Consider the following 71,524-nt stretch of genomic DNA (forward strand, 5'->3'; position numbering starts at 1 on the left):
ATGGTTTTAGGAAACATCCTTGTGTGTGTTGAACACCAGCAGGGCTCCCCCCGAGAGCCCCGTTCCCGGTGGTCCCAAGTCATGCGGGGAGGATGCCGCTGCCGAGGGGAGTCTGTTCCCAAACCCAAGTTCACGTGCCCGATGCACAGTGAGGCCACACAAACCGAGAGGCTGGAGTTCGGAGCAGAGAAAGGTTTACTGCAGGGCCCAGCAAGGAGAGAGGAAGGAGATGGGTGGCTCGTGCTCAGAATACCCCGGGACTCCCGGAAGGGTTTCAACAAAGCCATTTGAAAGGCCAGGGGAGGGGCGGGGCCGGGTCCCAGGGTGTGTGATCAGCTCGTGCACAATCCTCTGATTGGTTGGTGGTGATCAGTCCTTAGGCCCCAGCAGGTCTCATGATCATCAGGTCGTTAATTTCCTCCATTTGGTGGGGGCGGGGGGTTTAGCATCTGAAACTCTCAGGAAATATGCAGGAGATACTATTATCTTGGTACTTCAGAGAGGAGCTACAGCAGAGGATATTGGGGGGGGGGGGGTTCTGTCCTGGGAGGGCCCCATAGGGTCCTGCTTGGTTACAGGTCCACACCCACCCAGAGCCCAGGGTGGGCCTTTGGGGGCTCTCAGCGGGGGCTGAACAGAAACCGAGAGGAAAGGGCATCTCCTTATTCCTGGCCAGTCCCTGCCGCTCTTCCTCGGAGACTTGAGGTTGAGTGTCTGGGTGGTCCTCACGCAGTAGAGTCAGGAGAGACTCGGGGGGTTCACTCCAACCTGTGCTGGAAATTACATATGCCTCTGTTGGTTTGTAACTCACCTGAAGTGTGGCCCGAGGCTGCTGTCAATCTAGTGGGGGGTTCCTTAGTCTGCACGTGGAGGCATCTCCCCGGTACCCAGTTTAGTGCCACTCAGGCCATCGATGACCTTGGCTCCGCTGGACACACAGATGGGCCTTCCAGGCCTCAGATAATTCACGCGGCGCAGCGGCGCGCTTTGTGCCTTGCAGAGTCGGCACCCTTCCTTCCGTCACTGTGGGACTCTGGGCCCCTTCTTCACGGTGTCAGACTCGCCACGTGTAAATTAGCCCCCGACCCTCTCGAGCTGCCGAGGGGGCTGCAGCAAGGCCATCCCGCAGGCCTCCCCCCCCGTTGCTCCCCACAAGTGACCTTTTTCTAAAAAGAATTGTGTGGAAGTCAGCTGCTCTCCCACCTCCTGCCTTCTCCCCGCCCACTTCAAAGGGTTCTGCCTGGGACCATCCCCACAGGAGATGGTGCAAGACCCGGCCCAGGCCTGGGCCGCCTCTCACCTCGGCTTTCCTTCTTCCTGCCCCACTTTGACCTCGTGAGACTGTCTGTGCGCCACCCGTGGGTGCATGTGACAACACGCTCGCCTTGATTTTCATCATAAACCCCAGCACTTTTTTCTCTCTAAAATGTCACAGCCGAGCAGAAGCAAAGCGGAGTTTATCAGATTGGCCGCCAGCTTCCAGCTGAGATGGAATTTCCTCCTCGCGGCCGGTGAGCAAAGCTATGACCCTCTGGCACAGAGACAGCTTCGGTAAGTCCGAGAACGCACAGCATTTTGTATTCTACCTTTTACAGATGTTATTACAGCCTAAGCGTTTTCCACATTGCTATATGGAACCCACTCGTCTTTTTCTCACCTTTTTATGTAAAATACGACACACAGAGAACCACACACACACAAAACCGTATTAATCTCATTACTATGGCAATATGGTAGTTCATCAAACAGCTGGACCACACCTCACTCTCCTGTCAATGAAAATAATCAATAAACAATCTAAAATAAGAATAGAAAAGGGTTTTATGTGAGCCAGACAGAACTAGCCTGGAAGCCAGCTTCCCAGATGACTCTGAGAAACTGCTCCGGAGAGCAGCACAGTTTTATATCTTGTCAAAACAAAGAACATTAAACAAGTCAGGGTTTCATTTCTTCAAGGTTATTATTTAAAAAAAAAAAAAAAAAGAACAGACCAGCACGTACCCAGCAAGTCAGTATGGCCTTGCCACCTGGGAAGGGGGACTTAACCATCAAAGGAGTAACAAGTATCGGTGTCCCAGGAAGGGAGGCATTTCATCTTTATTTTTAACATGGACATTTTTACTTCCGGTCAGTGTGTCCTTTTCTCTAATAATTAAAGCCGAGGTACAGTGTAAGCTTTGATAGGCCACACACAGGCTATTTTAGTTAGCATCAAACTCAAGTTCACTCATGTATAAGCCAGAATGACTTCCCGGTATCTCAATACGTGGACATGTCTTTTGTCACTCCCCTGCCATCGTTGTCGGACGCGCAGGAAATCTCCCCTGGCTTTTGAATTGTGCGTTTTCAGACATCGTGAGCAGAGCAGGAAGCATCCTCTTTTTCTCCATCTCCCGACTGAGCTGGACCAAGAAATGGGTTCTTCGGGGGCACCCGGATTTAACCTTCAGGAATAAGACTTGATAAAGTCCCCACTGCGTGCAGATGGTGGAAAGAGTAAAGCAGCGTCCGTTTTGCCAACTTTCTGGTCCAGTAGAGGGTCTTTCTGGGCCCAGGGGGTCCCATCTGTCACAGCTGTGGTACAGACACAGCACAGGAGAGTCGCGGGGAGGAACAGTCACCACTGAGCCCCCCAGCCCCACGGAGGGGATCAGTCGTTTCAGCAGATGTCGTGCGTCCCTGCAAAGTCCCAAGCACCTTCCTGGGCACTGGACACACAGCCGTGGACAGACAGACAGACAGAGCCTGCAGCCCACAAACTCACACACCTATCAGGGCAAGGAATCCCTGCCCCAGGGCTGCCAGATGCCCTTGCAGCGGGTACACAGGACAGGAAGAGTAGACAAGCCCTGTTCTAGACCGTTCTGCAAACACTGGGGCCCTTTGGAGGGTTGTGGCTGTACACAGCCATATATGTGACCCCCATTCGTCATGAGGCTATCCCCGCAGATGAAGGTCAGCGCAGAGTTCGTGTGCAGCCACAGGAGGAAAGCCAGCTCTGTGGTTAGTGCTGTCGACTGAAATAATGCACAGCCTGAAAGTTGAGAGTTGTGTTTTATTCGGTGGACAAACCCGAGGACTAAGGTCCGGGACACAGCATCTCAGATCACTCCGAGGGACGGCTCCGAAGAGGCCAGGTGGGGGCCGGGGTAGATAGGAGCCGTTTTTGCAACAAAGACCAGGTAGTAGGAACATCAAAAGATGACTGTTAATTAAAGAAAACCGGACATCTCGAGGTAAAGAGTTTAGCGCTTTTCTACGTATGGGAAGACGCAAGAGTCTGAGCTCTCTGGCATCGTTCCTTTGATGTGCTCCTCGGCTATCTGGGGCCAGTATCCTGCGTTTTCTCCTCCCGAGTCTCCTCAGGGTGCACGGCTGGGGGCGGCTGCAGCAGCTCATTGCTAGATGGGGGGCCTCCCGCCCGGATCCTGAGCTCCCTCAGGGCTCACGGTCTCGGGGTGGCTGTCATGTGACCCGCCCGGATCCTGAGTTCCCTCAGGGCGCACGGTCTCGGGGAGGCTGTCATGTGACGGCTTGGTGGCTGCAACACCCTTTGTTTACTGATGCGGCCGGTGGCGTCCTCAGTTCACAGTGCTTTCCCCTCGGCCTTCTAGGGCCTTCATGTGAAGTCAGAGTATTCACACCACTAGTTTTTCCCCTTCATGTGGACCATGGTTTCACAAAGTTAAACAAGCCAGGAGTTGTCTGTGGGTCAGGCTTATTCCAGACCAGGCCGTGCCTCTCATGGAGCCAGGTTCTCTCACCTGAGATCTAGCAGAGAATAGTGAATATCGTATAAAGCTTTGAAATGGACAGAAAGGGTCAACACAGCCTTCTGGTCTTCCGTGGTCTTTTGAGTTATTTTACGAATCTCGTAAGTTGTAGCAGACAGATACTATTGCAGATGATTCTCCTCCACACAGTGCAAACCAGTGCGTCAGCGGGATCAGTTGATAAGTGCCCTGAGCACAGAGCTGTGTGGCATCTGTCTGTAGATTACTGTCAGTGGCATGCTTTGTTGTCTACATATGTATGTATGTTTAGTGTCTTGAATTCTCTCTCCTTTTTTTAAAAAAAAAATTTATTTATTTATTTTTGGCTGCGTTGGGTTTTCACTGCTGCACCTGGGCTTTCTCTAGTTGCGGTGAGCTGGGGCTACTCTTCGTTGCGGTGCGTGGGCTTCTCATTGCCGTGGCTTCTCTTGTTGCAGAGCACGGGCTCTAGTCGCGTGGGCTTCAGTAGTTGTGGCATGCAGGCTCAGTAGTTGTGGCACACGGGCTTAGTTGCTCCGCGGCATGTGGGATCTTCCCAGACCAGGGCTCAAACCCGTGTCCCCTGCATCGGCAGGTGGATTCTTAACCACTGCGCCACCAGGGAAGTCCTGAATTCTCTTTTGAATCAGCTGCAACATCTTACTAGTTCCCTCATTAATTGAGTCCCGTAAAATCTTTAACACACATTCACTTTATATCTGTATAAGAGATATTTGTATCTCTTCATTAAGTAATTGTCTTTTAACGATTATAATAGGCCAGATTACTGTGTAGCACAGGGAACTCTACTCAGTGCTCTGTGGTGACCTACATGGGAAGGAAATCCAAAAAAGAGGGGATCTGTGTATACGTACAGCTGATTCACTTTGCTGTACAGCAGAAACTAACAAAATGTTGTAAAAGACTATACTCCAATAAAAATTAAAAAGGAAAGAAAAGCATTAATAGCCAAAAAAGAAAAAGAGAGAGAGAGAGAGAGGCAAGGATGGGAATGTTACTTCTTACAAGATTCACAAGCAAGGTGTAATTTGAAAAGAGATCCAAAGAAAGTAGGAAGAAGGAGAGGTGTGAGAGTCTTCCAGAAGGGAGGGAGAATGAATCAGAGACATGAAGTAGCCCCTGGGCCCCCGTGATGTTATTGGCCATGAGTTTAAAATGATTAAGGAATTTAAAATCCTCATTGGTTTCCAGGAATATGGCAAGCTAGTGCAGTTGAACCAACTCATCAGGTGAACACATACTTGTTAGAAAAACTATAAAATATCTTGAAAGCATCAAAAAGCGGGCAAGGGACTTCCCTGTCAGTCCAGTGTTTAGGACCCCTCGCTTCCACCGCAGGGGGTACGCGTTCCATCCCTAGTGGGGGAACTAAGATCCCGCAGCCAAAAAACGGCCCAAAAAACCAAAACATAAAAAAAAAAACCAACAAGCAATATTGTAACAAATTCAATATAGACTTTAAAAATGGTCCCCATCAAAGAAAAAACCTTTAAAACAATAAAAATAAAAAACATAAACACCAAGGCGATGTTTTGCAATCCACACAACCTGGATGACCTCTTAGTAGAGGGCAGTCATCAAATATCACACCTGCCCAGGGTGGGGAGTCCAGTGGCACAGCTCACACACCAGAACATCCAAAGGGCTGCACTGCAGGTAGGGGTGAGTCAGAAGTAAGGCTGCACTCCTGAGCCCTCCTACCTGCCTCCACCCACCCAGGAAACAACAAAGAGACTTGCTGAGTATCTCAGGGTGGGGAGAGCTGTCCTGAGAAATTGTAACCAAGAGCTTGCCCCAGATCAGATTTTAAAAACATTTTTTTGGAGATATACATACCCTAAATTCTTCTCATTTAAAGTGTACAATTTGTTGATGAAAAAATTAATCAGTAGTCCATCTCAGAAAGGAAAATGTTTATTTGAGCCAACCTGAGGATTATTCAGAAAGCTCTGAGAACAGTTCTGCCTTGACCTGTCAGAGGTCAAAGCATAGTTATATAAGTTTTTGAGACAAAAGGTTATACGTCAAATGGCATATTATTGACAGTTTACACCATCCAGATCTACACGGACAAAGTGAAGAGCTGGTCATGGGTCATCCTGGCCCCTTACAAGATCAAGAAGGAAGGTTATCTGGTTAACGCAGATACACAGTATACACTATAGAGAAGGCAAACAGGCAAAGACAAATTTTATAATTAAATTTTCTTGGCTTGCCATAAAACGTGAATTTCATTTCATCAAATTCAGTGATTTTAGCATATCTAGAGAGCTGTGCAACCATGACCTTGATCTAATTTTAGAACATTTTCATCACCTCAGAGAATCCCCACACACATTCACATTCATTACCTTTTCCCCTTTTTCCTGGCCCCCAGAAACACTCTTTTTATTGAAATGATAATTCCATTGAATGGATATACCACATTTTATTTACCCATTCATCATCTGATGGACACCCAGGTGGTTTTCACTTAATAGAAAACATGAATAAGTTCGTTTCCGTTTGAATGATGCCTCTGTAAACATTTGTGTACAAGTTTTTGTGTGGACATATGTTTTCATTTCTCTTAGGTATATACATGGAGGAGTGGGATAGAGGGATAAATTAGGAGTTTGGGATTGACATATACACACGACTATATTTCAGATAGATAACAACAGGGACCTACTGTATAGCACAGGGAATTCTGCTCAATATTCTGTAATAACCTAACTGGGAAAAGAATTTGAAAAAGAATAGGTATATGTATATGTGTACCTGAATCACTGTGCTGTACACCTGAAACTAAGACAACTTTTTAAATCAACTCTACTCCAATATAAAATAAAAATTTTTTTAATTGTTTAGAATTATCTGAAAAAAATGTTTTTCAGAATAAATTGGATGTCCTAACAACTTCTAGTGATGACTTATGAGGATTTGTTTTTAATTTTGTTTCTAATCATTATTCACTCAGAGAGACCTGTGTACCCTCTACCCAGTTTCCCCTCTACCCAGTTTCCCCTAATACTTATATCTTAAACAACTGGATTGTAACATCAAAAGCAGGAATTTTCCATTGATGCAATGTATGTGTAGAGTTCTAGCATTTTCCATCACCTGTGGGTTCATGTAACCACCACCACAGTCAAGATACAGAACTGTTGATCACCACAGAGATCTCCCTCATGCTACCCCTTCATATAGCCACACACCATCACTAACCCTTAGCAGCAACTAATGGCTTCCACCCCTATAATTTTGTCATTTTGTGAATGTTATATAAATGAAATCATACAATATGTAACCTCTGAGACTAGCTTTTTTTTTCTCAGCAGGATACTCTTAAGATCCACCCAAGTTGTTGCCTTTATTAATAGTTTGTTTCTTTTTAGCGCCAAGGGGTATTCCGTGGTATGGATACACTGCAGTTTGTTTATTCACGTATTGAGGGACATTTGGGTTGTTTCCACTTTGGGCCTATTATGAATAAAGCTGCTATGAACAACGGTGTCTACAGGTTTTTGTGGGGAACATATGTTTTTATTTCTCGGGGATAAATGCCCAGGAGTGCAATTGCTGGGAAGTATGGTAAGTGTACATTTAGGCCTTTCTTTAACTGCCATCATTTTCCTTTTTGATGCCTAAATTATTCCATCTTTTCCCAGTGGAGGACCTTTCAAGTTGCTTCTTTTGACATGTTTCATTGGTCTTTTCTAGCTGCTGCTGCTGCTGCTTTTTTTGACTGGAGAAGACATCCCAGGCTCCTCTTGCACATTTCCAGCCCCAAACTTTAAATGGTGCTTTGGTACCTTTGACCATGTGCCTCTTATTGTCCTTGACAAGGTATTTGTTCATGGGAAGTGATAGATCAGCAGCAGACCTGCAGTCCGTTTTCTCCCATTACAAGTCAGATCTGCTCGTAAATATACCGAGGACCAATTTCCTGCAGCCAGACCTCATAGTATTTGCCAGTGGGGGAGTCCTTTTCTATAACAGCACACACGTGATGGTTCAGGATTGCTTACAATAAACAAATCTGAGATCTATGGGAAATGTTACCAAGCCAAGTAACTGAGCCCCAATTCAGAATAGCTCCTTCTTTGTGAAATCACCTCATGCATCATTTAGAGACCTCCTGAAGTACTCGTATATTGCTAGTAGAACTATAAAACGGTCAAAAATCATTTTGGAAAACAGTTTGTCAGTGTTTTCTTCTGCTTGGGCTGTCATAAAAAAATATTGTAAACTGGGTGGCTTAAAGAAACAGACATTTATTCCTCACGGTTCTGGAGGCTAGAAGTCCAAGATCAAGGTGCCAGGTGATGGGTTCCTGGTGAGAGCTCTCCTCCTTCTTGCAGACATCTGCCTTCTTGCTGTGTCCTTACGTGGGCTTTCCTTGGAGCAGAAACACCGTGGGGAGGGGGGCGCAGGGACTCTCCCTTTTCTCATAAGGCCATTAATCCCCTCATGACCTAATCTAACCTTACTTACCTTCCAAAAGCCCCATCTCCAAATACTGTCACATTAGGGGTTAGAAGTTCAACATATGAATTTGGGGGGCACAAACATTCAGTCCATAACAGAAAGTTCTGCATAAAATTAAACATATACCTACGCTATGACCCAGTGATTTTATTCCTAGGTATTTACCCAAAGGAAAGAAAACATACATTCACAAAAAGACTTGTAGAAGGATATTTATAGCAATTTCATTCCTAACAGATAACACCTGAAAACAAGACTAATAACCATCATTAGGAGAATGGATAAGCTAATTTCAGTAGGTTTATTGTATTCATCTGCTTGGGCTGCCATAACAATAAACTACAGATCTGGTGGCGTAAACAGCAGAAATTTATTTTCTCATAGTTCTAGAGGCTGGGGAGTCCAAGATCAAGGTTCCAGCTGATCCATTTTCTGGTGAGGGCTCTCAAACCTGACATCTCGAAGGCCTGAGAACCAGGGAGACCAATGCAGTGAGTCCAAAGGCTCCAGAACCAGGAGTGCCGATGTCCAAGGGCAGCAGCACATGGATGTCCCGCTTAGGCAGAAAGCAAATTGGTCCTTCCTCTGCCTTTCTGTCCTATTCAGGCCTTCACTGGATCAGATGCCGCCCACTGCATTGGTGAGGGTGATCTTTACTCAGTCTGATTCAAATGCTAATCTCTCCCAGAAACACAGACATGCCCAGAAATAACGTTTTACCAGCTATCCGGGCATCCCTTAGCCCAGTCAAGTTAACACATGAAATTAACCATTCAAACAAGCCAAAGACAGTCTGTGACATATTTGAACACCCAAAGCCTGGAACATAGGAAATAAAATTAATTCTAATAAATCAATACAAAAAAGTACAGACAGCCCGATACAAATGGACAAAAGACATTAACAGGCGTTTCACAAAAGAGGGTATCCAGCTGGCCAATACCTGTATGAAAAGGTGATCAACCACGTGAGCCATTAAACTAAAAATGAGTTCTCACTGCTCATCCGCCAGAGTGCCGGGATGGGGGACAGACAGCCTCGCAGTAATCTGTGTCGCTGAGAATGTGGAGCAACAGGAACCTCCACGCACTGACGGTAGCAATAAATTGGTCCCATCACTGAGGAAATCAGTGTGATGTTATATAATAAAATGAAACAGACTCGTGCCCCGGAACCCGCAACTCCACTACAAGGTACACACTCGAGAGAGCTCTTGCGTGTGCGCACCTGTACCTGAGCTTGGCATCCTCTCGAGAACTGGGTCTGAGAAGAGGACCTGCCCCTAGCTAGTCATTCTGGGATGCAGTCCTACAGAACCACAGTGGGGGGACTGACTAGAATGACTGGAACACGGAGGATGGAAAGCCATGCTAAGGGTGCGTCACTGGGCTGGTTACCATTGTGAGTAACCGGGGCTCAATCCTGTTGGAGACCCTCCGAGAAATTGTGGAGAGTGGCCTTCGGAATCATCCACTTGTGACTTGGGAGTGGGGAGTATTTATCTTCTGGCTTTTGGACCCATTCGCCAAGGGTCGTGGCCATGGGGGGTTAATGTTCTGCACTCGTGGGTTTTCACATTGCTCAGTGGAACCCTACCTATGTCCCGCGTGGCAGTTGGCACAGAGGCCCTGAGGCAGAAAGCAAGGGACACGCAGATTGGTGAGGTAACCTGCTGCCGTCTGTACCACCATTAGTTGGTTACCACAGCAACAACAGGAGAAAACAGGAGCCCAGAGAAGTGAGACAGAACATAAAAGATACCAACACATCAGAACACAAGACTGTTCATAAAACTTTATTATTGGAAACAAGCCAGCTTCCCATCGATACGAGAATGTGTTTAAGGGCTGTGCGTTCATACAGTCCTCTGCCACACCATCCTGGCCACGTTCTCGCTGGCTACTGCTGACTCCCCTTTATTTTAGTGTATGTGTAGTGAGCAATTTGATTCTGCTTTTAGATGAACTGGAAGCAATGCCCTCCTGTCACAGCGAAGTGTAGGATGGTCACGGTCCTTACAGAGCAAGAGGATGGGCTTTGGCCTCAGACGGACTTGGCACTAATCTTCATCATTCGCTCGGCTTCCTCCGCCATAAAATGATAACCATCCCTACCTTGTGTCTATTTCACAGCACATAACGCTTACTCCGCACCACACACTGTTCTAAGCCTCTCCAAATATTAACCCGTTCCATCCTCCCATCCCTCACTCCCATGAAGTAAATACTGTTCTATGCGTTTCCTAATGAAGGGACCGGGCACAGAGAGCTTACGTAACTCGGCAGGGCCACACAGCTGGTGAGTGGAGGAGTGCGCTGAGCCGGGATTTGAACGCCCCCCTGTCTGGCTGCAGAACCCGTGCCATCCAGCGGGAAAGAGGCGCATCCCCGGCCCAGCCGCGCAGAGAGGACTGCGCACCGTGTCTGCCGTGCGTGCGGAGCCCCACCTCCCCACGCGGCGCACGGCTGCGAGGGCGGCCCCGGGGCCCCGCCCCCGGGCGCCTGCGGCGCGGGCAGCGGGTTCTTCTCCCGGTCCGCCGTCGGGGGCCGCTGCCCGCGGTCCCCGGCGCCGGGCGCGCCCCGCAAGATGTCCGGGCGCCGCGGCCGGCAGCCCGGGCCCCGCCTGTGCTGGCTACTGTGCTGCAGCGCCCTGCTGTCCCCGGCCACGGGCTACGTGATCGTGAGCTCCGTGTCCTGGGCCGTCACCAACGAGGTGGACGAGGAGCTAGACAGCGCCTCCACCGAGGAGGCGCTGCCCGCGCTGCTGGAAGACTCGGGCAGCATCTGGCAGCGGAGCTTCCCGGCCTCGGCGCACGAGGAGGAGTCTCACCTGCCGCCCCCGGAGGGCACCGCCCGCGCCAGGCCGCCCCCTGCGCCGCCCGGGATGTTCTCCTACCGGCGCGAGGGCAGCGCGAGGCTGCGCCCGGGCACCGCCCGCTTCCTGGCCCACGCCAGCGCCTGGGGCTGTCTGGCCACCGTGTCCGCCCACGAGAAGGTAAGCCACCCGACCGGGAGCGGCGTGCAGGGAACAGGGAGAGCCTGGGGCCACTCCCGCGCTCGGATCCAGGTCTAGCAGACGTGCGCTGGAGGCTGGATCGGCGTGGACAGCGTGTAATTAATGCAGCCAGATTGTGCTTCGGTTACCCTGGCACCCTGGCAAAGGCAGGAGGGGTGGGGGGGGGGTGCTGGGGGAGAGGACGACAAGCAGGCTTCCTGCCAGGTGGATGGGGACCGTAGCGCAGTCGAGAAGCGCAGTCTTGAAATGGCCAAAGAGGTGTGCAAATAACCAGCGCCCGACCAGAGACCTGGACAAAAGAAGCCTGAGCCACCTTTGGCATCACCGAGTAGCGCGTCCAGCCCCTGCCCGCCCATAGACCAGAGCTGCCCCATCACTTACTGACCCCGAACCGGGGCTTTGGCGGAAATTTGCATTTTAAAAAATGGAATTCGAGAACTGTTCTGGAAAGGAGATTTATTGTGCGAAGCGTGTAAATGTTGGACTGACAGCGCTGTCGTCAGCTGCAGCTTTCATCGTTCGTTTCACAGATGTTTTACTCACCTGTTAGACATGATTCCACCTGAAGTGGAAATGCCGTGGATACATGATAAAGATGTAACATCCATACGTGTACACCCTCCAGAAAGCTTTTAGGGCTGTTAAGACAGATGTAAGGGTTTTATTACAGGGCAGTAATTTGAACTCCTATTTATATCATGCAAAAAAAAAAATACTGTTTTATGGAGTGTGTAAGTCATTGGCCGGGGGAAAGGTTCTGGGCCCAGCTCTGGGTCTCACCAGCTCAGAGACTGTGGCCAAGTCAATGGGTTCTCCACTTTGCTTTCCTCATCTATGAAATTAAGTGGTGGACTAGGTAGTTTTGAACGTCCTTTTTTGCTTTGAAAAAAAAATATCTAAATGACAACTTTTTTTTTTTTTTTTTTTTTTGCGTTACGCAGCCCTCTCATTGTTGTGGCCTCTCCCGTTGTGGAGCACAGGCTCCGGACGCGCAGGCCCAGCGGCCATGGCTCACGGGCCCAACCGCTCCGTGGCATGTGGGATCTTCCCGGACCGGGGCACGAACCCGCGCCCCCTGCATCGGCAGGTGTACACTCAACCACTGCGCCACCAGGGAAGCCCGACAACTTTATTTTGATGAGAAATGATCATAAGGTCTTTCACAGCTTCCAAATAGTTCTTCACAGCTATATCTTATACTCCTAAGACATACCTTCGGAAGATATGAAGCTTAAATATGAAGCTGATCTTGGTTTAAAACACAGATCACTTCAAGCAATTAAAACTCTAGTGCCAGTGTATTCAAGGTATTATGACTTTCAACATCCCTTTTCTTAGCTTTGTTAGTAGTTCCCTTTTCCAGTATTGACGTATACTCCAAATGCAATAAATTCAGAGAACATTTACCATGTGCCTGGCACGTGTGCAAGACATGACTCTACTCAGTTTGTGAGTGACCAGCTGAGAAACAGGAGCTGGGAATGACATATTAGCATTTTGTAGGATTCCTCAACATTGGGTTTTCTAAAAGATTAAAACCACCCCTTATCACAATTCTACACACTGTTGTCATGCGACACTTCAAAGACAAAGATAGCCCCGAGTTCTGAGCTAAGTAACAATGAGGAACGCTCTGTGAAGGGTAAAGGTCATGATGCTGGACCCAGCAGGGCTTGGGAGAAACCTAAGAAGTATTTGTGTATGTGTCTGAGAATTTCATCTGCTCTACTGGATGATCGTGAGCAAAACATTGGTTTAGCATGTTTATGTGTCTTCCTTGAAGCTAGAAGGATAAGAAACCAAATTCCCATAAGTTGCTGAGTTATCCTATTAAAATATTATTGATTACAATTTTAAAATGTGACTAATAAGTGAGAAAGTGGTGTGACCCTAAAGGAAACAATACCAGAAAGTTCCTGGAGTCCAAAGACCAGGTAAGATGTTAGGTTAAGACTTAGATTCTGGGCTTCCCTGGTGGCGCAGTGGTTGGGAGTCTGCCTGCCGATGCAGGGGACATGGGTTCGTGCCCCGATCCGGGAAGATCCCACATGCCGCGGAGCGGCTGGGCCCATGAGCCATGGCCGCTGGGCCTGCGCGTCCGGAGCCTGTGCTCCGCAATGGGAGAGACCACGACAGTGAGAGGCACACGTACCGCAAAAAAAAAAAAAAAAAAAAAGACTTAGATTCTATCCCCAAAGTTGCCAAAAATATGGGGGAGGTGGTGAAGGCAGTGGGGCTCCCAAGGGCTAGCTTGTGAGAAAGGTTTTAGTGACCCTCCACCCTTCCATGATTTTCATTGCCTTTACCCCAAATAACTTTCAGTTTAATAGAGTGTGTTTGCTGTGTACCTGCAGCTTCAAGAATAATCCCCTAACCATCCCTCCTCTACAGATGCCACTGCTAAGCTCCTCTGTAGGAATTCTGGAGCCGTCACCGGGTGAAGTGGGCAGGTGGGGAACCACTTCGCTTTGATTCATGACCTGTCAAAACCACGGTGATGCCATGCTGCCCTCGCACCCCCAATGCTATATTTCCTGGTCAGAGACACAGACTGAGCTCCCAGCTCAAGTCAATCCACAACCCTGCATTGAAAAGGCCTTTTTTGTTAGATCCCAGGACTGCCGTTTGGGAACTGCCTGCCGGTCAGTGACGGCCCCTTCAACAACAGCACGGGGGTTCCTTTCTTCTATGTGACACCCAAGGACCTCCTGGTGGCTGATCTGATGAAGAACCCCACGGCCTCCCTCCTGCTGCCGGAATCCGAAGGAGAGTTCTGCAGGTAGGCAAGGGCCCGGCCTCCCCCATCCAGGTCCTCTGCACGAGGCAGGGAGGCTGTGGCTTTCACGGGGCCCTGAGATGCAAAGCATTGTCTTTGCCACTTGGCTAGGGGGCAGGTTCTGGGCCTGGCTCTGGGTCTCACCAGCACCGAGACTGTGGCTAAGTCACTGGGTTCTCCACATTGCTTTCCTCATCTATGAAATTAAGTGGTGGACTAGGTAGTTTTGAAGGTTCTTTTTTGCTTTGAAAAAAATTATTGAAATGACGACTTTATTCTGATAAAGTGATCTTAACTTCTTATGTGGCTTCCAAATGGTTTTTCACAGTTATGTCTTAGGCTCCTAAGACACATCTCCAGAAGATACAAAACTTAAATATGAAGCTGATCTTGGTTTAGAATACAAGTCATTTCAAACAGTTAAAAGCCTAGAGCCAATGTGTTCCAGATACATTGGCAACGTATGTTGTAGAAATGTATTTTCACGTGGAAAGAGTATATATAGCCGTGGAATCAGATCAATAGAATTCTACCACTCACCAAGCTGTGTGATTTGGGGCAAGTTATTGAACCTTCGGGAGCCTCCGTTTCCTCATCTGTAAAATGGGAATAGTAGTTTCTACCTCCTAGGGTGATGGAGAGAGTTGGAAAGATTTGTAGCGTCTTGCACAACACTGGATGGATAAATGGCAGCTCTCTTTGTCACGGCAAAGGTGGGGGTGGGGGAGGGGAGGGGAGGGGAGTGAAGGAAGAGCCAGTGGTTTGTCTCCAAGGCACATGCAGCATAGAATACACTTATTGTTTTTCAAATTAATTTCTACCTGCCCTAGTGAGGTGTGTGCAATAAAGACCCAGAGGCCCTTAAATCACGTTCTCAAAAACTCTCTCAAAGAAAGGACAGTTGGGCAAAAATGGAACACTGTGTCCAACACCTTTGTCTGAAATCAGAATGTGGAGCTTGAGGTCCAATCCTGCCACTGCCGTGTCTGCGCCGAGCTTGGGGAGGGTGGGGGGCGGGACGCACGTGGGAGGGCACCCCTGCAGTAGTAGCAGAGGCAGCAGGGGACCTTGGGCAAGTCCCTTCGCCTGTAATGTAGTGATGCTTTTCGAACTGGGATAAGATACCCCCAGCTCCAAAATGCTATGACTCTTTATGCAAAATATGAAAAACACATTCAGCAAACAAATGTGTCAGTTCTTTGAGGAGGGGAAGTGGTAATAATCAAAGCAACAATGCACCATAAAATGCAGCCTGGATAGGACCCTGTCGCTTACCCCTGGGAACTGGTGGGAGATCCATCCATCAGGGTGGAGGCAGTTCAGCTGACCCAGTGCCCTATTGGGGCTGGCAGGAAGCCAGGAAAAGGAGTGCCTCCTCTTTTCATGGAATAGTCTCCTTGTTCTTGACTATTTCATGGAATAGTCTCAACAAGCTTGCTGTTACTAGAAGTATATTCCCAGGTACCTTTCTAGACGTCTGAGGTGTTCCTCATTCAGGCAGCCTAAAGGCAGCCATTGTGCAGGGCACGTTGATCGCAGACCCCAGAGCACACCGGTCCCTGGAGGTGGGCACAGAATAGAGCAGAGGACGTACCGCAGCACTGAGGTTGTGGAGGGAATTGTCTCCTGGAAGGTCCCAGGCAGCCGTCAGCAGGAGCTTGGGGCCATGAGAAATCCAGCTTAGAGAGGCCCTCTCTGGGGGCGGGGGCTGGGCACGCTTGCGGCCATGTGTGCGGACCCTCTTCGCAGCAGGTCGCGCTTGGAGTTGCAGACCTCCGTGCAGCACACCAGGGTACCTGGATGAGGCAACTCACGGCCGGAGGGGACCACCCAGCCCCACCCCACCCCCCAGGGCCAAGGGCACCAGTATCCCAGACCCTTGTAACTGGCCTGGAGGAGGAGGGATGAGCCACCACCCACTGGTACCCCTCTGTCTAAGCCCTCATGTGAAACTCTACTCCCTCGCACTGTGCCAGCTTCTGAAGTCTTAAAATACAATGTAAATAAATATCTACACAGTTAACTGTGGCCTTAGTAAGCATCGCGCCTCAAAGCAGGGATTGTCAGACAATGAGGCTCGTTGTCCCCCCGGGTCCACTACTTTCCAGGACCTGCTTCAGCCCAGGTGTGATTCAGCTGCGTGAAACTCACATTCCAAGTGCAGCATCACCCTGTAGGTTTTGCCTCCAGAATCTTGGTAATGTTGAGCAGAGACTTAACAAGTCAAAGGCGGGCAAAGAGCAGAGCCCTGAATTGAACAGCGCTCCTCGGGCCACGGGAGCGTAAAGAAGCATCAGGTGGAAACGTCCGTGGCTAAGAACGTCCCTGACAAGCACCTGCGTGAAGTTCAAGGGGCCGCCTGCAAGGCTGCAGGAAGCTGCCCCTCCTGCCTGATCCCGGCCTGCAGAGATTCCCACGGAGCAGGGAGAGCCAGAAAAGCACCCACTTCTCACGGTGATGACGGTAAATCCAGGACACCTGATCCTTTGACCTTTGGAAAGCATGAGAATCGCCTCCGTTCCGTGAAGCAGGTGTTCTTGTGAACTGCAAACTTTCAGCAGCATTTTTACCCTCAGATCTGGTGCATTCTGTGCGCTCATGTCCCTCTGCCTGTCTGTGCACTGGGGTGGAGGTGGATTTTCCCTAAGCGGGAAGACAAAGCCAGGACCCGGCCTGTCTACACGATGCCTCCTGAGACTCCTGTAGGCCTGGGGGGCCATGTTTGTCTGAGGAGCCCTTAGAGCCTGAACCATAAACCAAGGTCGGACAGAGAGGGAGCAGCGTGGCCACTGATGCTCTGAGAGGAGGAAAGAGGTGCCTTCCCAGCCGTTTCCTGCAGGGTCCACTGGGCATCTCAGCTGCAGGTCTGCCTCTGCATCCAGCAGGGTTAGCCCTGGTTCCTGCAGAGTCTGGACTGGGGCAGTCTGGTGAGCTCGACCTCCACCGACAGGACATAGCTTGAGAAGGAAGCCGTCCAACAAACAGAAGCGAATGTAAGTCTGATTCCACTGCAAGGGCAGGCTGAGCTGGCCCTCTGTACTTTAGAGCTCCGTTGGGTGTACAGGACAATTGTATGTATAATGTGTATGTGTTTAATAAGCAGATGGGTGGACAAGACAGAGGGAGAGAGGGAGAGAGAGGGATGATGATAGATAGATAGATGTGTGTGTGTGTCTTCACATACTCAACTATTATCTGTTCTGGGAACATATACTACAGTTGCCCCCAACTGGTCTCCCCAGTTCACGCTCTCTCACCTTGATTTCATCCTCAATCCAATATCTGAAGTAATATTTCAAAACCCATATAAGACCCTGGGATTCTCCTGCTTAAACTCTTTCACTAGGAGAAATAGCAAACTCCTGAATGTGGCCTAGGAGGCCCTGCCTGGAGGACACCTGCCTCCCTCTCGGAATAAATAATAGTGGCTAATCCTTTGCTGATTGACTTAGTATGTGACTTATACCCTAGTTTTATTAAATGGAGAGGTTTAACCTGAACACTTGTAATCTAAACTGATGTATGTGTCTGGCATACAGCTAAGAAATGCTTTTTTAAAAAATTGAGATATAATTGATGTATAACGTTGTCCATGGTGTTAATTTGATACATGTATGTATTGCAATGTGGTTATCCCTGAAGTCTTAGCCAACGTCTCTGTCACGTCACATAATTATCATTTCTTTTTTGGGGTGAGAACATTTAAGATCTAGTCTTTTAGCAACTTTGAAGTTTATAATACAGTATTGGGGGCTTTTTTGTTGGGTTTTGTTGTTGTTGTTTTTTTAAATTTTTTTTTTTTTGGCTGCGCTGGGTCTCAGTTGCGACACACGGGAGCTTAGCTGCTGCGCTCGGGCTTCTCTTTAGTTGTGGTGTGTGGATTTTCTCTTCTCTAGTTGAGGCACGTGAGCTCAATAGCTGTGGCACTCGGGCTTAGTTGCCCAGCGGCGTGTGGGATCTTAGTTGCTTGAGCAGGGATCCAACCCACGTCCTCTGCATTGGAAGGCGGATTCTTTACCACTGGACCACCAGGGAAGTCCCTGTAACACAGTACTGTTGAATACACTCACTGTGTTGTGCTTTAGATCTCCAGGACTTATTCGTCTTCTAACTGCGAGTTTGTGCATTTTGACCAACATCTCCCCAGTTCCCGAACCCCCAGGCACTGGTAACCTGGTAACCATTAAATCTCTGTTTCTATGAGTCTGGCTTTTTTAGTTTCCACATATAAGGAATATCGTGCAGTATTTGTCTTTGTCTGATTTATCTCAGCATAATGTCCTCAAAGTCCATCCATGTATTGCAGATGGCATTATTTCACCCTTTCTTATGGCTGAGTAGTATTCAATGGTATATATAGGTACCACAACTTCTTTATCCATTCATCTGTTGATGGACATTTAGGTTGTTTCCACATCTAGGCTATTGTGAATAGTGCTGCTATGAACATTGGGGTGCATGTATCTTTTCGAATTAGAGTTTTCATCTTTTCTGGATATATGCCCAGGAGTGGGATGGCTGGATCATATGGTAGCTCTATTTTTAGTTTTTTAAGGAACATCCATACTGTTCTCTATAGTGGCTATACCAATTTACATTCCCACCAACAGTGTAGGAAGGTTCCCTTTTCTCCACACCCCCTCCAGCATTTATTACTTGTAGACGTTTTGATGATGGCCATTCTAACCAGTGTGAGGCGATACCTCATTGTAGTTTTGATTTGCATTTCTCTAGTAATTAGCGATGTTGAGCATCTTTTCATGTACCTGTTGGCCATATGTATGTCTTCTTTGGAGAACTGTCTATTCAGATCTTCTGCCCAGTTTTTGATTGGGTTGTTTATTCTTTTGATATTGAGTTGTATGAGCTGTTTGTATATTTTGGATATTAACCCCTTGTCAGTCGCATCATTTGCACATATTTTCTCCCAGTCCATAGGTTGTCTTTTTGTTTTGTTGATTGTTTCCTTTGCTGTACAAAAGCTTTTAAGTTTGATTACATCCCATTTGTTTATGTTTGCTTTTATTTCTTTTGCCTTTGGAGACTGATCTAAGAAAATATGCCTATGATTTATGTCTGAGAATGCTTTACCTATGTTCTCTTCTAGGAGTTTTATTTAGGTCTTTAAACCATTTTGAGTTTAGTTTTGTGTATGGTGTGTGCGGGTGTTCTAACTCCATTGATTTGTGTGTAGCTGTCCAGCTTTTCCCAACACCATTTGTTGAAGAGACTGTCTTTCCTCCATTGTTGTTCTTGCCTTCTTTGTCGAAGGTTAATTGGCCATAGGTGTGTGGGCTTATTTCTGGGCTCTTGATTCTGTTCCATTGATCTACTTGTCCATTTTGGGGGGGCACAGTCGTCTTGACTCCCATCTCAGGACATATTGAATTAGGTGCTATTACCCTGTCCTTCTTCCTAGAGGAGAAAATTTGGAAAATGAATCAGACAGGATGATAAGTAGAGAATGACTTTCAGTACTGAAAAAGGACAGAGTAACCAAGGAAAGTTTCTGGAGTATCTTACCTATTCAGCACCTCGCTTTGTGCTGGAGAGGGAAGGGGAAATCTGCAGGCCTTCTGGCTTCATGGGTAGCTGGAGTCAAGATAGTCCGAGAGTGGAAAAGACAGAATAAGTGAGAACAGCATCTAGATTGCTACAGGGAGGCTATAAAGAGCAAACTCTCACAAATTAGAGTAGTAGAGTGACTTTCAATTCCATGGAGACAGAGTGAGGGTGACATACCATAATGATCTGGACAGCCTTGCCCCTCCCCCAGCCCAAAGATGAGAACCACTTGGGGGACGAGGCTTCATAGTTTGAAGGAGCTCGGAGGTGAGTTCTGACACTTCTTTATGTTGGTTAGGACGTGGGGTGGGTCTGATAGGCGTTTCCTGGGTTTCCAGTGAAGGCTGCTGAGAACCGCGGTCCAGCCCCCGGATGACTCACATCATTTATAAAACAAAGTCAAGTTAAGTCTGAGAATGGTAGGAAGGGAAGTGGCTTTTCCACCTCATCATTCATTACATCCATCCAAACCAGAACCTACAAACATGTCTTGCCTAATTATTGTTAGTTTGTTTACAGTTTGTTTTATTCACTTATTCCGTTTACCCCTTTGTGCTGTGATTTCTTCATTTAATTCATTAGATGAATTAGGGATGTGAATCTGTTTCCTAGCTCAGGTGAAGATGACGAGTTGAGAATAAGATTCCAGTTTGCAAAATTCACCAGCCATCAGCAAGCTCTTCTTTCCCATTTCCTCTCCCTTCAACACATCAGCCTGTACAGATGCTCCTGGGACGCAGTGAAGTTATGCTCAGACCGGGGGCCCAGTTGTATGGAGATTCACTAAAAATGGACTTGACAAAGAAAGCCCGCTTGAGAAATTTCTCTTCCATTGCAACGTCTTTCCTTCCCGAGCACGCAGGCCTGCATGCCCTGGGTCTATGTTTTGCATCTTCTTAGCCAAAGCAAAGCAAGCCCTCAGGACCAGAATGAACCACATTCTGCTGGCGTAGGCTCATCTTTCGTGTTGAAGATCTAGAAATAAATGGAATCCGGAGGCTTTTCCTAAAATGAAAAAATGTTTTCATTTGATAGTTTGGACAAATGCTAGGTTTCTAGAAAGACAGAGTTGATTATCAAGAAAGGAAGATCTGAAGACGCTTTTTTTCCTTTTCCCCAAAAGGCTTTTAACAACAGGTGGTCGTGGCCATTGCCATGGGTCACAGCCCCTTTCCTGTCCCAGGCCGAAAGCATCCCTGCCCAAACAGTGGTCAGAGCTCTAACTGACCAGGCCTCTGTGATTTGGCATCAGAGGAGATGCTAAGATTCTAGTTTTTAAAGGTATCTAGTTTCTGAAGGAGGGGTGCCAGACCATGACTAGATTGAAGCCCTGTGGGCTTATTGGACCAAGAATGGGAGCCTTTCAGAATGATGACCCATAAGGGGTGCCTATTACAGAGGCAATTCAGCGCTGCAGGATCACACATCAAAAGCGGTTGCTCACATGCAGTTTCGGGCAATGTGCTTGAGCGTAGATTCCTGCCCTAGCCTATGAGCAGGTCCTGCATTTTATAGGCATGTTGACAGGAGAAGAAACTGCTTTGGTGAAACAGCATAAATAAGAGGAGGCTGTTGGTGGGAGGGTGGGCCTGCCTTTATGTGCCGTTATGTGCAGTGGGCACCGGATGAACACTTAGCACAGACAACCAAATTGTATGCACTGAGTTTAATCCTTTTTTTCTGTGCTGAAAATAAAAAGAGATTCCAGAAATCTAAATGCCCGTTAGCCATCTCTATGTTTTTAACTGTTTTTGTCAGAAGAAAAGATATTGTTGAATGATAGCTGAAAGCCTCAGCCCAGCCTAATTCCAAACGCAGGCTCTGCGAGTTGCTGCCTAGAACTGCGGAGAGGGCGCGCTCCCATGGTTCTTTAGATGAGCCCCGTCAAATGAGCTTACAGAATAAGCCTGTGCTTGCAGTAGCTTGCCTTCTAATAGCCAAGATGTGTCTCACGTCCACCTGGGACACGACGAGCATTTCAAAGTACAGGTTCCAGCCCTAATCAGATAAAGACACCAAGTTCCAGTTCTCTTCTCTGAATTGTGTTCATTCCCCTTGAAGGCAACATATAAATCTTCTAAATAAATTGCTCTCTGGCCAGATTCATGTCACCTCTTCTCCTATGCCCACACATTCCTGTAATCAGAAAGTTAACATTAACTCAAGTAACTTTTATTTATTTATTTATTTGTTTGTTTTATTTTATTTATTTATTTTTGGCTGTGTTGGGTTTTTGTTGCTGCGCGCGGGCTTTCTCTAGTTGCGGCGGGGGCTACTCTTTGTTGCGGTGTGCAGGCTTCTCATTGCAGTGGCTTCTTCTGTCGTGGAGCATGGGATCTAGGCACACGGGCTTCAGTAGTTGTGGCACGTGGGCTTAGTTGCTCCGGGGCATGTGGGATCTTCCCCGACCGGGGCTTGGACCCGTGTCCCCTGCATTGGCAGGCAGATTCTTAACCACTGTGCCACCAGGGAAGCCCTCAAGTAGCTTTTAAAAGAGCTGTCTGGGGACTTCTCTGGCAGTGCGTGTTTGAGCCCTGGTCCGGGAAGATCCCACATGCCCCAGAGCAACTAAGCCCGTGCACCACAACTACTGAGCCTGCATGCCACAAATACTGAGCCCACGTGCCACAACTACTGAAGCCCGTGCATCTAGAGCCTGTGCTCCGGAACGAGAGAAGCCACTGCGATGAGAAGCCCATGCACTGCAACGAAGAGTAGCCCCTGCTCGCCACAACTAGAGAAAGCCCAGGTGCAGCAAAAAAGACCCAATGCAGCCATAAATAAATAAATAAATAAATAAAATTTAAAATAAAATAAAAGAGCTGTCTGGGAGGAGTCAGAGAACCCCACAGAGAGAAAACTTAGTGAGCAGATGTTTGAGTATTCTCTTCCTTCTTCTACTCATTTCTCTGGCCAGCTCACCTAGCAACCTGCAACTGCTTCTCTCTCCCTTATTTTGTTTCAGCTCCATGAATTTTTGTCCCCATGGTTCCCAGGGGATCCATTTCCTGAAGCCACTGATGATTCCAGTTTCTCTGTCCTTATGTTACCATTTTCCTGCACCTTCCAGCTACTTCTTGCCATCCGGTTCACAAACGTTCTACTTACCTGTTAGACATGATTCCACTAGGAGCTGAAATGACATGAATTGACAATGAGGTTGTAGGTCCCATACATATACACCCGCCGGAAAGCTTTTAGAGTTGTTAAGGTAGATGTAAGCATCTTATTACAAGGCCCCTAGCCTCTGGCAGTCACCAGTTTATCTTCTGTCTCCGTGGACTTGCCTATTCTGAACATTTCATATAAATGGAATCATATAATATGTGGCTTTTTAAACTTAACTATAGTTGATTTACAATATTGTGTTAGTTGCAGGTGTACATCTTCAGGTTTTCCATTATAGGTTATTATAAGGTGCTGAATATACTTCCCCATGCAGTACAGTAAATCCTTGTTGCTTACCTGTTTTATATGTAGTGGTGTGTATCTGTTAATACCATACTCCTAATTTATCCCTCCCCTTCCCTTTCCTTTTTGGTAACCATAAGTTTGTTTTCTACGTCTGTGAGTCTGTTTCTGTTTTGTAAATAAGTTGTATTATTTTTTGGGATTCCACATGGAAGTGATGTCATATAATATTTGTCTTTCTCTGTCTGACTTCACTTAGTATAATAATCTCTAGATCCGTCCATGTTGCTGCAAATGGCAATATTTCATTCCTTTTTTTATGGCTGAGTGATGGTTCATTGTATATATGTACCACATCTTCTTTATCCATTCATCTGTTGATGGACGCAAGTTACTTCCATGTCCTGGCTATTGTAAATAGTCTGCTATGAACATTGGTGTGTATTATGTGGGTTTTGTGACTACTTTCTTTCGCTTAGCACAATGTTTTCTGGGTTCGTTATGTTGTAACATGTATCAGTACTTCATTCCTTTTTCTAGACAAATACTATTCCATTGTACGAATATGCCACATCTTCTTTATCCAGCCATCAGTTGATGGAAATTTGTTTCCACATTTTGGCTGTTAGAATGCGGCTGTGAGTATTTGCGTGTAAGTTTTGTATGGACATATGTTTTCCATTCTCTTTGGTATATATCTAGGTGTGGAATTGCTGGATCACATGGTAACTGTGTTTAACGTTTTGCAGAACTGCTTTCCTCAGTGGCTGCACCGCTTTATATTCCCACCAGCAATGTATGAGGGCTCCAGCTCGTCCACATTCTCGCCAACACTTGTTATTGTCAGCCTTTTTTTTTTTTTTTTTTTTTTTTTTGCGGTTTGCGGGCCTCTCACTTTTGTGGCCTCTCCCGGTCCGGAGCACAAGCTCCGGACGCGCAGGCTCAGCGGCCATGGCTCACGGGCCCAGCTGCTCTGCGGCATGTGGGATCTTCCCGGACCAGGGCACGAACCCGTGTCCCCTGCATCGGCAGGTGGACTCTCAACCACTGCGCCACCAGGGAAGCCCTTGCCTGCCTTTCTTATTATAGCTATCCTAATGGGTGCAAAGTGGTGTCGCACTGTGGTTTTGTTATGCATTTCCCTGATGACTAATGATGCTGAGTGTCTTCTTATGTGTTTATTGGCTATTTGTAAATCTTCTTTGGAGAACTGTCTATTCAAAGCCTTTACCTATTTTTAAATTGGATTATTTGTCTTTTTATATTAGATTGTAAGAGTTCTTTATACATTCTGGATATGACCCTTATCAGACATATAATCTGCAAGTATTTTCCTAATGCATTTTTATCTAATTTTCTCTTCTTTTGTCATTGGAAGAAACAGAAAAACTAAAGATTCAATATGACATTCCAATTGTACATATTCTTGATCAATGTCCTTTTGCTTCTTCCTTTTTTTTTTTTCTTTCCCTAACTTTTAAATTTGGGCTTTTTTTGTATTTTTTAAAAACGATTTTTTAAAATTGAAGTATCTTTTGCTTCTATAAGCTGGGCCTTCCCCATGAGAAAAACACACAATTGAAGTAACTTTCCTGAGATAATACAGACGTGTACCTAAATTATCTAGTGTGTAGAAATACTAAGAAAATGTCTGACCAAGGAAAGAAAAAGATTTTAATTAATCGGCTTACGAAGGGATTTAAGAAGGAAAGCTGATACTCTAATAATGTAAAGACAAAGTAAGAGATACTGATAATGAATTCAATTGAACATTAATGGAATTAGGCATCCTTTGTACAAAGGAATATACTAAATATGGCATTGAGAATGAGAATTTGTCCTTCCAAGGATATTCATGGAGCACTTCACTAATGCCAGGCGTGCATAGGTAAGACCTAAGAGACACAGGCTCCTCCCTGCTTACTTGTCATCAGTCATTTGAATCCAGAGAGTGAGATGTAACACATGACCACATATATAAAGGGCCCCCCTTTGTTAAAACCATGCCCTTCCACAACAGGGGAGGAGTAGAATTCCACATTGTACCTGTGATTTCCACCAGCTCAGCATCTTTACTTCCTGTCTATCCATCCACTTCTCCATCCTTTCCGTTTCATCCAACTCAACCTGACTTGGCCTTCAAATGTAAGATACTAACCTCCTGAAAGTTCCTTCCATTCTTTACTGCTCTATTCCCATCTTAAGGCTGTGTTCAAATCTTCTAGTCCCAGTAATTGTTCCCCAGGATGCATTTCATTTTCTGTCTGACTTTCTTTCTTTTCACTCATGAGGACTGCCTGGGTCTCAGTCCCTGGGCCCAGACCCAGACCCCTCCCTCCGAGAAGACCACTCGGCCCCCTTAGTCTGCCAGGACAGGGGATGTTTGCACGCGCACCCAGCCCCTTGCTGATCCTGCTTCACTCGCTTCCTTTCCGCCTTTTTCTCCTGGTTGACTGAGCTGCAGGCAAATGTGACTCATGCAGCAGCAAAGCTTTCCCTGGAAAATGGGACAAGACTCCAGTGTACTTAGAAGTGCTTTCAGCCTGGCAGAGCCCTGTCCATCCACTCCTGCCTTTCATTTTCCAGGTTAGGAAACTGAGGGCCTGAAAGCTGGAAGACAGATGAATGGATGATACGGTATTCAGTTTCCGTAGCATCCCCTGTCTCCACCGCACCATCTCTGCAGCTGGCTCTCCTCCTGGCCCAGCACCTCCTGCCACCCGGCTTCTGCTCTCCCTGTCGACCCCGTCTTTCCTTTCAAGTGAATGAAGTGGTCCAGCACCAGGCAGCTTCCCCTCTTCTAGTTCATCGTTTGCTGCACACCTCTCAGCAAGGTAGACAATAGGATTTTGGAAAAGAACAACTGAACCTTCAGTGCAGGGATGGGGACGCTAGGTAATGTGTGTGTTACACGTTAGACTAGAGAGACAGCCCCTGGAGGTGCCGTGATGCGGGATAAGGAAGAAAGCTGAGCGCACTCTGAGGGTTCCTGACTCTGTGGGGGCTGCTGTCCTATTTCTTTCTTTCTTTCTTTCTTTTTTTTTTTTGGGGGGGCTGTGCCTCACGGCATGCGGGATCTTAGTTCCCGGATCAGGGATCAAATCCATGTCCCCAGCAGTGGAAGTGCAGAGTCTTAACCAGTGACCCACCAGGGAATTCCCTGCTGTGCTATTTCAACATCATCCAGGCTGAGGCCAGGGGGACCATGGTGGAGTTAAGATTCTCAGGTGGCCGCAGCTGAGCACTGCGCCCTGCCGGCCCTGGCGGGGTCTCAGCTGAGCCGGCAGATGGCAGAGGGAGCTTGGCTGGATCACGGAAGTGGTTGATTCTGACCAGTTTTGATTCTGGAACCCTGTGGCCTGGGAACAGGACCAGGTTTGAATTTGGAACTGCCTGGCAGGCTGCAGGGTAACTAAGCCATGCTTGGGGAGCAGCCTGAGACCAGGAAATACGCCAGGTTTGCTTGTAAAATGCAGACTCCTGGTCTCCAGCTGTCTCTGATGAAGGGAGCTTAGAATCCGCATCTTCACGGAACCACTCAGGAATTCTTAACACATACTTAAATTTGATTGCTCCAATATTAGAAGAAAGCTTCCGATTTGAGGTTCATCGATTTGACTCCTAAACCCACCAAGTAATACCTAAACCCACCAAGTAATACCAAGTAATGCACTTCCCTGGTGGTGCTGTGCCGTTAAGAGTCCGTCCTCCTAATGCAGGGGCCCCAGGTTCGATCCCTGGTCAGGGGACTGTTATAGATCCCACACGCCTCAACTAAAGATCCTGCAGGTGGCAACGAAGATCCCGCGTGCCGCAACTGAGACCCAGCGCAGCCAAATAAATGAATGAATGAATGAATGAATGAATAAAAATACGTGACTGCCCTGAACAACCTACTTAACTTATCTAGGCCTCAATTTCCTTAACCCTAAAATGGGAACAACAGTACTCCCGTGTGCTGTGGGAATGAAATGTTTCAGTGAGTGTAAAGTTTCCAGTGCGTGGTCAGTACTAATAAGTGGTAGCTATCGTCATGAGCAGCTGTTTCCTCTGTGCAGGAGTCGGGGTGACAGAGATGGGCAGAGGAGGAGAACATTGACCGTGCCCTGTCTCCACTGCATCCCTCAGAGGCATAAGAGCAATCGTGTAGCTGGTACTACTTCTGTGCCAAGCACTGTTTTAAGCAACAGAGACGTATAACCCGTGTGACCCTTTCAAGATGCTCACGAGAGAGGTGCTATTGTTAGCCCCCTTTTACAGATGAGGAAACTGAGGCCCAGAGAGAATGAGCGACTTGGACAAGGGCCCACAGTCCAAGTTCTAATGGAGGCTGAGATTCAATCCCAGACACCTGGGCTGCTCAGCCCTGCTGCTCCGCCCTACCCCCTGCCCCCTCACAGCAGCTGCCGCCTGAAAGCAGGGAACCTCCCCACCTACCTCTCAGAGAGAACTGAGTCAGAAGCTGCAAAATCTACAAAAATACAGAAATGTTGTCTGTTTTAAGTTGTTCAAATATAACTTCCATCGTGTGAGTTGCACTGAGATAGAAGCAAGACATGAAATCTTTTAAATTCATACAGGTGCAGGCTGGCAGCCTGTTGCAATGAAACATCCGTTTCAGCATCTACTGTGCAGTGAACTGTGCTAAGCAGTGTTAGGCACAGAGATGACAGGTAATAGTACCCCCCACACACCTTCGAGAGGAGGAAAAGGTTGTAAGACACACGTGGAAATCCTTCTAGAACAAGCTGAGCGTGGTAAATCCTCCAGGAGACACTGGCCTGGAAATGGTTGATGGAGAGAGTCTCTCATGAAGGAGGCTTGGCGTCTTCACTCTCTCTGCTCTCCCTGCTGTACCCCATCCGCTCCCAAACACTGCACTTACATGCCAGTGACTCCCAAACTTATATTCCCATCTGAGACCTCCCATCTGAGTTCCAGACCCCAACTCCAGCTGCTTCCTGGACATCTCCACTTGGACATCTCAAGGACCCCTCGAGCTCAGCCTCTTCCTCCTTCCCCAGAGAGCTCCTCTTCCTGGGCTCCCCATCCATTTGGCTGTTCAGAGCAGACCCTTGGGTACCACCATTCGCTGCTTCTTCTTCTTACACAACCAGTCAGCTACGTCCAACTGGTCTACCTCCCAGACCTCTCCCCCAGTTGACTACTTCCCTCCAGCTTGCTTCTCCCCACCACCTGGCCCAAGACTCTACTGTTGCTCACCTGGACTCTTTAAACACTCCTGACCAGTGTCCCTGGATGCCTGTTTGCTCCTTTCCAACCCACTTTCCATCCTAAAACTGGAGGGATCTTTTCAAAAAGCACATCTCATCATTCCATTACCCTGCTTAAAATTCTTCAATGTTTTCCCATTGCTCTTAGGATGAAATTTTCATATCTTAACATGGCCTCTGCGGCCTCTGTGGTCCACCCCTGGCAGTGCCCGTGTCTGTGGCATCGCCCTTCCCCTTTGTGCTGGCCCCAGTGGTCTTATGGCTCTTTTCTGCCTGGGGACCTTTGCCCTTGCTCTTCCTTCTATCTACACTGATTTCCCTGCCTTTACCTAACTAATTCCCACTCATTTCCTAGGTTTCTGGGTTGATGTTATAACATGGAAGCCTGCCTATGTTTTTTGTTGTTTTTTTTTTTTTAAATAAATTTATTTATTTATTTTTGGCTGTGTTGGGTGGGTTTACGTTGCTGTGTGTGGGCTTTCTCTAGTTGCGGCGAGCGGGGGCTACTCTTTGTTGTGGTGTGTGGGCTTCTCATTGCAGTGGCTTCTCTTGTTGTGGAGCACAGGCTCTAGGTGCGCAGTCTTCAGGAATTGTGGACGCGGGTTCTAGAGCGCAGGCTCAGTAGTTGTGGCGCATGGGCTTAGTTGCTCCACGGCATGTGGAATCTTCCCATACCAGGGATCGAACCCGTGTCCCTTGCATTGGCAGGCGGATTCTTATCCACTGCGCCACCAGGGAAGCCCCCTGCCTATGTTTTGAGGGTCAGGAAACATAGGCAAGTTTCCATGTTATAGTAGCAAGTGAATAAATCATTAATTGTACAGCAGGCTGTCTGCCGTCTGCCCCTCCTGCTAGAATGTAAGTCCCGTGAGGGCCAGGACTGTGTCCTTCTGACTCTCCACCAGCCCCAGAGCCTTGAACGTAATGAGGCTATGTTCAACTAATGTTTACTGAGTGAATATATGGAATATTTGAGTTAGGCCTTGAGGGATGGTGTATAGTTTTCTATTGCTGCTGTGATAAATTGCCTCAAATTTGTGGTTCATAACCACACAGATTTATTCTCTTACAGTCCTGGAGGTCAGAAATCTGAAATGAGTCTTACGGAGCTACAATCAAGGTGTTGGCAGGGCAGGTTCCCCCTGGAGGCTCTGAGAGGAGAATTTGTTTCCTTGCCGTTTTCAGCTCCTAGAGGCCACCCGCATCTCTTGGCATCTGGCCCCTTCCTTGCATCATCTAACCTGTCGATCCCGTTTCCTGGATCCTACAGCTCTGATTTTCCACCTCCCTGTCTAAGGACCCTTGTGATTTCATTGGGCCCACCAATAATCCAGGATAATCTTCCCATATCAAGTTCCTTAACTTAATCATATCTGTAAAGTCCATGTTGCCATACAAGGTAACAGTCACACGTTCTGGGCACTAGGACGTGGACATCTTTGTGGGGAGACCTTATTCAACCCACCGCAGATGGATGTACCAGTCTCAATGCATTTGCAGGTGTAGATAGAGACATGGTAATTTATTCTAATCTATGCTAAGGCACTCATTGGTGTTTTGGGGGGGTCATGATCTTATTTATAATATACATGCTTTTCAAATATAGATATTAAAATGACTCAAACACGTGTGATAGTCAATCAATGAATGTTAATTTTAATATATTCTTAGCATGGCGAAATGATAGAGAAAGGTGAAAACTGCAGAGAAAAGGGTTATAAATTGAGCAGTCTGCTTAATCGTGACCTGTCAGAGTGAACTGTTTTTAGCACCCCTGCTCCTCTCCTGCCTGGAAGTGGACCTAGTTCCCCCTTTTGCATGTCTTGTCCCTTTGTGTATGACTGCCTGGGGTTTATTGAATCATAAGATTTGATGCTGCATAAGAGAAAATCCTAGCCCAAGATGCTTACAGAAATGTAGCACTCTGTCCTTTACAGACATATGGCCAAGGCTTCCAAATAACACAAATTTCATTCCAAGAAACTCAGAGAAGCCATGAATAAGAGCATTGAACTGAAGGGTGGAAAAGGCATCAACACAGCATGAAAATGGACCAATTTGTTCAGAGTCTCAAAAAAACAGAGGCTGGGAGGGTCTGCAGATGAACCCCAAATAACTTTCATAGTTATTCCAGAACAGACCATTTTTTTAAATGGTTGTGCACCCAAAACTGAGAAGAAGCAACCACCTCCAGGCAGTAGTAGTTGGGGAGGCTGGCACGACGAAAAGGCCATCCCTTTCTTCGATAGGTGTATTACTAGGTGATAAGTCAGGAAGACGATTGTCTACTCGCTGTATGTGGATTTCCCTGAGGCCCTTGACAGAAAGCCTGAGTGATGTTCTTATTGACAAGACAGAATAATACGAACAAGGGATCGTAGTGCTGGGTAGGCTTCTTTCTCTCGCGTGTAATACACTTGTTTCTCTTACACCTAATTTCACGAAGATGTGAAACTGTGCATGGATGGATGACTGGCGGGAGCCCTGAAGGTGTTGATTAATAGGAGGGGGTTTCATCTGAGTGCTGAGGGGAGGATGTTTCTGGTTCCTTGGCCATTTACAGCCCCTGGAAAGTGGTGGGAACCTGGGAGCCAGTGGAAGGATCCTGGGTTGAACCACGTGGGAGCTTGAGACACTGAATCCTGTTGGAGAGACACAGAAAAATTGTCAGGAGAAGCTGAAGCCACAGCCAGGAAAATGGTGCCAAGAAGGAAGGAGAAAACTGGGGGGGGGGGGAATTTAATTGGGACAGTGAGGCATTATACTGGTACGCCATAAAATTAGAATTAAATCAAATTTCATATAAAAATTTAGAAGAAGTAACATAACATAACAACACGACATGTACACGCTTCCCTGGAAGGATGGAGTAGGGAGTGGCGGACGTGACCTACTCCTCTACTTCGTGAACCTTCTGCTCGAGCAGTGAGGTCCATCCTGGACACTAAAGTTTAACAAGAATATTGACAAACTAGTAAGTCTAAAAGCAGCGAGACTGAAACAAGTCTTGAGAAATAGGTAAGTGCTTTCGGCAGATGTCTGAAAGGCCAGGCCAGAAAATGGCAGCTCTGTTTGTTCTGATGTCGCCCTGGAGGCGCGAGCAGAACAGGTGGGAGGAAGCCACAGAGGCCTCGCGGTTTCCTCTCCGCTGCCGCCCTCTTCTCACCTTCAGCATCGTGCGATGGTCGATCCTACACCCGCGCTTCTCCAGCAAGGTTTTCACTTCCTCGGCCACATCCAGATCTGGTAGCACACGCCCCACGTCCGAACCTCCGTTCTGAGCATCCTACCCCAGGCCCTTCTTGCCTGAGTCACCGCATGGAGCCCAGCCGTCCTCTGCCCCATCACCATCTCATCTCACCACGGTCAGCGCCTGCTGGCTCCCCTTCCCCTTCGCCCAGCTCAGACTCCATGGTCTGTCTTTATAACCCCCCACCCAAGACCACCTGCAAGTTCTCTGCCCCTCCCCCTCGGAAGCACCCCTGGCTACATCCAACCCCGTTCAACCCTGATCCCTCCTCCTCTACTCCTGCACCCAGGAGGCTCCGAGTTACAGGAACAAACCACACGGCCAGGCTGACTCGCCCACTTTAAATTCATGAACGGAATCCTCCCATGCATTCCAACATCACTGGAAGATTCTCCATCTCCCACCAAGGCTCCTTTCCCACCTTCAGGTTCACGCCTACTCCCTGTTTTTCAGACCAGATCTACTCATCCCCTCCAGTCTCTCTGGGCTGCAGGTGACACCCACGTTTCTTTGACAAAATGCAGACGCCGCTCAGCCTCTCTCCTCTCCCTCCACTAGTCTGTAAATGTACCTGTGTCTGTGCCAGTGGGTCTCAAACAGAAGTGGGGGGACCCCTCCCCAGGGACATTTGGCAATGTCTGGAGATGGTGTTGGTTGTTACAACTTGGGGAAGGAGGGTGCTCCTGCAATCCCGTGGGTAGAACCCAGAGACGCTCCTAAATGTTCTACAATGCACAGGACACCCCCAGCCCGATGAACTGCCCAGCCTCAGGTGTCAATAGCACCAAAGTGAGAAACTGCTCTACACCAGCTGTCCTTCCCTTACTAAGAGAAAGCGGCACATCGCTGTGTGTTCCCAAGTCAGGTCCGGCTGCTCGGCGCTCGAAAATCAATACTCGAGAGAGACAGATGTTGGTAGAAAGGAAAGTTGCTTCTCAGCAGAACGCCAGCAATCTGGGGAGATGGTGGACTCAGGGTCCCCCAAAAACCATCTCCGAAGATTCTGCTCGGCCATGAAAGTTTTTAAAGGGAAAAAAGGGAAGTCATCTCAGTTAATCATAGAGATGGGGGATCCGAGTGGCGCTGCGCCCCACTGTGTGCAGGCTTGTCGACTTCCTGTGCTCTTTCTTGAGATGCTATCTCGTTCGCACAGTTTGCTTTTGAGATCACTGCAGGGGAAGCTGGGGAAGAGATCTGGTCATCTGTTAATTACTTCTTCATTTCCACTTCTTTGACCTAGGGAAAGAGCCAACAGATTAGGCGAGGCGTTGTGTGATCAAAAGGTTTGAAAGGGGTGCTAGGGCCGGAGATGAGTAGAGCGTGGGGGCGCCTGGTTTGAGGTTCGTGACTAGATAAAAGGGGCCTCCTACAAAGAGCTCTTTCCTGCAGAGCTGCCTACATGGGGGTTCTGCTGTGTTTTGGGTGGCACGGTTCATTGTGTAAGAAAGTCCCATGCATCACAGGACATTTCGGATTCCCCGTCCCTGCCCAGTAAATGCAAGTAGAGCCCCCAGCCCAGTCACTGGGGCAAAGGTGCTCCACAGATTTCCCAGCTTCCCTTATGGGCAGAAACACTTCCTGGCTGAGAACCACTGTACGTGGATCGGATGGTGATTGACGTTGTATCCCTGTCACTTGGGGACTGCATGAAACAAATTTTTTTTCTCTATTTTAAAGAATTGAAACAAAGTTGAATATTTTAATGTCATTCACCCAGTATGTCTATGCGTATTGGCTTAACTTCCTAAATCCAAAAAGAACATACTGTCTGCTTTTCTCTAACATTTTTCTTTACCACTGGACACAAATACATCAAAATAAGACAGGCCTTTAAATGTATCGTACTAACCAACAAGACATAAAGTGTTTGGGAAGGTTGAATGTAAATTTATTAGAAAAATGCATCCCTTGTGAAGCTCTTAGAAAATTGTAGCTCATAAAAATGTGAGTATAAAAAAAACTGTAGCAAAAGGAGGATTACTTATCTTAAAGGATTGCTCAAAGAAAGCAATCTTCTCATGTAATTGGAAGTCATTTAAGCGCTCAACCGCTGTCTCATTGTTTCCTTTATAGCCCCTGGGTCATCTAATCCACTTTTTTACCCACAAGGTGCTAAAGCTGACTGTTCTTTCTATTTAATAGCATTCTGGAACCTGGGTATGGATGGGCCCATGCTTTGACACAGTATTGCCTTTTGGATCTCTGCCTGTGGGCGTGAAGCTGTCTCCCTGTAAAAGAACAGACTCTTATTATCTTTTGGTCCCTGAGTTCCCTGGCTTAAACTATCAAATTCTATATTAGATTCTGTTGGAGGAGGGACTTCCCCGTGGTGGTCCAGGGGCTAAGACTCCATGCTCCCAATGCAGGGGGCCCGGGTTCGATCCTGGTCAGGGAACTAGATCCCTTGTGGAATGTTTTACAAGTATTACATGTGTTATGATAGAAATATATATAGGGCACAAGTTTATATGAGTGGTGGAGCAAGTTACTTGGAATGAGCTAAGTTTTAATATGTTTATTAGGCAACCAGTGATAGGTGAGTGTGTGCGTGCACACACACGTGAACATGCATATGTGTGTTCATGCATGTGGAGGGTTCATCATGGTGTGAGAAAGGCTGGGAGGTTTGAGTCTTGGTGTAAAAGTAATTATTTATATCCAGAGAGCTGCAAAGGATAAGGCCAGGAAAAAAGACAAATACCTGACCATTAGGAACATTTTGTACCGTATTTTCAGATTTTGGTTGTGCTTGTATAAGTAGAGGGGTATTAAAAGTGCATGAAATTAGAAGGTGACAGTTTTTTATTTTAGAAAGATTACTCTAGCAATAATGTAAAGGAAACCATGCCATCAATGTATGAATAATAAATTAATAATAACCAAAAAAATGATTCTGTTGGAGGAAAAATTAAAATAAAAAGGTTAAAAATAAGTTCCAGGCTGGGGCGTGCGAGCATTCCCCCTAGCAGAGGCCACACAGAGCAGTAGCACAATGTAATGAACACAGCCAGGGACCAGGGCAGGCAGAGGGCAGTTCCTAGACAGCTTCTGCCACTTTCTAGAGGGTCCTCAGGCTGGTAAGTCATCCTCTGGGTTCTCCAGGTGACCACCTGAGCAGACCAGGCTTTTCTGGTCCTGCCCTTGAGACAGAAGTCCTTTTGGGTCACTAGCTGCCCATCTGGCAGAGTGCGGGTGGCAGGCTCCGAGGACAAGTGGAAAGGAGAGCGATGCCCAAAAGAACGTCCCCTAACCTGAAAGAGAAATGGAAACAGTGCAGCCCAAGGCCCTCAGCCCCAAGGGGCAGCCCTTCCCGCAGCACACAGATAAATTCACCAAATTCTCACCAACTGCGGAAGGCAGAAAGCCCGCCCGGACATTTCCAAGGAACCTGGAGAGGTGCTGATGACGCAGGTGGGGACCATCACCGCCGCCCCCCGTTCTCCCTGCCCCCTCCTCAGCCACATCTGGATGTCTTATCACCACACCTGGTGGCTTCTCTCCTTTGCCATGCAGGGACACTGGGTATAACAGACTTTTACTAGGGTCTGGGGGAATAGTGGGAGGGGTGACTAGGGTTGTCGGGTGAAATACAGGATTCCCAGTCAAATGTGAATTTCAGATAAACAAATACACTTTTAGTATAAGCATGTCCCAAATATTGTCTGGGACATCTTATACTGAAAAAAAAAATTGTTGTTTATCTAAAATTCAAAGGTGACTGGGCATCTGTATTGATACCTCCTACGTCTGGCAACTCCAGGTACAGCACTGGACAGCAGCCACATCGCGGGGCATCCCTGCACCATCACTGGCCACCCCTCATCCCAAGGTTGGAGGACACCCCTGCCACATGGCTGGGTATCCCCTCCAAATTCCAGGCCTCCTCCCACTGCCTTTCTTTTCTTCTCTGAGTCTCAGCGACCTCCCCAAACAAACACAGCAAGACAAAACCTTCTGTGTCTTCTGCCGAACCGGAATTCAGAACGCAGTAACCTCGGGGAGGCGTCAGCTCCCTTTCTCTCCCTGCAAACACTGGCCTGGGTGCCGTGAGGAGGGGGGCCTGGCCTTGTCCTGATAATCAAGACCCACTAATACACTTTCCTAAACAGAAGAGCAGCCCGTCCCGAGATGAATTTGCTTCCCTCCGTTACCATCCCCACTTCAACCCCAGTCACACAGAGATGCACAAATTCAGAATCAGCTGCTGTCATTGTTTCCTGAATAGTGATTTTTGTCTTGCCCCATTAGAAGTCAAGGAATGGAGTTCAGCTAGAAGCAGAGGCCAGGAAATAGCAGATGGTGTCTCAGACTAGGGGGACTGTGCACATGCTAAACAGGAAACAAGAAGAATACAGACGGACTCAGGAGGTTCAAGGAGATGGAGTGGGACTTCCTTTGTGCCAGGGCTTCTCACATCCCCAGGCTGCAGATGGGCCCCTAAAGGCCCTGGGCTAGTCCAGGGAGAGCAAGGCCACACAAGGGTTCCAGACTTTGCACCAGCAAGAGCTCTTTCATTACCTTACTCTATAACCCATGTAATATGAAACACTTTTGTCTGAAGAACAGATAACATTTTAAAATAATTTTATTTCACCATCTTTATTTTTTTATTTTTTAATAAATTTATTTATGTATTTGTTTATTTTTGGCTGCGTTGGGTCTTCGTTGCTGCGCGCGGGCTTTCTCTAGTTGCAGCGAGCAGGGGCTACTCTTCGTTGCGGTGCACAGGCTTCTCATTGCAGTGGTTTCTCTTGTTGTGGAGCACGGGCTCTAGGCACGCAGCCTCAGTAGTTATGGCGCGCAGGCTCAGTAGTTGTGGTTCGCGAGCTCTAGAGTGCAGGCTCAGCAGTTGTAGTTCGCGGGTTCTAGAGTGCAAGCTCAGTAGGTGTGGCGCATGGGCTTAGTTGCTCCGCGGCATGTGGGATCTTCCCGGACCAGGGCTCAAACCCGTGTCGCCTGCATTGGCAGGCAGATTCTTAACCCCTGTGCCACCAGGGAAGTCCCTCAGCATCTTTATTACTCAAAGATACACATATGCAAATCAGAGCTTCTGATCAGCATGTTATAATTATTTTTCCCTTGCTGTTTCCAAAGTGATTCAATTCCAACCAAAAACAGAGAAACTGAATATTTTTACATGGGTCAAAGACTGTGAAGACTCTAAGGTTTTACCCTATTTGCAAGCAAGCTCACCTGGTTCATTCTAAGTAACGAGTCAGCCTGCCGTGGTTCATGGATGGGGGCAGAAGACACAAGCCTCCTGGGTCAGAGGCAAAGGACTCTGTTACCCCAGCGATGGCAGCAGCCAGCGCGTTAGCAGTTTATAGTGGGATTTCCCCCGGGCCCTAGTTCCTCCGGGTGGATGTGAAGAGGGCCGGGGGTCATCTGCACACACGGTGGGGTGCATTACAGGAGAGGAACCCTGAGCCTAGAGAACCAGCATCTGTACAGTGGAGGCAAGCCTGCCGCCCCCAGAGGGAGCCCATTCTACACCCCTCTGGACAGGCCACCACCCCATGGGGAGATGCTCTGTCTTCCAAAGCTGTTGGCTCTGTAAACATCTTTGTGAAAAGATAGTTCAGAGCCAAGGGAGCTAGTCCTATGCTTACAAGACGTTCAGAAACACGAGAGACCATGGAAAACTGCTTCCTAATACATGGTAGATACAGTCTTATCTCAAGGAAATATATAAATGTGCAAATATTTTAAAAATACAGGCCAGGGACTTCCCTGGTTAAGTGGTTAAGAATCCGCCTGCCAATGCAGGGGACACAGGTTCGAGCCCTGGTCTGGGAAGATCCCACATGCCGCAGAGCAACTAAGCCCACGAGCCACAACTACTGAAGCCCACGCACCTAGAGCCTGTGCTCCACAACAAAGAAGCCACCACAATGAGAAGCCCGCGCACTGCAACGAAGAGTAGCTCCCGCTCGCCGCAACTAGAGAAAGCTTATGCACAGCAACGAAGACCCAATGCAGCCACAAATAAATAAGTAAGTAAGTAAGTAATTTTAAAAAAATACAGGCCAGGACTTCCCTGGCAGTCCAGCGGTTAAGACTCCAGGCTTCCAGTGCAGTGGGTGCAGGTTCGATCCTGGTCAGGGAACTAAGATCCCACCTGCAGCTTGGCAAAAAAAACAAAAAAAAACAGGCCGTCTTTGCTCCTCATGGATTGTTACTAATACCATCCAACGTTAGCTGGACATGCCTCAAGCATATGATCCAGTCCAAGAACAGAGACAGAGTTCCTGAAACTCGAAGCCCTTCTATAGTGAAGAACCTCCCAGTTGCAAGAAGTAGAAAAGTAAGCTCAGATGTGCTTGGAGAATTAAGGAAGCTGATTAGTTGACATATTTGAAAAGTCCAGAGGTAGGCTTTTCTTAGGAGCTCTGCAAGGTCAGCCCATCCCTCCTCACTGCCTTCTCCAGCGTCTGCTGCATTTTAAGGGCCGCACCCTCCCACCCCTGCCCGTCCCCCACCTGTGATCCCCTGTGGCTGCCAGCCACTTCCGGGTACACGTGCTCCGTTTATGTCCAGCAGCAGCGAGCATCTCTCCAGTTAGACTCCAAAGGAGAGGGAGGGGTTGCCGTTCCAGAAGTCCCCAGCAAGTAGCTCCTCGAGCTTTAATGAGCAGACTTGCTCTTGTGCCCATCCCTGAGTCCGTCACTATGGCCAGAGGATGGAATTTGCTGGTTGGCTTGGGCAATCCCAGCTCTCAGGATCTAGGGACGGAACAGGGTTCCCTGAAGCCGTGTGAGGGAGAAGTGGATGCCTAAACGGTATTCCACGTGCATTGCCAAGAGGAGGGGGAATGTTTTTTGTTTTTTACTTTAAGTATAGTTGATTTACAATATTATGTTAGTTTCAGGTGTACAGCAAAGTGATTCAGTTATACGTATATATGTATATATCTATATTCTTTTTTTTCAATTCTTTTTCATTATAGCTTATTACAAGATATTGGGGAATGTCTTCTACAGCAGCTGTTCATCAAAGCACGCTCTCAGAAATCAAAAGCCGTGGATCAGGGTCTTGGGGTACACAGCATCCTCCTACCTGGTTGCTGTGCACTGGCTGGCCATTTGGGAGCAGCAGGTGCGGTAACCTCAGGTGTGTTGCACTCACATGGCTCAGGATAGGATTGGAGTCCAACTCCCCTCCGATGGTGTATTAGTTTTTTTGTTGTTTGTTTTTTGTTTGGGGGGGTTAACTTATTTATTTATATTTATTTTTGGCTGCGTTGTGTCTTCGTTGCTGCATACAGGCTTTCTCTAGTTGCGGCGAGCAGGGGCTACTCTTCGTTGCGGTGCACAGGCTGCACATTGCGGTGGCTTCTCTTGTTGCGGAGCACGGGCTCCAGCATGCGGGCTTCAGTAGTTGCGGCACGCGGGCTCAGTAGTTGTGGCGCATGGGCCTAGTCGCTCCGCGGCATGTGGGATCTTCCCGGACCAGGGCTCAAACCCTCATCCCCTGCATTGGCAGGTGGATTCTTAACCACTGTGCCACCAGGGAAGCCCCGGTGTATTAGTTTTCTAATGCTGCTGTACCAAACCACCACAACTTAGTGGCCCAGAACAACACAAATGTATTATGTCATAGTTTCGGAGGGCAGAAGTCCAAACAGGTCTTCCTGGGCTAAAACCAAGGTGTCCTTTGTGGAGGCTCTAGGGGAAAATCCATTCTCTTGCCTTGTCTTGCTTCTAGAGGCTGCCTGCACTCCTGGGCTCTAGCCCCCTCCGCTGTGCAAAGCCAGCTATGGCCAGGAGAGTCTTTTTCCCATCATATCACCCCAACACTCTCTTTTGCCTCCCTCTTCCACTTTTAAGGACCTTTATGATCGCATCGAGACCAGGTGCGTAATCCAGGCCAGCTGACTGGCAACCTTAATTCCCCTTGGCCATGAAAGGTAACACAGTCACAAGTTCCAGAGGTTAGTACACGGACATCTTTGAGGGGCTGTTATCCTCCAAAAGGATAAAGCTTTCTGTTTACCTATTTAAATACATCATCGTCTTTCTAGTCTTTGTAATCTCCACCCCTGGAGAAGCAAACTGCTCCCTTCTTAAATGTAATGTGTTCTTCTATCATGACTGGAGAAGCAAACTGCTCCCTTCTTAAATGTAATGTGTTCTTCTATCATGACTTACTTATGAATCCTAATATCATTGCTTTCATGATGGAGCGCTTTTGTGAAAAAAATTGGCTTTAATAGAAAACAAATTGGGTACAACTGATGACAGTCTCGTCTGGTTATCTGTATGTTCAGTTCCCATTTACTATTTTTATTTATTTTCTCCAGTCCATCTCAGATTTTTTACAGAATTCAGTGTTGATTCAGTGTTTGCAGTTGTGTAGCGCGCCTCCCGTCATTCTTTCATCTTTGAAAACTCCACAATTCAGCAACTACATTTTTGCAGTGTCAAAACCTCAGCCGCCTGTAACAGTTTCAAATGGTACACGGTGTTCTGACAGGGAGCATTTCACCTGAGTATGTGGGCGTGTCTACTCTTTCTCTTATTGTGACTCAACGGAGCGTATAATAAAGAAAAACTTGTAGGCAGGTGCAAACAAGTCCCTTAAGTATAACAAAACATATGTTTTGCTTAACAAATGTACCTTTCTTTAACGTTTTAATGGACGGGAATGAGCTCTGATGAGTCATGCCTCCTGGAAGCAGCCGTTCTGTGATACACACCATCTGTGAAAAGAGCATGTGCAGAGTCTGCTTGGTCAACTGTGTGGGAGTCCCAAGACCACCCTCAGGCTCAGTGATTCGCTGGAAGGACTCACAGGACTCAAGAGCTCATGGTCTATTCCAGTGAGAGGATACAGATCCAAGTCATCAAGGGCAAAATGCACACGGGGCGCCGTCCAGGAACACCCAGGCCCAAGCTTCTAGGAGACCTTTCCCACTGGAATCATACAGGGACACACTTAGTTCTCCCAGAAATGATGTGTGACCACAGGTGCAAGGTATTGCCAACCAGAGCAGCGCACCTGAGCCTTGGTATCCAGGGTTCTTACTGGAATCCAATCACATGGCAATGATAGCATCTGCATGATTGATCTTAGCTACGCAGACTCAGGGCCCAAGAGGCTAAGCGGACCCAGCGTGGCCCAGGGTCTCAAACGCAAAAACACTCTGGTGAAGCAGGACATTTCAAGGGCTCGGTGGTATCTTCTGGGAGCCAGCCAAGGGCCAGTCCTCCTGAAGACGGGCCTTTCTTTGGAATGTGCAGGCTTTGGACAGCCCCGGTCTGCTGCGTTGCCCCTTGACTGCCCACCAGGAGATAGTGTTACGTGACCATTATTTTTTTGTCTTTTTTCAGCTTTATTGGGGTATAATTGGCAAATAAAATTATAAGATATTTAAAGCACACACCATGATAATTTGATATACGTATACATGATGAAAAGATTCCCACCATCTAGTTAATTGACGCATCCATCTCCTTGCCCGTTGCCTTTTGTGCGAGAACATTTAAGTTCTCTCCTCTTCGAAAATTTCAACTATACAATATAGCGTTATTAACAAGAGTCACCATGTTACGCAGTAGATTCTCAGACTTTTTCATCTTATAGCTGCAAGTTTGTACCTTTTTACCAAACTCTCCCTATCTGCCCCCCAACCCCTGCTGGAAACCACTTTTCTGCATTACATATGTAATATTCAAAGAATATAGAAATATATAAAATAAAAAGGGGCTTCTCCCCCTATACACCCCGAGCCCCTCAAATCCCCTTCTTGAAATAACCAAAGTTATATCTTGGAATATATCCTTCCAAGAACCTTTGCTAAGCATATATAAACATTATATATATATACACATACATACACAGACACACATACACACACACACACACACACACACACATACATAGTTTTAGGATTTCTTTTTTTAATGGGGTCCTACTGCATGTCTTCAGCTAACTTTTTACTTACATCTTTCTTATGGCCACCTATAGCTCTATCTCATTCTTTTTAAAGGTTGTATTTCATACTGTTGATAAAACAATTTATTTATGTTCTCTCACTGCGGAGCATTTTGGTTACTTCCCATTTTTTGTTGTTTTCTTTTTTTTAATTTTTATTTATTTTATTTATTTATTTTTGGCTGCGTTGGGTCTTCGTTGCTGCACGCGGGCTTTCCCTAGTTGCGGCGAGCAGGGGCTACTCTTCGTTGCGGTGCGCGGGCTTCTCATTGCGGTGGCTTCTCTTGTTGTGAAAAATGGGCTCTAGGCGTGCAGGCTTCAGTAGTTGTGGAACATAGGCTCAGTAGTTGCGGCTCGCGGGCTGTAGAGCGCAGGCTCAGTAGTTGTAGTGCACAGTCTTAGTTGCTCCGCGGCATGTGGGATCTTCCTGGACCAGGGCTCGAAACCGTGTCCCCTGCATTGGCAGGCGGATTCTTAACCGCTGCGCCACCAGGGAAGCCTGGTTACTTCCCATTTTTGCCATCACAAATGAGGCTGCAACAGATATCTCTGCACACACTCTTTTTCTGTCATGTGATACTTTTTTTTTTACCCCTAAGGTGAACTTTTTTCTTCCCCCTAAGCTGAGCTTCTGAGAAAGCATTCACCAAAAGTTAAAATGTAATTAAACATGATATCTAAGAGTCCACAATCAGATAATAAGAGAGAGAATCCATAAACATTGAGGGCGCATAGGATCCAGGAGGTGAAGGAGATGGTCAGTCTGGGATACACCCAGATACGAGTGCGAGGCTCCCAGGCGGCTGCCTTCCTGCTTGAGGCCAGAGGACCTGCGCTCCGACAGGCGCTGCAAGCCCCGCGGCCCAGGACAAGTCACTTAGCCCACCTGAGTCGCATTCCCCTCATCTCTAAAACAAGGTCAGTCATCACACCTACCTCCTGGGGTCGTCATGAAGATGAAACAGAACGAGGCAATGTACAGACACACGCAAAACAAGGCAGTGTACAGACACATCTTGTTGCCCCATCCTGGAACCACCTTCCCAAGCACATATGGAGAGATTGTGAAATGCTAAGGCACCAGCTGTCACCTGGGGGAGGTTTCTCTCCTGACTTAAGATGAAGCCACGATCTGAAACATGAAGATTCAGATTCTCCCATTTATGCTTCTTCCAGAAATAGGCAGCCGCGCATGATGAGAGGTGGGTGGGAGCTCTACGTTGCCCTCCCACACTTTCAGTGCCAGGTGACTCTTACAAGGAAAGCGAGTGTTTATAGAAGAATCCTGCCACCATGGAAACGCTTCGCACACGATGTTATTTCTAACATCCCTTACGTTCAGTAAGGGACCTCTGTGTCTGATGACGGGGATGCCTGAAAGCCTTTACCGTGGCCACTGCTGGATCCAGGCAGATGCACTGCGTTGCTCCACGGGTGCCATTCACGGTATCTCGAGGGAGTGGCACTCCCTAGAGTCATGCAGAGCAGCAACCTGACTCTGCACAGTGGCTCCCTATGGGGGTGTTGCAGAGCCTTGCCCTGGCCTGTGCACTCTCGACTAGGGTACTTCCGGGGTTGTCTGCCACCCGCGAGGATGCACACTGACATCCAGCCTACACAGACACACCTGCCACACTGCCTGTACCAAAGTTTCTTAATTTTTTCATAGTTTATTGAAGTATAGTTGATTTACAATATCGTGTTCATTTCTGCTGTACAGTAAAGTGATTCAGGTACACATATGTATACATTCTTGTTCATATTCTTTTTCATTATGGTTTACCACAGGATACTGAATACTGTTCCCTGTGCTCTACAGTAGGACCTGTTGTTTATCCAGCCTATATATACTAGTTTGCCTCTGCTAATCCCACACTCCCAATCCATCCTCCCCCACCCGCCCTCCCCCTTGGCAACCACAAGTCTGTTCTCTATGTCTGTGAGTCTGTTTCTGTTTTGTAGATAAGTTCATTTGTGTCATATTTTAGATTCCTCATATAAGGGATATCACATGGTATTTGTCTTTCTCTTTCTGACTTACTTCACTTAGTATGATAATCTCTAGATCCATCCATGTAGCAACATGGCAAATGGCATTATTTCATTCTTTTTTGTGGCTGAGTAATATTCCATTGCATATATGTACCACATCTTCTTTATCCATTCATCTGTCGATGGACATTTAGGTTGTTGCCATGTCCCGGCTATTGTGAATAGTGCTGCTATGAATATAGGGGTTCACGTCTCTTTATGAATTAGAGTTTTGTCTGGATATATGCCCAGGAGTGGGATTGCAGGATCATATATGCTACAGTATTTTCAAGTAATTCCAGAAAATGTAAAAACCTGAACACTATAACCAGCAATGTGATCACTATTTTCTTTTCTTTTCTTTTCTTTTTCTGTCATGGTGCGCAACCTGTGGGATCTCAGTTCCCCGACCAGGAATCAAACCTGGGCCCTCGGCAGTGAAAGCGCGGAGTCCTAACCACTGGCTCTCCAGGGAACTCCCTCTATTTTTAATAAAATCCTTAGTATGTCCAGCTGTCCTTCTATCATCATATTAATATCTGAAAAATGTCCTTCAAATGCAGAAAAAATATCGTCGACCCAGAAGATCCCCGCTGTGCCCGGTTAACGCTCACTGGCCAGATGGTCGCAGTGTCTCCGGAAGAAGTGGAATTTGCCAAGCAAGCCATGTTTTCAAGGTTGGTATCTGCTTTAAGGTTGGTTTGCCCAGAAACATACAGTGTGAGAAGCAGAGGTTGGGGCTATGCCATTTGATGCCTCTGAGGTGATGACAGTAATGGTCTGAGCTGTCCTTTGGTGGCAACACTGCCGTCTGACGCTGAAAGTCTTGGTCGCCTGAGGGGGCAGCAGAGGCCACGCATGTGACCTTGCAGTGGGCTGTCCGTGCCTTTGGAGAGCGCCCCATGCTGGGGTTGCAGGCACTGTTCCCTGCATACTTCCAGCCTTTCACAATGGCCCTGCCTTGGAATGGAGAAAAAGGGGGCTTTGTGGTCCAGTCAATACAGCAGACATTTGCAAATGTCCACTCTAAGCAGAGCTCGGCACCAGAAGTGACAGCAGTGTTCCTTCGTGTGGGACCCTCACCCCTTTTATAGCCGAACCACTTAGGATGCAGCTTTCGAGCTGCCCCCCACCACCTGCTTCCCGAATTGGATGCCCTGGACGTTACACTCAATCAAAATTTTAAAATGACATCCCAGGAAATCGGCATGCGTGCTGCTAGGGTCAAAATGAGTGACACGGGAGCCCCGGGAAGCGGGGGAGGAGATCAGCGTTTGCAAAAAGTGAGAAGGGTGGTCCTGCAGGGGTGCTGGAGTCTGTCTCTATGGGTGAGGAGAGGGTCTGTGCAGGGGGAGGCCTGAGGTGGAAGGTCAGAGCTGGAGTGAGGAGGGGCGGGTATCCACATGGGGTGTGGGCTGGCAGATTGGTACTTGTCTAAGTTAGTGGGAGAGTAACATGAAAGCAGGTGGTAAATTAGACAAGCCATCCGCATCCCTATGGAGATGGGATGATTGTACATACAGGGGAATCATGAAATAAGTAAACATACAGCAAGTCCCCTACATACGAACAAGTTCCCTTCCGAGAGTGCGATCCTAAGTCCAATTTCTTTGTTAAGTCCGACACGGTTAGCCCAGGTACCCAACTAATACAATTGGCTCCACAGTACTGTACTGTAATAGGTTTATGATACTTTTCACACAAATAATACCTAAAAAACAGACACACAAAAGAATAAAGAAAACAGTTTTACACTTACAGTACAGTGCCTTGAAAAGTACAGCCGTCCAGTACAGCAGCTGGCATCCAGGGGCTGGCGTCGAGGGAACAGGCAAGAAGGGTTACGGACTGGAGGAGGGAGAGGAGGGGGGAGGTGGCAGAGCTGAAGGATCTCCGGCAACAGGAGACGGAGGGCAAGCTGCCATGTCACTCACGCCCGACGCTGATGGCACAGGTCCTGGTTCCCTGCTGGATTCAGTTGTTCACATCTTTGAAAGTTCACAACTTGAAGGTTCGTATGTAGGGGACTTAGTGTAGTAATAAGTAAACACAGAGAGAGGAAGCCTGGTTTCTCACCGCCATGGAAGAGAGTTAGCAACACGCACAGGAGGACACTAGATCAGCCTGGAATTGGATCCATCCACACGGACTTGTGGTTTTCAATACACAGACAGAGAGATAAATGGAGATGCGTGTGTCTGTGTGCCTGTGCGCATCTCAGCTGTCACTCTTTAGTTCTGATTTCTCCTCTTCCACGTTATGATGGGCAGTGAGATGAAGTCAAAGCCGCAGGAGACATTTGCGTTCATTAAGTTCGTTTCCTATTTTCCACATTACCGCAGGTAACAGTGTTGCCAGAATTTCCACTACTGGATGATGTGGGTCCCTTTACTACACGCATCCAACCACCTTGTCTTTACCTTCTTTAAACGCCCGTGGTCAGTCTCCTGCGGTCCTTCCAGCATCCTACTGCCTGGACCCCAAGCCAGGGCCTCACGGACTAGAATTTGCTGTACCTACGTTCCCCTTGCAGGGGCCAAAATTTGTTCCGGTTATAAATACAAAACTAGTTGGCTTAAAATAACAACAATCATGTTATCATCTCAGCTGCATGAGTGTTTGGAGCGTTGGGGCCTCAGATCAGCAACTTACTTTCAAATGGTTTAGGAAAAAAAAAAAAAAGTTCTTTATACCGTACTTTCAACCTCTCTGTCAATTTGCAATGATTCCAAAAAAAATATTTTTTTTTAAAGGCATCAACCTATCACTGCACTGGCATTATTGCAAATGTTTTTCCCAGTTTACACTTGGTCTTTGAATTTTGTTTATAACATTTTTAGATGTAAATAAAACTTCTATTTTTATGAAGTTTTAAAAAAGTGAGCGCCAGACCCTGCCCTCAAGGAGGATGCGTGTTTTTAGGCCTACGCCTGAGGGAGGAGGAAGTCAGAAACAGAGGGCGGAATGTGAGGGCTGTTCCCTGTCTACGCTGGCTGGTTCTCAGGTTGACGCGACCGCTGTAGGCCTCTACAGGAATGGAAAGCTTCCCGTGAACACATTTGTTTCCCGGACTTAAAATTCAGCATTTCACATAGAGATGCTTAGAGCCTTTCGCGATGCTTCCTGGTAACAATGGCCCCCGTCCCCTGGGCACGTCCTCTATGCAAGTGCTGTATGTGTCTCATCATTTGCTGCCCACACAGCCCTGTGATCTGACCACCATCCCTCTCGCCCCATGTGACTGGGAAGGAGACCGGGCAGGCTTAAGAGAGCAAACGGCCCATGAGGCATCCCAGCAGCTGAACTGGAGTTCGAACAAAGTTGCCTGGCTCGAGACTTGAGCTGTCTGCCCCTCTGTGGTGACAACAGTTTCCTGCCCTCCTAAGGCTGCCCCAGACCTTGACCCTGGCTCCCTGGCTTCTGCCTCTAGCTGGTTTGAGCAGGTCTCAGCCTAAACACAGCCTGGCGTCTGGAGGGCCCTATGACCTGACCAAGGATACATCTGGCACTGTGCTCAGGAGAGCCCACCCTCTGATGAGAACGGCTTTAATGTGACGTCTTTGTTTCTGCAGACACCCAGTTATGAGGAAGTGGCCTCGTCAGTATGAATGGTTCTTTATGAAGATGAAGATAGAACATATCTGGCTTCAGAAATGGTATGGAGGAGTAGCTGACATTTCCAGGGAGGAATATTTCAAAGCAGTTCCAAGAAAGGCCTGATGGAGTGAGAAGAAGGTCCTTGATGTTTGCGTAAAATGAAAACCTTTTGAGCGATGCTGCCAGACAGCAGTTGACTGCTGTCTCTTTGTGAAAGGGTTCACTGCAGCCCTGTCAGTCTTACAGCAGAGTGAGAGTGGGTCACCAGGGACCCCTGTGCTAGCTGGAGATTGGAGGCCATTTGCAAATGGCCAGATCATACAGGGACTTCACATAGAGAGTCTGTTTACATGTGTTCAGTCCAGACTCACCTATGTGGGATCACTGTTGGTTGTCACGTTGAGACAGTTGCTGTTCCATTCTTTAAGATAAAAAACAACAAGAACAACCAAAAACCCTACGCCTGTATGTACAATGTGATTGCTTTGTATCGTGAGAGTATGTTTGTTGCTTGTTGTACCCAAAGCAGTATCCTGGTTCTGAGCTCATTGCAACCACAGAAGAACTAAATACGCATCACACAGCTGCCGTCTGGTGTTTAGGGTGAGGGTGCAGGACTCTTTGTCTGTGGGTTACCATCCTGCTGCAGAATGGCAAATGCATTATTGAGCCCCGTTTGCTAGAATGTACTGGTCACTCGTGAAGCTTTTCTCCCACTGCAACATGACAAACCATGTGGGAACCCCCCGAGTTTGGTGCACAGCCCTATTCTAGGTGATCGGGCCATGGTGGTACATTAAGGGAGGGGCAGCTTCGGCAACAGGCTCCCCAGATCCCCTCTGCTAGTGCTGGGATAGAGGGTCCCCTTCTCTTAGGCTTGGGGAGTGGTACTCAGTCTGTGGTAGAGAGAGAGGAGGGGGACAGGGAGAGGCTGGAAAGGAAGCAAAGGCAACGACGTATAAGAAAAGGAAGGAAAGAAGTAAGTAACTGGAGGTACGCTCCCTACGCAGCCATGGGCCAGGCCCTTGACGGGGTCATCTCACTGAAGCCTTACAGCCAATGAGATGAATCATCATTGCCACTTACAGACAAGAACACTGAGGCTCAGAGAGGCTAAGTCAACATCCCAGGGTCTGATTCCACCACTCACTGCACGCAATGGAGAGAGTGGTACCTAGACAATTTCCAATTCTAAGAACAAGACAAAAGAGTTACTGGTAGTCATTGAATCAGTAAAATCAGTAAAACGATGACTAACCTGCCTGTAGATTGGCCACTGTTTTCTACCAAAAAAGAAAACAAGTCTCTGAAATTTGATTCTTATTACAGATTTTAAATTTTCTACAAATCGTATGCAGGAGCACCTGCGTTGTACCTGTGTGTATACCTAAGGCCTACAAGGACCTATGTGTATACTTCCAAGACCTCTTATATTGAAATTTATAAAGGGTCTAGCACCACCCAGTTTTCTGCCATTTTATATGGCTCTAAACCCTCTTTGGTCAGTTAGGTATATTGTATAAATATAAAACTACAATACACAAAATATAGGAAATATACATTTAAAAAATAAATAATAGTGTTATTAATGGTTACACTTTTGTTTAAAAAATTAAGACACGAAGAGAGTGAGTTGTCCAAATATTTTTAAGTGCCTGTTACTAAAAGCATAGTAAGAGGCACAGAATTCTTTATTTATCAAAAGTCAAATCACGAAAGTGTTCCTTAACAATAGCAATTTCTCATATATAAGAATAAGGTAACTTTGAGGGTATTTCATATTTTCAGAGTTTAAAATTGTTGCTACCCCCATTTAGAGGTAAGAGGGGAAAACTGGAAGGAGAAACCACATACTCCGTAAGCCAACCTCAAATTGTAATTCTCTGGAACGTCTCTGTGTCCAAGTCCCATCTGAAAGATAATTTTCCTAACGCTAGTTTTGCTTTTACAGTCAGGTTTCACTTAGCTTGTTAAAGCTCACTCAGCTGCCTCGAGGAGCTTTGCAGCTTAACCACTGATGACGGTTATCAGTTATTTATCCAAATTACAGGGAATGGAATCTGAACAGGTTGGATGATAAGAAGAGTGTTGAAAAGGCATCTGCTTGAAAGGGAACCCTTTTGCACTGTTGGTGGGAATGTAAATTGATGCAGCCACTATGGAGAACAGTATGGAGGTTCCTTAAAAAACTAAAAATAGAATTACCATATGACCCAGCAATCCCACTACTGGGCATATACCCAGAGAAAACCATAGTTCAAAAAGACACGTGCACCCCAATGTTCAGTGCAGCACCATTTACAATAGCCAGGTCATGGAAGAAACCTAAATGCCCATCGACAGACGAATGGATAAAGAAGATGTGGTACATATGTACAATGGAATATAACTCAGCCATAAAAAGAAACGAAATTGGTTCATTTGTAGAGACGTAGATGTATCTAGAGACTGTCATACAGAGTGAAGCAAGTCAGAAAGAGAAAAACAAATGTCATACATTAGCGCATATGTGTGGAACCTAGAAAAATGATATAGATGAACCGGTTTGCAGGGCAGAAATAGAGACACAGATGTAGAGAACAAACGTATGGACACCAAGGGAGGAAAGTGGGTGTGTGTGTGTGATGAATTGGGAGATTGGGATTGACATATATACACTAATATGTATAAAATAGATAACTAATTTAAAAGAATCTAATTTAAAATAGATATCTATAAAATAGATAACTAATAAGAACCTGCTGTATAAAAAATAAATTAAATAAAATTCTAAAATTCAAACAAAAAAAGCAAAAAAAAAAAAGGCATCTGTTTGAGAATAATGGACCCCATTCAGGCCAATAAGTTTTAGCAAATCTCTAGAAATTTACATTGATTAAAATTTTAAAGGCTGTATTGGAATTTCTGGACATGGCAATAAGGCAATAAAAAGAAATAAAATGCATATGATTGAAAAGTAATAAAAGTATCCCTATTTACAGATGATGTAACTGTCTACATAAAAAATTCCAAAAAATCTATTTAAAAAAAAAAAGTAAAACAACTGATTTCAGCAAGGTCTTAGGATATAAGATCACAAAAAATTTAATCATATTTCTATATATTAACAATAAACAAAGTGGAAACCCAAATTTTAAACACAATAGCATTTACAATCACTCCAAAAGGAAAAAAAAATACTTAGGTGTAAGTTTAACAAAAATGTGTATAGGATCTATAGGCTGAAAATTAAAAGATGCCAATGAAAGAAATCAAAGACCTAAATAAATGAGGAGACATACCATGTTCATGGATTAGAGGACACAAAATAGTAAAAATGTCAATTCTCCCCAGATTCATCTATATGTCTAATGCAGTTTCTATCAAAATCCCAGCAAGGTTTTTGTAGACATATTCAAGCTTATTCTAAAAGTTCTAAGGCACAGGCCTTGGAATAGCTAAAACTATCTTGTAAAAGAAGAATAAGTAGAAGAAACCACTCTACTCAGTATAAAGACTTATTATGTAGCTACACTAATCAAGACAGTGTGGTATTGGTGGAGGCATAGACACAAAAGATCGATGGAACAGAACAGAGAATCTAGAAATAGACCCATACAAATATGCGCAACTGATTTTTTTTTAAGTACAAAAGTAACCCACTGGAGGGAGGATAGTCTTTTCAATAAACATGCTGAGCAATCAGTTATCCACGGGCAAATAAAAAGAACCTCAGGCTAAATCCCATACCTTATATAAACATTAACTCAAAATAGATCATAACGCTAAACATAAAATGTAAAACCGTAACACTTTTTTTAAAAAAATAGAAAATCTTTGGACCTAGGGCTAAACTAAGCAAAGACTTCTTAGACTTGACACCAAAAACCTAAAGTCCATAAAAGGAAAGTTTGATAAATTGGACTTCACCAAAATTTTAAACTCTTATTCCTCAAAAGACCATGTTAAGAGGATGAAAAGACAGGCTACGCTGGGAGGAAATACCTGCCAACCGCGTATCCAACAAAGGACTACCGTCTAGAATAGATGGAGAACTCTTACAGCTCAACAGTTCTTTTAAAAAATCCAATTAGACAATGGAGAACATGAACAAATGTTTCTCTGAAGAGGCTATGGCAGATTAGCATGTGAAAAGATACTCAACGTCATCAGTCATTAGGGAACTGCAAATTAAAACCCCAGTAGATGCCACGAGGCACCTACCAAAGTTGCTGAAACACAGTAACAACACCAAATGTTGGCAAGAATCCCGTTGGCAGAGCAACGGGATCAACCTATAGCTGGTGGGAAAGTAAAATGGAACAGCCACTCTGGAGAACCAACTGACAGTTTCTTATAAAACTAAACAAGCAACTGGCATAAGACTCAGCAGTTGCAGTCCTGGGCATCCATCCCAGGGAGATGAAAACGTATGTTCACACAAAAACTTGCACATAAATGTTCATAGCAGCTTTATTCATAATGTTCCAGATCTGTAAACAACCAGATGTCCTTTATTTTTTAAATTAATTTTTATTGGAGTACAGTTGCTTTACAGTGTTGTAGATGTCCTTTAACGGGTGACTGGTGAAACAAATTGTGATACATCCATGCCATGGAATACTACTCAGCAATAAAAATAATTTCCAATACAAGCAACAACTTGGATGAGTCCTCAGAGAATTATGCTGAGTGAAAAAACCCATCCCCAAAGGTTATGTCCTGTATAATTCCATTTATATAACATTTTGAAATGCAAAATTCTAGAAATGGAGAACAGATTAAGGGTCACCAGGGAGGAGGGTGGAGAAGGAGAGAGGTGGGTGTGTCTGTAAAAGGGATCTTTTATTGTGATGGAAATGTTCCCTAGCTTGTCTGTATCAATGTCAAAATCCTGGTAATGATATTGTATCATTTTGCAAGATGTTACCGTTGGGGGAAAATGGGTAAAAGGCACACAGAACCTCCATATTACTTCTTACAACAGCATGTGAATCTACAATTATCAGCAATTCTCTCAGAATCTATTATACAATTATCTCAGAGTAAAAAGTTTAACACAAACAAAATTTAAGGCTTAGCTTAAATAAGGCATTTATGCCCTCTCGTTGGTCCCTAATGAAATGAAGAGCTGAGCTACGTACCAAAACCTAGCAGAATGGACATTTGTTTCCTTTAACCATTAATATATGCGTTTTTGGAAGAGAGAAAAAATTTACTTGAAAGTTTTCAAAATGTATTCGATTTAATACTGAATACAAATTAACAAAAATTCAACAAACCTGTATAGATTTTATGTGGGACACTTAGAAGAGGAGGCTGTCTTTCAGTTTCTGAAATAAATATGTTAAGCTACAGGTGTATATAGGTATCCAAGTCTGTGCACAGTGATTCTCCACTGATGTTCATAGCAAAGAACAGTATTTCCAGTAATCCTCCTCTAAATATTCTGGGAAAGAATTCTTCTTTTGTATCTATGAATAAGCCATATCCTAACCTCCACATTTTTATTTCCCATGATTGTACACATCCATAGTGTTGACACAGAGAGTGGAATTCTGATGTGACTTGTTTCAATATGCCTTGTATATACTGACTCGTTATAAAAGAGTGGTTTGGGGTTGAAATGTATTTCTACAGTTTTTCCAGAAAGTCTGTATTTCATATTTAATAATTTAACCATCAGATGCTGTTCTGAAAATAAACCTTCTGTAGGATAATTTATTGATGCTTATTTGATTGTTTATAACAAGTCAATTGTTATAAAATTTGAGTTGTAATGAAGCTGTGGTTTGCGCTGTGTAATGCATGTGCAGTGTAAAATCTATTTTCGAAACTAGATGTCTGTCTAACCAAAGACTATTTCACTCCTGCTGTGATTTCCATGCTTGATTAAATAAATTTATAATATTTCTACACCGTCCTTTCATGTAATATTACAAATTGACATTATTAGATTTCTAAGAAAATAAACGCTATTACAATAAATCAGCAGTTACATTTCCAATAGAAAGAAAAGAACTAGCTGAGTGATTTGTTGATATGATTTTTTAAGGCTCTGAGTACAATGCACTTAATTTGCAGACTGGAAAATGCTGAGGTAACCACACTTTGGTGCTCCCACTCTTGGAAGTATTTGCCATTTTTAGCATAGTTGTTATTCTTCGAATTCAGGTCTCCAAAAACCTCCTCTTGCTAATAAGAAAACATGCCACAGGGTCACACTTAAGACTGTGGCAGAAGATGACGCATGCCCACAAGAGTGATCAATACTGCAGTTTCTGTAGACCCCCCCGACCAACACTCCGGCTTCTCAGAGATCGTCTTATCTTAGAGACAAGGCAGAGAGAGACCAAGCGGCCCAAATGACCCAGGACTGAGGGTCCCCGGGACACAGGACTTTCAGTGGTAAAGTCAGAAAATCCAGGGCCAATCAGATGGATTGGTCACCCTACCTTCACTCCACCTCACGCCCCAGGTCCTGAGCGGGTCACCTCCAGATCCGGCCCACCTTGGAAACTGTGCATTTGAATATTCAGGCACCTCCAACCTCACCTCCCTCCTTCCAGCCCCCTCTCCTGCTCCGGAGCCCTGAGCTGCTTTTCTGTCATCATCTGACTCCCTTGTTCAAGCAGGTGAGCGACAACATGGTGGGATTACAGTGGAGAGCAAAGCCCAGCCCTCAGGAAGCTTATGTTTTGTAAATAATAAGTAAACAAGCAGATTTTGAAGCCAGGTGACCTGGTCATGTCTGTGGATTCTGCTCCATCACGTCAGCCAGTATCCTCAGAATCCCCACTGTTTTCTGTTGGAACCACAGGGCAAACCCTGCCCTGGATAAATTCTGCGATCATCTCTGCAGCTGAATTGTAACAGAGAAAAGCCACCACCACAAGAATTGGTCTCACCTTACATCAGGCATCCTCATCCTTAACTGGGCCCTCTAGCTGCCCGGGGACCCCAGCATGGTTCTCCATCCAGCTCTCTCCCACTCTCGTAAGCAGCTGTTCTCAGGACTGTCCACAGTCTTCAGCCCCTGGAGCCCACCCCTCGATTCCCTCACTCTCAGCTTAAAAAAAAAAAAAAAACACTTACTGGAGATCCATGAAGCCTCCAAATGAGCACCCCCTCAACCACAGAATTTTCTGTTCCTCTGTTCGTCCTTCTCTCTTGACACTCTCTGCTGCTGGATGATTTTTCTGGCTGCCCCGATACAGGCGTGAGCATCCCATTTATGGGAGGTAGAAGCCAGTGCCACGGAAGAGGGTCAGATAAGGGAGAGTTTAAGGTGTTTTTAAGAGTACTTGAGGGAATTCCCTGGTCGTCCAGTGGTTAGGACTTGGCGCTTCCATTGCCGAGGGCCTGGGTTCCATCCCTGGTGGGGGAACTAAAATCCTGCAAGCCACGCCAGGTGGCCAAAGAAAGAAAAAGAGTAGCTGATATGCCACATGGTGGGAACTAAGCTGGGGAAGGAAGTGAAGGGAGGGAGGAAAGGAGGGAGGAAAGGAGGGAGGGAAGAGATGGCAGGAGAAGCTGGACCATCAGGGGACCCAGTGGGGGTACTTGAGCCCACAAGCTGGAAGGCGGGTCACTGGGAGCAGAGTGAGATGTGTGGACAGGTGCTCTCCCAAGCAACAACATCGGTGATGGCAAAGGCCAGCCTGTGGTGGTGGGAGTGGAGGGCCAGGTGACCAGAAGATGGTGGCTGGGTGACGCCGTGGAGAGTGAAGGGTGAGCAGGAGACGGGGATGCCAGCCGGGGTGGAAGGGCACCAGGGAGTGTGCTGCCATCCTGGTTGTCAACTCGCGCTGAAGTTCACCGAAAGTCCAAAGTTGTGAGTTTTCAAGGAGCAGAGCTGTTTGGGTTTTCCTTGCTTTACTGCAGGAGCAATGATTTTTAAAACGTGGCCTTTAAAACAGACTGGCATAGCAGGAGTCCACTGTTTCTCAGCTTTGTGAATTTTGGAAACTAGTGAATCCTTTGAAGCTCAGTTTCCTCGTGTGTTAAATGGGGTCATTACAATACAGCGCCTGGCACAGCGTAAGGGTTAGAGAGGGTGGCCTTATATGTCTCGTTATTTTCACGTGTATGTTGGTCATCTGCGCATGTGTCAGCCTCCTCAGCGAGGCTGTGAGCTACGTGAGGGGCTGATTTCACACACCGCCCGTTTGTGGCTCATGGCAAGTGCTGGACAAATCGATAAATGATCTGTGGGCTTTAGCCCAGAGCCCCTACCCTTCACTGACACATTTCCTTTTCTCCTCCTCTGGCCGTGACTCTCCTCCCTGGCCTGCTCGCCCCTCACTGAGGTCTTCCATCCTCCTGACCACTTCCAGATAAGCCACTGACCCTCCCAGAGCTTCTGACCAACTCCCAGTCCTGGCGATTTGTCCCAACAGCTTCGGCAAAGAACCGTGGCGCCCCCTGGTGGCTGTAGCTGGGACCTTCGCCTTGTTCAGACCAAATTCCTGCCGAGAAAGAACCCAGAATGTAGAATCCAGGCCAGGATGAAACTTTGTCCCCAGAGCCACCAGCTACGTCAGCAAAGTATCTGTGGTGGACGCACAGATACACACTCTGCTTTGAAAATACAATGTTTTCCTGCCCATGATGGCAGGACAAACGCAAATACTTCATGACATCTTGATAGTGATATTTTAACTAATTATTTTGTTATTTATTTATTTTTAGTTATTTCTAAATAATTATTTAATTACAGCAGTTACTGTAATTGAACTCGTCCTATAAGCTAGGTATTTTACATACTTTTTTTAAAATCTCATTTAGTTTTTACATCCGCCCTGCAAGGAAGAAAAGGCTTCAATTGTCCACGTGGGAAGTCTGCTCAGCGAGCAGCTCTCGGACCAGCATTCCTGGGACCCAGGACCAGGTAGGAGGCCCAGTGGGTACTAAACCCAGGTCTGTCTGATTCCACCCTCCTCTCCCTCTTCTCAGTGCTTGGGGGTCTGGAGGAGAGCGCGGTCTGATCTGCGTAGTTTTTCTTCCCTGCCTTCCGTCCCTGGTCCCGGGTGAGTGGCCGTCCCTGGCATGGCCTCAGGCTCAGGCAGGCGCAGCTGCCAGCCCGTGCAAGGACTGTAAATCAGCGGAGAATTTACTAAGTGCCCTGTGTTGCTCTTCACAAGCTGTACCTTGTTTAGTCCTCGTGCCAGCCCTGGGAGGCGGAGAATTCTCTCTAACTGCCGACTGAGAAAACCTGACCAGTGTCCCCCAGCGCGTAATTGGGGGTGTAAGAAAATTAATAAACAGAACCCTCAGCTGAATAGAGTCAGGTGACCAGAAGGGGGCGCTCCCACGCTGTGCCAGGAAACAACTCAACAGGTAGCAGATTCTTCTCTCCTGACAACAGTTGAGCCAAAGGAAAGCCATGGGCTCTTTGTTTACCCTAACCCTCCCAGCTTCCTCTCCCCTCTTTTAAAGAGTTCTCCTTCCCTTGCCACGCAGGCAGCTGCACTTGGCTCCCCGGGGTTGCAGACCCCAAACTGCAATTCTCTGCTGATCCCTAATAAACCCATTTTTTGGCTGGAGAAATAACTGACCTTTGTTTTAGGTCAGCCATGGCACCCATGGGAGCCCAGACTTCCAAGTCCATGCTCTGAACCACCACCCAACAGGCTTACCCAGGCTTCTTTGTGTCTTTTTCAGTATCAAATTGTGATTCACATTTTTATTTTGATTCAATAATACAATACTTCCAAGAACAATAACTCAAGCATGGACTCTCAGCCTCCAGCCAGGCAGTAGGAGCTTCCACCATCCAGCCCCACACCTCACACACTTCCTCTTGGGTCTTTGGCTGCCCTTCCAGCCTCTTCATAGCTAAGTCCCTGCATTAAACCCCTCTTTACTTGAAATATCCTAAGTGATTGAATGCTGACTGACATGCCTTTCAACATAAAAGAAATGTGCGTGGCATTGATCTCTTCGTTTCTCGTGGAAGGAAAAAGCCTTTGTTCTATCAAGCCTGTATCTCACATTTCCCAAATCACCATATAATATTTTAATAAAACCATGCTCTGGATCTGTCTTATATGAATGCCACGTTTTATAGACAGTTTTGAAAGGATTGTGTAGTGGACCTAAAAAAAAAGGTGTCTGGAAGTGTCTGGAAATAATAAAACAGGGATGTTTGTTTATTTGTTTTTTAACGTAGCAGTTGTTTTTATTGTACTCATGGTGTACGTGAGTACAACAAAAATAAAAATAAAAATTGTACTCACGGTGTACTTCTGCAAAGTAGATGATGATTTTTTTTAAATAAAGACTCAAATAATTCTCTCTCCAGACACTATATTGCAAAAGGAAAACTCTGCCCTGAATCTGGCTGGCACACTAGACACAGACAAAGCCAGCTGCAAGGTTAACTGGAAACAGTATTTCTCCCAACGTCATGCTACAGCTGTAAAAAACATCATAACAAACCCCTTTATGAGTAACTTCTGATTTTTTTTCTCATTTCTATCACTTTATTGAAATATAATTGACATACAATCAACTACAGGTATTTAAAGTACTTGTCCAATTTGACAAGTTTTGACAATGTATATACAGTGAAACCATCATTGTATCAATATAATGAACATGTCCATCACCTGCAAAGAGGTTTTCTCACGCCCCTTTGTTGTCCCTCCTTCCCACCCCGCATCCTAAGATAATGACTGATGTTCATTTTGTCTCTATAAAATAGTTTGCATTTTCTAGAGTTTTATGTAAGTGGAATCCCGTAGTATGCATAATTTTTTACTGCTTCACGCAGCATAATTATTGTGAGATTCACTCACGCTGTTGCATGTAACAGGAGTTCATCTTTTTCACTGCTGAGTAGTATTTCATTATATGAATCTACCATAGTTTTTTATCCATTTACCTGTTGATGGACACTGGGATTGTTATTTGGGGGCTATTACAGATAAAGTAGCTATGAATATTTCTCTCTTTCGTTTAACTTCTTTTTCTTTAATGTGGCAACTATGAAATGTAAAATGTGCTCACGTTGTATTTTTTTTAATACACAGAAAGGTTAATATTTATTTACTGATTTCTTAGTGAGAAATCGTGTTCTAGAACCAGCAGCTGTCAGAAACTTCGACATTTGAAATCTAATCCGTAAGGTTACCCCAAAACTGGGTTCACCTCTTGGTAGGTGTCGAGCCAAAAGCTACAACCGAGCCAAAGATGGGGAGAAGGAAGCATTTATTACTTGCGACAAGTAAGGAGAACACCGGGGACCTCTCCCAAGCAGTGTCTCCCCTAACAGCAAAATTGGGGAAGTTTCAAGCTAAGATACATGCATATTCATGAAGGGGCTTGAGCAGAGGAGAACTCAAGCACAGAACTGGGGCAAAGGTCGACAGAGTCCAGGCTTTAGTTGACTGAAGTCGAGAGGGTCAGAAAAGGTCATTATCATCATCTCTTACATTCCAGTTGATCTGATGGCTTGGGGGCTCCAGCGTTTAAATTCTGCCAAACAGCTCAAGAAAGAGCTTCAGGCTAATCTTTACCATTGAAACAGAACTTGGAGTCTTTACAACTGAGTTATTATCTTTGCTATTGTTATTTCTCTTGCCTGATAAAAGTCGTTTGTTCTTTTATTCCCTTAAGATCTTTATCACTGAGACCTGTTCAAGAGCAAGCATTGTGTCCAGGCTTAGAACACAAAATGGCTTCTCTTGTGTAAAAAGGCTACATCTGGTTCTTTTCCTCCAGGCCCGCCCCCACTCCCCGCACCCTATCTGCTTACAGTAAGAAGGAAATATTCCACTTTGCCTGAAAGATCTATGTCTTTTTTTTTTTTTTTTTTGGCCGCTAGTCTTGTGAGATCTTAGTTCCCTGACCAGGGATCAAACCCATGCCCCCTGCAGCAGAAGCACGGAGTTCTAACCACTGGACCGCCAGGGAATTCCCATGAAGATCTATGTCTTTAACATAGAGAAGCAGCCTCGATTTCCAAAGCAGAAGCAGGCTCCAGACATAGGACGTTCTAGAAAAGACTCTGTATTGATATCTTAACTTGTCATTTCCAAGAAACAGGACCCTGAGTTCACTTTGCAGTTTAGACCCAAAGCTGACCCCTGTTTGCCTTGAGGCTATCCAAACATGGCTTCATTAAAATTTTACCTAAACTCCCTTCCCCCATATCACATTAATAACCTTATCTCTTTCTTTCTTTGGTGAAATGCCCAGGCTCTGCTGGAATGCAGGCTCCCTTTCCAGGGGCCGATAAACCTGACCTTGCTGGACTTGGCGCTTGTCCTCATGCCTTTGGCTGAGTGAGCTCGTGAAGCTGAATCTGGCTTCTGCACCCCAACACTGAATTAAATCTCAGAGACAGAGTTTGGGGTGAACTAGAAAACAATAGCTGTATTGCTTTGCCAGGCAAAGGGGGCCACAGCAGGCTCGTGCCCTCAAGACTGTGTGTCCTGCCCTGGAGGGGGTCGTGAGGAGTCTTATAGCGTTCAAGGAGCAGGGCGTGGTCAGCTCGTGGACACTCTTCTGATTGGCTGGTGGTGAGGTCATCGGGAGTCGGCATCATCAACCTTCTGGTTCCAACCGGTCTGGGGTCTCCGTGCTTGTGGGCGGCAGACAGTTAACTTCTCCCACCTGGAGGGGGTTTCAGTATCTGCAAAACGGCTCAAAGATATTGTTGTGTGTATCCCTTTCTTTTTTTTTTTTTTTTTTTTTTTTTTTTTTTTTTTTTTGCGTTACGCGGGCCTCTCACTGTTGTGGCCTCTCCCGTTGCGAGCACAGGCTCCGGACGCGCAGGCTCAGTGGCCATGGCTCATGGGCCCAGCCGCTCCACGGCATGTGGGATCCTCCCGGACCGGGGCACGAACCCGCGTCCCCTGCATCGGCAGGCGGACTCTCAACCACTGCGCCACCAGGGAAGCCCCCTTTCTTTTTTTTTATAATTAATTTTTATTGGAGTATAGTTGTTCCACAATGTTGTGTTAGTTTCTACTGTACAACAAAGTGAATCAGCCATACGTATACCTGTATCCCCTCTTTTTTGGATTTCCTTCCCACGTAGGTCACCACAGAGCACTGAGTAGAATTCCCTGTGCTATGCAGTAGGTTCTCATTAGTTATCTATTTTATATATAGTATCAATAGTGCATATATGTCAACCCAGTCTCCCAATTTCTCCCAACCCCCCTTTTTCGTTATGTGCATCCCCTGAGGGGAACCAGGACCCTGCCCCAAGGCTGCACTATTGTTTCCTGACTGCTCCTCCCTGGTCTCTGCATCCCCTCCTTTCCCTGATTAGCAACTGTTTGAACCTGCCCTTGGAACTCAGGGAAGGTCCTGGAGGCTGAATGAAGCCTATTTCCTGTAATCCAGAAGTGGGGGACACGGAAAGGCTTTCGTGCCCAGGAGCCCATAGGGCCCTGCTCGGTGTCACTAGGACATCAGCCTCCCCAGGCCCAAATGTTTCCACTGCGCAATCAGGGTGCCCCACCCTCCTTCCCAGCCACCAGGGAAGCTGAATTATTATTCAGAGTTGTTTCATGAGCATACACACAGAGCAAAAGAGTAGAATGGATTGGAAGGAGTTATTCACCCAAATTCAGAGACAGGCAAACAAGATCGTCTTTATTCTCCAGCAAAGAATGCAGCCAACTTTCCCTTGTAACTGTTACCCAACTCAGATCCGGCTGTTTGCTGCTCAAAAATTCATACCTGAGAGAGGCAGAATTTGGTAGAAACGAAAGCTGCTTTTAATCAGAATGCTGGCGATCTGACGAGGTGGTGGACTCAGAGTCCCCCCCAAAATCATCTCCCAGGAGTCTGCTCAGCCGTGAAAATTTTAAAGGGCAAAGGGGAAGTCATCTCAGTTAATCATCGAGATAGGGGGTCAGACTCGTAGGCTTGTTGACTTCTTGTGCTCTTTCTTCAGATGCTGTCGTGTTCACACAATTTGTTCATGAGATTACTGAAGGGGAAGCTAGGGAAGAGATCTGGTCATCTGTGAATTACTTATTCTTCATTTCTACTTCTTTGATCGACGGAAAGAACCGACAGAGTAGGTGAAGTATTGTGTGATCAAAAGATTTGCTAGGGCCGGAGATGAGTAGAGCATGCTGGTGCCTGGTGAAAAGTTAGTTACAATATAGCTTCGCTAAATTGACAAGAAAAGGGTTTTCCTGCTGAGGGCAGTTTCCGGCAAAGAGCTGCTTACAAATCCCCTCCCCCATCAGATGTTATTCCATTGCCGTGGAATTAGGGATGAAGGTCTGGCTTCTGTAACTTCTTCATGCTGAGAAAGTGTCGAGGTCTTAGCGTGGAAGATATCAAATGAGTTTGAAGCATCTCTTTTCTGACAGTTTTAGTTGCCCACTTACGTATATGTGTAAAACAAGCGACAATTATTTTGATGCCCACCGAGATATAGATTATTATGAGCAATAGTGTTAATCCCATTGTCTGAAGGCCGGTTCCTGGAATTGTGCTCAATAGACTCAGTACTGCTCAAGGTGGAGCAGCTTGTGTCACGGCTGCAGTCTGGTCATCATGCAGTTGGCTTCTCCCTCTGGTGGCAGTTACAGTATCTATAAAACAACTCGGGAACATGTATCAGACACTGAGTCTGTGACCCAGTTTTCCTAATCATTAGTGGCTTCAGCCTGCTCTTTTGAGACTCAGCTTTTCTATAAACAAGAAGCAGGCGACACGGAGGGGCCTTTGTACTTGGGGAGTAGGGGAGGGTTCTGCTTGGTTCCATAACCAGATTTAGTGGTTCTCTCCCTATGAGACAGTGACGGGTAAATGCTTAATATCACTGTCGAAGCTATATTTCAAGGTACTGTTCTATAAGCCATGAGACATTCTGTCTCCAACAATTTATTATCTACTGATTTAATTAGAACGACTCGGTAAGTTTTAGGATGTCGTGCCGTGGTGACCAGCAATTTCTGTACAGTCTGCTCAGCTGACGTAGATTGTATCTCAGTGTTTTAGTTATCTGTTACTGTGTAACAAATTTTCCCAAAACTTAGCAGCTTAACACAATATTTATTATCTCACACAGTTTCTGAGGCCAGAAATTCTCATGCATGTTGCTAAAATTTTTAGGGAATTTAAATCCAGTTAAAAATAAAGTTGCTACTATTCCTATGCGAATGGAGATATTATCTATTTAAATTAAGTTAATATGAATGCAGCCCTGTGAAAGCTTTCACTGCTGTTGTCCTCAGTGTCCTAGTACATCCGTGTATTCATGCCCCTCAGGTCTAGAATACAAATACAATTCATGTTGGGATCCACAACTCATGGAACTTGTTCAGTTCAAAGGAGAGCAAGTTTATAATAACATTAAATTATTTTAGGAAACATATCACTTAACTGCTCATTATGTGACCAGAGAAACACTAAGTGGGAAATATAGAGAGAGAAATATACATATATAAAGTGTTGTCATTCATTTAGGGTCCTGGGGTAACCTTCTACTTTATACAGTAACTTCTGTTGCAGTGGTTGGTTCATGTAAATCAGCCCCTTTCTTCTGATAGGTTTTCTTTATTAAAAATAGAAAAGGTAAAGAGGAAAGACCTTTTAAAGTCTTTTCTAAAGCAAATGGTATTTTTATATGTGACATAAAATTTATCATGCCTTCTAGGAACCTGTCAGTATTTTTCAAACACCTCATCAGGACTTAATAAAAGATAAGGCAGTGGGTACTGACTGAGGCCAGGGCAATGGACTCAAACAGACGAGCTTGAGGACAGGCTACGCCACTTTCAAGTGTATGACCTCGGATAACCTAAGTTCTCTAACCCTTCATTTTCTCAATAGTAAGCTGAGAATAATAACACGTAAATGCCATAAGATTGTTTTGAAGATTAAACGAGATGCGTAAGTAAAACCCTCTTAGCACTGTGCCTGGCGTATCATAACTGTTTTTTAAGTAATAGCTCTAATTATTACAGTCTATCAGGACATCACAAAGGGAGTGTAGCCATGTACAAATACAGAGCAACTTTATATGTCCATTGGTCAACTTGAAAAGTTAAAAATTCAGTTAACACAAAATAAGTAAGTATAAGAAAAAAGCTCGGTCTTGATCTCTTCTATGTTTCTCTTCCTTTCATTTTTCCACTAGTCTGATATACCTTTGTCTATCTTTTTAGAAAAACTAAAAATATGTTTCAGTGTGTTTCTTGTTTGCACCAGGGAAACTGAATTATTATTTGGGGTCTAGTTTTGTTACCCAAAGTCTTATTCTTTTAGTGAGTTAAGCCCACTCGCATTTATTGACATAACTGATATGTTTGGTCTCAATTCTGTTGTAATATTTTATAATGATGTGTATTGTATTTGCTGTGCTTCTTTTTCTACAAGATGTGCATTCTTTTCTCTTGTTTATTTAAATATGTTTGGTATTTAGGAAGGTTCATGTTTTTGTTCTGGTGGTCACCTTTGTACTTACGCCTTTTTTTTTTTTTTCCTGCAGTGTCTGATCTGCTATTAATTCCATCCAGTGTATTGTTTATCTATACAATTTCCATTTGTGTCTTTTTTATATCTTCCTTGTCTCTACGGAACAGATTCAGTCTTCTCCTTCTTGGACATATTAAACAGTTATATTAGCTGTTTGCTTTGTCTATTAGTTCTATCATCTGGTCATCTCTGGGTCTGTTTCTATTGATTTATTTTTCTCCTCACTCTGGGTCATGTTTTCCAGCTCCGTTGCATGCTTTGCAATTTTTGATTGAATACCACCAGAATACTGGGATTTTTAAGTGAATATTATATCTTCTTGGGTGCTAGATATTTTTGTATTCCTATAAATATTATTAAGCTTTGTTCTGGGATGAAGTTATTTAGAAACAGTGTGATTCTTTCAATTTTTTTTTAAGTTGATAACATGGAACAGCCTTTAGTCGAAAGTTAATTACTCCATTACTGAGGTAATAATCTCCTGAGTACTCTGTTCAATGTGCCATGAATTAGGAGGGTTTCCACTCTGCTGTTCTCCTCAGAGCCTCCACAGAGGAGCATACCTCTGACACCCTGATTTTTGAGAACCATGTCAGTCTTCTAACCTCCAGAACTTTAAGACAATAATACGTGATGTTTCAAGCCAGTAAATCTGTGGTAATTTGTTACAGCAGTAATAGGAAACGAATACAGTACATATTCATGACAAATTAGCTCCCGTGAAAAATTAGTAAAATGTGACGAATCGGATACAGTTAAAAACAAAACTCAGTTACATGAATGACTTGGACCTTGCTCATTCAATTAAAGGAGGTGACCTTGGAAGTTTTTTAAAAATAATAATGCTGGGGCTTCCCTGGTGGCGCAGTGGTTGAGAGTCCGCCTGCCGAAGCAGGGGACGCGGGTTCGTGCCCCGGTCCGGGAAGATCCCACATGCCGCGGAGCGGCTGGGCCCGTGAGCCATGGCCGCTGAGCCTGCGCGTCCGGAGCCTGTGCTCCGCAACGGAAGAGGCCACAGCAGTGAGAGGCCCGCGTACCGAAAAAATAATAATAATAATAATAATAATAATGTTAATTGATTTTTATTCTTTATGTCAGAGACCTAAGCAGTAAAAATGGGGAGAAATGAGAGAAAGTCTGATATAGACCCTCCCTCCCACAGACAATAAAAAGAGCTTTTCTTGATAAAAATTGCCATCACTATTAAGGAAATATGGTTTTCGATCAAAGCCAAGAAAGTGCTATAGGGTTAAGAATCCGCCTGCCAATGCAGGGGACGCGGGTTCGTGCCCCGGTCCGGGAAGATCCCACATGCCGCAGAGCAACTAAGCCCATGCGCCACAACTACTAAAGCCCGCGTGCCACAACTACTGAGCCTGCGCTCTAGAGCCCGTGCTCCGCAACAAGAGGAGCCACCGCAATGAGAAGCCCGTGCGCAGCAAAGAAGAGTAGCCCCCTGCTCGCCACAACTAGAGAAAGCCCGCGTGCAGCAACGAAGACCCAATGCAGCCAAACATTCATTAATTAATTATTTTAAAGTGCTATATATTTTGAAACTTGATATCTAAATTAAAGATAAAAATATAAGAAACAAAGGGTATATTCTGCCAATATATAAAACTTAAATTTTCCAAACAAACTTACAATGATAGTCCTCATAATTTGACATTAGAAAAATTTTCAACAACATATGAAGAAGAACAATGCTAATTTCGTTGGACATTATGTTCCTGTGGGGCCTCTAAATGGCTTTACTTCGTAAAAAGAACAATCTTCTATTCGCAGAGACAGGAACTGAAAAATACAATTAATAAAGAGCAAAAGCTTCAGAACTATTTGCATTCATGTCATAATATTTCATTATAACTATCTTAACAAATTCTTGCACAGTTTAGTTTTTTTTTCCAAAATTCCTTTTTAATGATTTCATGCAAATTTAAAATTGGTAATTTTCTGAGCATGCATAAGAAAGCATCCTGAGACATCTTTGTGTTTTTCTCAAGTATTTGCATCCTCTTGAAATAGTTGGTTTAAATGGCCAGTGCAAACAAGTCCTCCACATCATGTTTCATCTATGAAATGATTAAAACTCATGAGCTTCACTGAAAACAAAGCTACCCAAAACCTAAGAACTATGAAATGAGTCTCAGCATAAGTTTAAACTGAAGCAGGCAATGCGAAATCTTTTAAACATCCTTGAATCTAGGTGAAAACTTTAGCCAAAGAAGTGTTTCACTGCAAAAAACAGATACTTTAAGAGAAATAAAATTGAAGTAAAATCCACATATCACAGAATTAACCATTTGAAAGTGTGCAATTCAGTGGCATTTAGTACATTCTCAATATTGTGCAACCAAAAAATTACTTTTTAATTTATTTTCACATATCTTTAAGACACAGAATTACTCACCAAGTATTCATACATGATTCCTATAAAGACTCCATCATTTTAGCTAAAGAGCAAAGAGCTATTAACAGTGACAACTCTTTGTCTTTTCTGATGACAACAAAGATATCCAAATCCCTTCAGCTAAACAGTCAACAGAGATCAAAGGGGTTCCTAATGTTACCACTGAGAAAAATGCATGCTCTCTTTACACATTTTAATAAATCAGGAATGCCCAGTGACCTACGCGGACGATAGTGTTCCACAGGCTTTTCAAGAGAGAGCAGTCAGAATTTCCAGGGTAAATTTGTTAGTGACATTAGTGACATTAGCGATAGTGATTACAAACTGATGTTTGTATTTTTTAATACAATGTAATTTGGTCTTGCACTACTTCAGTCAGTTAGCAACTTCAAATATAAGATCCAAATATCTGGAAAAGCTGACAATATGGTTTCTTATTCTTCCATTAACCTGAGCGTAAACACTCTTGAATACTTACGGAATCTCACCTGTTGAAGGAGCAGAGTTTCTCTCCTTCTCCTCTCCTAGGATCTCCCATCAGTGCCTCCTGCTGGCAGAAGATAACAGGAAGTCATCTAGCAAGAGAGCCCGGGACCCCCAGATCCCACACTCCAAGAGAGTTTGCAGATCCCCAGCCTCGACATGACAGAACCAAGTAGAAAAGAGACATTGTGGATTTAAGAAACAATTGGTTGATAATTGGCCTAGTTCACCCCTTCCACTACTCGACATCTACACACTTCAATACACATTTAAACATCTATTCACCACCAACAAACCTCATGCGTCGCCCTTACAAGATGCAAGCCCACTTTGTACAAATAAAGATACTCACAGTCTCTCCCTGAAAAGAGGAGATTTAAAGTCCCATCAGCCACTGTATCCCACTCTGGGTGATATTAATTCCTGCCTGGATGTTCTGTAACCCAAAGACCAAATTATAACATTAATCGCCACCAGTACTCCTCATATAACACAATAGAGGAAAGGGAGAGGGAAATTTGGGGTTAATGCAGATGAACAAATGAGCAGCAAGCAGGGAGGAAAAGATAATAACTTCTGTAGCTCCTGTTATATCACGGGTCACAAAGCCACAGTTGATATCCATAACTTCCTTCTTCCTCTATCCATCTCGTGTTTCTTTTCATCTCAGTTAGCAGTTCAGGTGAGGTTCATTCCCAGAGGAGCGAATGAAACCTTCTTTCCTGGAAACCATTAACTATTGTCCATGAACCAATGTAGACCACCTCTTTGGCCATCGCTCCATCCAGGTGGATCTGCCCAGGAGTTTCCTCGCCTGTTGTCCTTCGGACACCCTCCTGGTTGAAGCCACGGTGCTGCAGCTGTCCCCTTCAGCGATGCCAGCATACCATCAACTAAGCCCAAGCTTGTTTGTGCTTTTCCTCAGTGAACTGGTCATAGAAAACTCCCCATTAAACCTGAGTGATGTGGGCAGTAACATACCATCTTGGAACCCTTAGAGCCTTTCTTATCTAAGTACGGGTCAAGAAAATGATGTCCAGGCTTCCCTGGTGGCACAGTGGTTAAGAATCCGCCTGCCAAGGTAGGGGACACGGGTTCGAGCCCTAGTCCGGGAAGATCCCGCATGCCGTGGAGTAACTAAGCCCGTGCGCCACAACTACTGAGCCTGCGCTCTGGAGCCCGTGAGCCACAACTGCTGAAGCCCATGTGCCTAGAGTCCGTGCTCCGCAACAAGAGAAGCCACCGCAGTGAGAAGCCCGCGCACCGCAACGAAGAGTAACCCCCGCTCACCACAACTAGAGAAAGCCTGCACGCAGCAACAACGACCCAACTCAGCCATAAATACATTAATTAATTAATATTTTAAAAATGATGTCCGATTGTCATCTAAGTACTTGCACCATTGGGCTCAGTTGTTGGTGCTACTTGAAAGAAGAAAAAGTGAAAGAAGAAAGATTCAGAAGTCATATCTTCACAGCAGCTGAAAAAAAAGAGGAATTAATTCAAGAATTTCCTTAAAACACTAGAGCTTACCTGAGAAGTAATGAGAGCCCAAATGAACTTCAAGAAGGCCAGAAGACCATAGAATTCGATTTGGAGGAAATTGGTCTCCCTCCCCTTTCTATCCATTCATGGATTTTTTATTTCACTTGTTTATCCATCTGCTCTAACACTTATTGATCATATACTTTATGCCAAGCCCAGAGTGGATACAACAGTGAATAAAATAAAGCCCGTGCCCCAACGGGGCCTCTATCATAGAGGCTGGTTGTTGTGAGGATTAAATGAGTTAATACAAATAAAGTGTGTAGAATAGGACCTGGCACACAGTGAACACAGAGGAAATGTTTGTTATTCTTACATTCTATTTTCTACCCACAATTTCACACAGAAAGAGAGAGAATTTGAGAGTGGGGAAGGAGCCTTAGGGTCAGGCAATCCAACATCTTTGTACGGTCAGGCAACCCAAGATGGCTGTTCCCTTGCTCTCCGCCCATCCCCTGCTCTACCAGTCCCTGCTTCGCCTACACCCGACTCACATGACTATCCAATCCTCTTCATTACAGGACTTAATCAGTAACTGCCTACAAGCTTGCCCCCTGCCCCAGCCGCTGGTTCCCCTGGTAACTGATGAGCCAACCTGATGTCAATTCCCCCTATAACTGGTGGCCTCCAGTCCCCTCCCCCATCCCCCCCAGCACTGCAGACTGCTGCGTTTCCTGCCTGTGGTCTACAGTACATGGTGGGGTGTCTCCAGGACCTTGCTTCAGACTTGTAAGATCCCCTATCTAATGAACCATTGATGTCTCTCTCTGTTGCTGTCTATGTCGCTCTCCAGGCTCTTTCTTCAGTCTTTTTTTTTAATAAATTAATTTATTTTATTTATTTATTTTACTTGTTTGTTTTTGGCTGCGTTGGGTCTTCGTTGCTGCGTGCAGGCTTTCTCTAGTTGCGGCGAGCGGGAGCTACTCTTCATTGCGGTGCGAGGATTTCTCATTGCGGTGGCTTCTCTTGTTGCAGAGCATGGGCTCTAGGCGCACGGGCTTCAGCAGTTGTGACTCGCGGGCTCTACAGCACAGGCTCATTAGTTGTGGCACACAAGCTTAGTTGCTCCGCGGCATGTGGGATCTTCCCGGACCAGGGCTTGAATCCTTGTCCCCTACATTGGCAGGTAGATTCTTAACCACTGCACCACCAGGGAAGCCCTCTTTCTTCAGTCTTGAGGCTGGGCAATTACAGGGCTTGCAGGCCTGTAGGGGGCAGCCCAACAATTGGCAAGCCAGCTAGGAGACCAAGGAAACTCCCATGAGCACCAAGACATCGGGAAATAAGGGATGGGAATGGGAAGTTGCGGGGGGAATCATGGGTGGCCATCCATTAATATATGGGCCCCAATGGCGGCTGTTCTTGATGCATGGAGGCCACCAGGAGAGTACAGAGAACTCATAAACACTCCTAAGTGTGTTGTGGAGCTGTTGGCTGCCATTATAGTGAAAAAAGAAGCTAGACAATAAGGTAGTAGCTGCAGCTGTGGGCTGGCTGTTGCCTTTTATATTAAGAAAGGACTTAATATATACTAAGTATATATATTTACTTAATATATCCCCAAATGACATCCAGGATGAGAAAAAGATGACAACAGTGGCAAGCAACTGACCCAAAAACCCAGACCAGACCTGTAAGACCTATTCTACTAACTTAATTGAACTGTTTCTTGCTATCAATATTGAAAATTATTGTTTTACTTCTAACTGTGCTGTTGCCCCCAACGTTCAGGATACAAAGAGAATTCTCTAGTGAACTTGTCGCCGAGAATAACTGCTGTATAACAATGCTTGCTTTAAGTCCACTGCTAAAAGCACATGTACAATGTTTGTGTAACAATTTGGTATAACTGATAAAATGTATAGCCTCTAAAATGTTTCTCCATTGACATGCCTCTGAGCTTGTCTGATTAGTTTTCTCCCATTGTGGATAATTAGGCAAACATATATACGTATATACAGCCTAACAATCTCCATGTTACAGACTTGGAAAATAGAGGCACAGAGGAGGCCCTCCCGGATCCCACAGGGTATAAGTGGTGGCACCCAAATCACAACCTGAGACCAGGATGAACGCCCCTAGGAGTGATTTGAGAGATCCCAACACAACATTACTGAGTCAGACAACCGAATATAGGTGCCAACTCCATCACTCCCTAATTACACAACCCTGAGCAGACTCTGTTTACCCATAAGGAAGAAGAGGAAAATCTTGAGAAGTTCCACTGAGACACCAAACGACAGTGCTTTTATTTTATTTATTTATTTTTTTAAGGAAGCCAAGTGTTTTAGTTTTACTTTTTGAATGTATTTCTTTATTTTTGTCTGTGTTGGGTCTTTGCTGCTGTGCGCGGGCTTTCTCTAGTTGCAGCGAGCGTCGGCTACTCTTTGTTGAGGTGCACGGGCTTCTCATTGCAGTGGCTTCTCTTGTTGCGGAGCACAGGGTCTAGGTACGCCGGCTTCAGTAGTTGTGGCACGCGGGCTCAGTAGTTGTGGCTCATGGGCTCTAGAGCGCAGGCTCAGTAGTTGTGGCGCACGGGTTTAGTTGCTCCGTGACATTTGGGATCTTCCCGGACTAGGGCTCGAACCTTTGTCCCCTGCATTGGCAGGCAGATTCTTTTTTTTTGTTTTTTTTACATCTTTATTGGAGTATAATTGCTTTACAATGGTGTTTTAGTTTCTGCTTTATAACAAAGTGAATCAGTTATACATATACATATGTTGCCATATCTCTTCCCTCTTGTGTCTCCGTCCCTCCCACCCTCCCTATCCCACCCCTCTAGGTGGTCACAAAGCACCGAGCTGATCTCCCTGTGCTATGCAGCTGCTTCCCACTAGCTATCTATTTTACGTTTGGTAGTGTATATATGTCCACGCCACTCTCTCACTTTGTCACAGCTTACCCTTCCCCCTCCCCATATCCTCAAGTCCATTCTCTAGTAGGTCTCTGTCTTTATTCCTGTCTTACCCCTAGGTTCTTCACGACATTTTTTTTTCTTAAATTCCATATATATGTGTTAGCATACGGTATTTGTCTTTCTCTTTCTGACTTACTTCACTCTGTATGACAGACTCTAGGTCCATCCACCTCATTACAAATAGCTCAATTTCGTTTCTTTTTATGGCTGAGTAATATTCCATTGTATATATGTGCCACATCTTCTTTATCCATTCATCCGATGGTGGACACTTAGGTTGTTTCCATCTCCGGGCTATTGTAAATAGAGCTGAAGTGAACATTTTGGTACATGACTCTTTTTGAATTATGGTTTTCTCAGGGTATATGCCCAGTAGTGGAATTGCTGGGTTGTATGGTAGTTCTATCTGTAGTTTTTTAAGGAACCTCCATACTGTTCTCCATAGTGGCTGTACCAATTCACATTCCCACCAGCAGTGCAAGAGTGTTCCCTTTTCTCCACACTCTCTCCAGCATTTATTGTTTCTAGATTTTTTGATGATGGCCATTCTGACTGGTGTGAGGTGATACCTCATTGTAGTTTTGATTTGCATTTCTCCAATGATTAATGATGTTGAGCATTCTTTCATGTGTTTGTTGGCAATCTGTATATCTTCTTTGGAGAAATGTCTATTTAGGTCTTCT

The 71,524-nt window shown here is 45.7% G+C and overlaps 1 protein-coding gene and 1 long non-coding RNA gene across 4 annotated transcripts in view; both read left to right on the forward strand.

The window, feature by feature from the left end:
- Positions 1-3,453, forward strand: part of LOC113632021 (uncharacterized) — a 10,851-nt gene extending 7,398 nt beyond the window's left edge. Inside the window, exons 2-3 of the long non-coding RNA XR_003437620.1 lie at positions 1,436-1,551; positions 2,315-3,453. This is a non-coding gene — a long non-coding RNA (uncharacterized LOC113632021). The remainder of the gene's footprint in view (positions 1-1,435; positions 1,552-2,314) is intronic.
- Positions 3,454-8,474: 5,021 nt separating this feature from the next.
- CREG2 (cellular repressor of E1A stimulated genes 2) lies at positions 8,475-55,974 on the forward strand. Of its 3 annotated transcripts, XR_003437621.1 has the most exons (5): positions 8,477-11,237; positions 13,868-14,037; positions 38,441-38,604; positions 44,022-44,135; positions 47,031-47,143. XR_003437621.1 is itself a non-coding variant. In XM_027128784.1 (4 exons), exons 1-4 carry the CDS (start codon positions 10,830-10,832, stop codon positions 55,961-55,963), a joined length of 834 nt encoding a protein of 277 aa, XP_026984585.1. In that variant the 5' UTR covers positions 8,475-10,829; the 3' UTR covers positions 55,964-55,974. The 3 variants fall into 3 exon arrangements, 2 of the variants coding, with proteins under 2 accessions (XP_026984585.1, XP_026984584.1); XM_027128784.1 differs by lacking the exons at positions 38,441-38,604; positions 47,031-47,143 and adding an exon at positions 55,822-55,974 and having other exon boundaries at positions 8,475-11,237; XM_027128783.1 differs by lacking the exon at positions 38,441-38,604 and having other exon boundaries at positions 8,495-11,237; positions 47,031-48,637.
- The last annotated feature ends 15,550 nt before the right edge of the window (positions 55,975-71,524 follow it).

This window comes from Aethalodelphis obliquidens, unplaced genomic scaffold, assembly GCF_003676395.1.
Source record: "Aethalodelphis obliquidens isolate GAN/ISIS:26980383/991018 unplaced genomic scaffold, ASM367639v1 scaffold35, whole genome shotgun sequence".
In the NCBI taxonomy this organism is placed as follows: domain Eukaryota; kingdom Metazoa; phylum Chordata; class Mammalia; order Artiodactyla; family Delphinidae; genus Aethalodelphis; species Aethalodelphis obliquidens.

Excerpts from the sequence above, each read along its gene's own strand:
- CREG2 (XM_027128783.1), top strand. The coding sequence starts at position 10,830 with ATGTCCGGGCGCCGCGGCCGGCAGCCCGGGCCCCGCCTGTGCTGGCTA. Across the intron at positions 14,038-44,021 it reads TCCGAAGGAGAGTTCTGCAG|AAAAAATATCGTCGACCCAG; the intron begins GTAGGCAAGGGC and ends CTTCAAATGCAG. Across the intron at positions 44,136-47,030 it reads AAGCAAGCCATGTTTTCAAG|ACACCCAGTTATGAGGAAGT; the intron begins GTTGGTATCTGC and ends TTGTTTCTGCAG.